Source organism: Tamandua tetradactyla, chromosome 6, assembly GCF_023851605.1.
Source record: "Tamandua tetradactyla isolate mTamTet1 chromosome 6, mTamTet1.pri, whole genome shotgun sequence".
In the NCBI taxonomy this organism is placed as follows: Eukaryota; Metazoa; Chordata; class Mammalia; order Pilosa; family Myrmecophagidae; genus Tamandua; species Tamandua tetradactyla.
The window spans coordinates 16836708-16908796 of NC_135332.1; the positions used below are offsets into that span (position 1 = coordinate 16836708).

Below are 72089 nucleotides of genomic sequence, written 5' to 3' on the forward strand. Positions count from 1 at the left end.
CCGGGGCTACAGCAGGGAATGGACACACAGCGTAACCCAGTCTGGGCTGGTTAGTCTGACTGCGAAACTCGGCTGCGGTGAGTGAGATCCCCGAGCGGCGGGCGATTTCCCGAGCAGCCGCAGCTGCGGCGGTCCGAGCTAATCCCTCCCTCCTTCCCGGGCAGGCTGAGAGACTCGGAGAGACAAGCTTCCCAGCCAAGGCGGCCGGCGCCACACTTTTGCGGGCGGCTTCGAGTCTCGGCTTCGAGTCCGCAGCTACGAGTCTCGCATCAGAGGGCTATCCAAAGTCTGGGCTGGCAAGTCTGACTGCGACTCTTGGCTGCGGCGAGACCCCCGAGCAGCGCGTGATTTGCCGAGCAGCCGCAGCTGCGGCGGTCCGAGCTAATCCCTCCCCCCTTCCCGGGCCGGCTGAGAGTATCGGAGAAGCAAGTTTCCCAAGCCGAGGTAGGCGGCGCCCTTCTTCTGTGGGCAGCTTCGAGTCTCGGCTTTGAGACCGCGGCTATGAATCTCAGATCAGAGGGCTATCCAAAGTCTGGGCTGGCTAGACTGACTGCGAGACTCGGCTGCGGTGAGACCCCCGAGCGGTGCGTGATTTCCCGATCAGCGGCAGCTGCGGTGGTCCGAGCTACTCCCTCCCTCCTATCCGGGCCGGCTGAGAGTATTGGAGAAGCAAGTTTCCCAAGCCGAGGCAGGCGGCCTCTCTTTTGCGGGCGGCTTCGAGTCACTGCTTTGAGTCCGCGGATACGAGTCTCGGATAGGAGGACTATCCAAGCAGCGGTAGCCCCCCCCCACGGGAGGCTTCCTGGTGCGGTGGGGAATCCCCCAGGCCCGCTGCGGCCTGCAACCAGCCACAGGGTCCCCTCAAGCCGCGGCACCTGACGCCCCCACCACGCGCGGCCCCTGAACCAATGGAGAGAATTGGATCCGAAATCCCCAGGCCACGGAGATCGGTGACTGGGGGAGACCCATTCCAAACACTTGAGACAAACGTGTGCCACGTGCGCCACATACTGGGCAAGATCAGAAAAACAGATCCCAGAGATTTCACAGAAAAATATTACAACCTTGCTGGGTCCAACACCAAGAGAAATCTGAATAAATGCCCAGACGCCAGCAGCAGAAGATAACTGTCCACGCTCAAAAGATTGAGAATATGGCTCAGACAAAGGAACAAACCAATAGCTCAAATGAGACACAAGAGCTGAGACAACTAATGCTGAATATACGAACAGAAATGGAAAACCTCTTCAAAAATGAAATCGATAAATTGAGGGAGGACATGAAGAGGACATGGGCTGAAGATAAAGAAGAAATAGAAAAACTGAAAAAACAAATCGCAGAACTTATGGAAGTGAAGGATAAAGTAGCAAACATAGAAAAAATAATGGATAGCTACAATGATAGATTTAAAGAACAGAAGATAGAATTAGTGATTTGGAGGATGGAACATCTGAATTCCAAAAAGAAACAGAAACTATAGGGAAAAGAATGGAAAAATCTGAACAGGGTATCAGGGAACTCAAGGACAATATGAACCGCACAAATATACGTGTTGTGGGTGTCCCAGAAGGAGAAGAGAAGGGAAAAGGAGGAGAAAAACTAATGGAAGAAATTATCACTGAAAATTTCCCAACTCTTATGAAAGACCTAAAATTACAGATCCAAGAAGTGCAGCGTACCCCAAAGAGATTAGACCCAAATAGGCGTTCTCCAAGACACTTACTAGTTAGAATGTCAGAGGTCAAAGAGAAAGAGAAGATCTTGAAAGCAGCAAGAGAAAAACAATCCATTACATACAAGGGAAACCCAATAAGACTTTGTGTAGATTTCTCAGCAGAAACCATGGAAGCTAGAAGACAGTGGGATGATATATTTAAAATACTAAAAGAGAAAAACTGCCAACCAAGACTCCTATATCCAGCAAAATTATCCTTCAAAAATGAGGAAGAAATTAAAACATTCTCAGACAAAAAGTCACTGAAAGAATTTGTGACCAAGAGACCAGCTCTGCAAGAAATACTAAAGGGAGCACTAGAGTCAGATACAAAAAGACAGAAGAGAGAGATATGGAAAAGAGTGTAGAAAGAAGGAAAATCAGATATGATATATATAATACAAAAGGCAAAATGTTAGAGGAAAATATTATCCAAACAGTAATAACACTAAATGTCAATGGACTGAATTCCCCAATCAAAAGACATAGATTGGCAGAATGGATTAAAAAACAGGATCCTTCTATATGCTGTCTACAGGAAACACATCTTAGACCCAAAGATAAACATAGGTTGAAAGTGAAAGGTTGGGAAAAGATATTTCATGCAAATAACAACCAGAAAAGAGCAGGAGTGGCTATACTAATATCCAACAAATTAGACTTCAAATGTAAAACAGTTAGAAGAGACAAAGAAGGACACTATATACTAATAAAAGGAACAATTAAACAAGAAGACATAACAATCATAAATATTTACGCACCGAATCAGAATGCCCCAAAATACGTGAGGAATATACTGCAAACACTGAAAAGGGAAATAGACTCATATACCATAATAGTTGGAGACTTTACTCACCACTCTCATCAAGGGACAGAACATCTAGACAGAGGATCAACAAAGAAATAGAGAATCTGAATATTACTATAAATGAACTAGACTTAATAGACATTTATAGGACATTACATCCCACAACAGCAGGATACACCTTTTTCTCAAGTGCTCATGGATCATTCTCAAAGATAGACCATATGCTGGGTCACAAAGCAAGTCTTAACAAATTTAAAAAGATTGAAATCTTACACAACACTTTCTCGGACCATAAAGGAATGATGTTGGAAATCAATAATAGGCAGAGTGCCAGAAAATTCACAAATACGTGGAGGCTCAACAACACACTCCTAAACAACGACTGGGTCTAAGAAGAAATTGCTAGAGAAATTAGCAAATACCTCGAGGCGAATGAAAATGAAAACACAACATATCAAAACTTATGGGACGCAGCAAAGGCAGTGCTAAGAGGGAAATTTATTGCTCTAAATGCCTATATCAGAAAAGAAGAAAAGGCAAAAATTCAGGAATTAACTATCCATTTGGAAGAACTGGAGAAAGAACAGCAAGCTAACCCCAAAGCAAGCAAAAGGAAAGAAATAACAAAGATTAGAGCACAAATAAATGAAATTGAAAACATGAAAACAATAGAGAAAATCAATAAGGCCAGAAGTTGGTTCTATGAGAAAATCAATAAGATTGATGGGCCCTTAGCAAGATTGACAAAAAGAAGAAGAGAGAGGATGCAAATAAATAAGATCAGAAATGGAAGAGGAGACATAACTACTGACCTCACAGAAATAAAGGAGGTAATAACAGGATACTATGAACAACTTTACGCTAATAAATACAACAATTTAGAGGAAATGGACGGGTTCCTGGAAAGACATGAACAACCAACTTTGACTCAAGAAGACATAGATGACCTCAACACCAATCACAAGTAAAGAAATTGAAGCAGTCATTCAAAAGCTTCCTAAAAAGAAAAGTCCAGGACCAGACGGCTTCACATGTGAATTCTATCAAACATTCCAGAAAGAATTAGTACCAACTCTCCTCAAACTCTTCAAAAAAATCGAAGTGGAGGGAAAACTACCTAATTCATTCTATGACGCCAACATTACCCTCATACCAAAACCAGGCAGAGATATTACAAGAAAAGAAAACTACAGGCCGATCTCTCTAATGACTATAGATGCAAAAATCCTCAATAAAATTCTAGCAAATCGTATCCAACAACACATTAAAAGAATTATTCATCATAACCAAGTAGGATTCATCCCAGGTATGCAAGGATGGTTCAACATAAGAAAATCAATTAATGTAATACACCATATCAACAAATCAAAGCAGAAAAATCACATGATCATCTCAATTGATGCAGAGAAGGCATTTGACAAGATTCAACATCCTTTCCTGTTGAAAACACTTCAAAGGATAGGAATACAAGGGAACTTCCTTAAAATGATAGAGGGAATATATGAAAAACCCACAGCTAATATCATCCTTAATGGGGAAAAATTGAAAACGTTCCCCCTAAGATCAGGAACAAGACAAGGATGTCCACTATCACCACTATTATTCAACATTGTGTTGGAGGTTCTAGCCAGAGCAATTAGACAAGAAAAAGAAATACAAGGCATCAAAATTGGAAAGGAAGAAGTAAAACTATCACTGTTTGCAGATGATATGATAATATACGTCGAAAACCCGGAAAAATCCACAACAAAACTACTAGAGCTAATAAATGAGTACAGCAAAGTAGCAGGTTACAAGATCAACATTCAAAAATCTGTAGCATTTCTATACACTAGCAATGAACAAGCGGAGGGGGAAATCAAGAAACGAATCCCATTTACAATTGCAACTAAAAGAATAAAGTACCTAGGAATAAATTTAACTAAAGAGACAAAAAACCTATATAAAGAAAACTACAAAAAACTGCTAAAAGAAATCACAGAAGACCTAAACAGATGGAAGGGCATACCGTGTTCATGGATTGGAAGACTAAATATAGTTAAGATGTCAATCCTACCTAAATTGATTTACAGATTCAATGCAATACCAATCAAAATCCCAACAACGTATTTTTCAGAAATAGAAAAACCAATAAGCAAATTTATCTGGAAGGGCAGGGTGCCCCGAATTGCTAAAAACATCTTGAGGAAAAAAAACGAAGCTGGAGGTCTTGCACTGCCTGACTTTAAGGCATATTATGAAGCCACAGTGGTCAAAACAGCATGGTACTGGCATAAAGATAGATATATCGACCAATGGAATCGAATAGAGTGCTCAGATATAGACCCTCTCATCTATGGACATTTGATCTTTGATAAGGCAGTCAAGCCAACTCACCTGGGACAGAACAGTCTCTTCAATAAATGGTGCCTAGAGAACTGGATATCCATATGCAAAAGAATGAAAGAAGACCCATATCTCACACCCTACACAAAAGTTAACTCAAAATGGATCAAAGATCTAAACATTAGGTCTAAGACCATAGAACAGTTAGAGGAAAATGTCGGGAGATATCTTATGAATCTTACAATTGGAGGCGGTTTTATGGACCTTACACCTAAAGCAAGAGCACTGAAGAAGGAAATAAATAAATGGGAACTCCTCAAAATTAAACACTTTTGTGCATCAAAGAACTTCATCAAGAAAGTAGAAAGACAGCCTACACAATGGGAGACAATATTTGGAAACGACATATCAGATAAAGGTCTAGTATCCAGAATTTATAATGAGATTGTTCAACTCAACAACAAAAAGATAGCCAACCCAATTACAAAATGGGAAAAAGACTTGAATAGACACCTCTCAGAGGAGGAAATACAAATGGCCAAAAGACACATGAAGAGATGCTCAATGTCCCTGGCCATTAGAGAAATGCAAATCAAAACCACAATGAGATATCATCTCACACCCACCAGAATGGCCATTATCAACAAAACAGAAAATGACAAGTGCTGGAGAGGATGCGGTGAAAGAGGCACACTTATCCACTGTTGGTGGGAATGCCAAATGGTGCAACCACTGTGGAAAACAGTTTGGCGGTTCCTCAAAAAGCTGAATATAGAATTGCCATACGACCCAGCAATACCATTGCTGGGAATCTACTCAAAGGAATTAAGGGCAAAAACTCAAACAGACATTTGCACACCAATGTTTATAGCAGCGTTATTTACAATTGCAAAGAGATGGAAACAGCCAAAATGTCCATCAACAGATGAGTGGCTAAACAAACTGTGGTATATACATACGATGGAATATTATGCAGCTTTAAGGCAGGATAAACTTATGAAGCATGTAATAACATGGATGGACCTAGAGAACATTATGCTGAGTGAGTCTAGCCAAAAACTAAAAGACAAATACTGTATGGTCCCAATGATGTGAATCAACACTCGAGAATAAACTTGGAATATGTCATTGGTAACAGAGTTCAGCAGGAGTTAGAAACAGGGTAAGATAATGGGTAATTGGAGCTGATGGAATACAGACTGTGCAATAGGACTAGATACAAAAACTCAAAAATGGACAGCACAATAATACCTAATTGTAAAGTAATCATGTTAAAATACTGAACGAAGCTGCATCCGAGCGATAGGTTCTTGTTTTGTTTTGTTTTGTTTGTTTTGTTCTTATTATTATTACTTTTATTTTTTTTTCTCTATATTAACATTCTATATTTTTTTCTGTTATACTGCTAGTTCTTCTAAACCGATGCAAATGTACTAAGAAACGATGATCATGCATCTATGTGATGTTAAGAATTACTGATTGCATATGTAGAATGGTATGATGTCAAAAAAAAAAAAAAAAAATGGTCAGCACAATACTGCCTAACTGTAATGTAATTATGTTGGAACGCTGAATGAAGCTGCATCTGATCTATAGTTTTTTTTTTCTTTCTCTTATATATTTTTGTACTTTTTATTTTTATTTGTGTTTTCTCTGTGTTATCACTTTATTTCTTTTTCTGTTGTCGTGCTATTTCTTTCTCTAAATCGATGCATATGTACTGAGAAATGATGACCATACACCTATGTGATGATATTAAGAATTACTGATTGCATATGTAGAATGGATTGATTTCTAATGTTGTGTTAGTTAATTTTTTTTAATTAATAAAAAAAAAAAGGTGAAGAGGCAGCTAACTCAATCAGAGAAAATATTTGGAAATCACACCTCAGATAAAGGTTTCATATCCTGTATACATAAAGAAATCATGCAACACAACAACAAAAGAACAAACAACCCAATTATAAAATGAATTAAAGATATAAATAGGCATTTTTCTGAAGAGCAAAACAGATGGCTCAAAAGCACATGAAGTGATACTCATTTTCATTATTGGCTATAAGGGGAATGCAGATCAAGACTACAATGAGATGCCAGCTCACACCTATTAAAATGGCTGCTATTAAACAAAAAGGAAATGACAAATGTTGGAGAGGGTGTGGAGAAATTGGGACACTTCTGCACTGATGGTGGGAATGTATATGGTGCAGCCACTATGAAAGACAGTTTCCTAAGGAAACTAAATATCGAGTTGCCCTATGACTCAACAATAGCTACTCAGTATATACCTAGAAGAGCTGAAAGGAGTGACACAACCAGACATTTGCACACCGATGTTCATAGCAGCATTATTCACAATTGCCAAAAGATGGAAACAATCCAAATGCCCATCAACAGACAAGTGGATTAACAAAAGGTATATACGTACGATGGAATATTATGGAGCAATAAGATGAAATGACATTCTAATTCACATAAACAAGAGGGATGAGCCTTGAGGACATAATGCTGAGTGAATTAATCCAGACACAGACGTTAGACATGTATGTCTCCACTTTTATGACCATGGTAAAGGTAAAATCAGAGGCTTATAATACAGAATATAGGGGATGTAGAGATACATAGAAGCTAGACGTAAGTAAATGGTTAGATAATGAGGTTGAACTCAAATGTAAAGGAATAGATAGAAGTGAAGGCAGTTCACTTTGGGTCTAAAAGTAACATTACCATATTGAAGGTGAACCAGATTGCATGGGGTTGTATAAACCCATCTGTCTCACTGATAATACTAGAAATATAAATAAGTTTTTGTAAGAAGTACTTCAAAGGTGTGATTTGTGTACAAAGAGTTTTTAAGTACAGGGTACAGGGTAAAAATTGCTATTTGCTATAGCTATAGGCTACATTTAACAGGAAAACATCAGTACCACAGCAACAGCAGATGTAAATAATGAGGGGAGGGACAAGAGTTGAGGGGAGGTTTCGATTTCCTATTTGGTGAGTGTGTGTTTATTGGTTATCTTTCTATTGGGAATAATGAAATTATCAAAATTTGAGCATGTTGACGGACTGTGGACTTTGGGCATTATACGTGATGCCTGATGAATGCAGGTGGCTGAAGGATACACCAACTGAGAAGTAGATTGGCAAACGATGGTGTATAGAAATGACCGAATATTGTGCTGCTGCAAAAAAGAACGAAGTAGTGAGGAATTCAATAACATGAATGAATCTGTGGGACATTTGGTGAGGCAAAATAAGCCAGAAATGAAAGAAAAATTATAGTATGGTCACCTTTAGAAAATGCTTATATGAAAACAGGGGCCTGGATTGTAAGCTCTTATAGTAGACACATTTAATCTTGAGTGGTAATTATTATTTCTGGATTTGAGAGGCTGTTTCATATATCTATAACCTGGTATTTAGAGATAATAATGAAGCTGAGCAGGTCGGGACTAAGGTAATTCAGAACACAGTGGTAAGGAAGACATTGTCTACATTTTAGAACCACACCTCCTGTTTGAGACCAAAGGAAGAAAGGTTTATTGTGTCTGGAATCTAAATTTCCTGTAGCACATAATCTAACTCAACCTATCTGGATAGCTCATTTGAACAATTGAAACACAGGGAGCCAAGAATAAGAATGAGGGCCTTTAATCCTGAATAGTTTAATGTAATGCCTGGATACATCTTGAATATAGTAAGCAGATAATCAAAAAGGATTAGCAAAGTCCCTTGAAGGATGGGATAAAAAATACAGAAATTTTAAACTGATTCTGCCAAACATTAGTGACATCCAAATTATTAGGCAGGCCTTTATCTTGAGGCTTACTCTCATGAAGCCTTTGTAGATAGTGAAGAAGTTTAGCCTACCTATAGGTGTGTCTAAGAGTTACTTCTGGAGGACCCCTGTTGTTGCTCAGATGTGGCCTCACTCTCTCTAAGCCCAACTCTGCAAGTGAAATCATTGCCCTCCCCCACTATATGAGACATGACGTCCAGGGGTGAAAGTCTCCTTGAAGACAAGGGAGATGACTCCCAGGGTTGAGTCTGGCCCTGGTACTGAGGGATCAACAATTCCATTCAACAAGACCAAAACGGGGAAAAGAAGTGTAATTAGTCAAGTATCAGTGAATGAGAGAGTTCAAATAGAGTTGAGAGGCTACTCTGGAGGTCACTCTTATGCAAGCTTTCTTAGACATTCCTATCTGTAATAATTTGCCAAACCCTAACCAAAACCATTCCAGTCGATCATAAACAACATCTAGGGCAATATATAAGATTCCACAAAAGTTCCATCCTCAAGGGTAACTTTCCAGAAACCTACAAATTCCAGATGTGTTCCTGGACTAGATAAGTCCTGAAACCTACAGGGTGCAGCCTCACCAGAACATCAGCTAGTTCCATTTCCCTACCCCATATTATTGACAACTTCTTCCAACATGAAAAAGTTAGAATTGCCATAGCCCAAGTATCCCCAAACAGTGGGATAGAAAGATCAAAGGTGATGATGGAGTCACACAGAGAAGGTAGGGTTTAACAAATGAATATGATTGCTGATTCATTAAATTGATATTTCTTTTAGTCTCCAGTACCTTAGAACACCTAGAAGTAAAAAACTAAAATTGTGGAATTGTAACCCATATCAAACTCTGAAATCTATTCTACAACTAATTGTTGTACTGTGCTTTGAAATTTATTGTCTTTTTTGTATATATGTTATTTTTCACACACACACACACACATACACACACACACACACAAAAGTTCATTGTGGTAATTAAAAAAATATTTATTCCTTTTAACCTCCTATATTCTGGAGCAGATAGAAGGAACAATCTGAGAGGATGGTATGGTAGCCCATGACAGACTCCAAGATCTGTCCTGCAAAAACTTGTTGAGGAATGCTCTGAAAAAATATTGTTTTCTTTCTTTGCTTTGTATGTTATATCACACAATTTAAAAAGTTAAAATAAAAAGACATTGGGAGGAATATTGCATAAGAAAGTAAGGAGGCAGAAGAATAAGGATGTTAGAAACGTGTAGTTGACAGAACCAAGGTAGGGGAACCTAGGAAAGGGAGAACTCTACCTAATAGCTGTCCTCAGACACTTGAATATCTGTCCTGCAAGGGAAGAGACTATACTGGCTTTGATCATCTTAGATAGTTTTCAATTCACTGAATGGAAGAACTTTATATTAATTAGAACTAGTAAAGGATGTTTCTCATAAGATAGGGAAATGCTCTGCACTTGTGTTAAAAAATAAGCTATAAACCACAAATTATTCAAATCAATGCTATAATATCACCCAGGATTTTGTGAGTACCAGAATTTTTCTACAGAATAATAGAAAACAAATATTCCCATTATAACCTAACACTCAATAATGTTAGAAGCAATGGTGATAATCAGGTGTTATTAAATTATTATTGCCCCTGGAACAAGAGACATCAAGCCATATGAAGGTCTTGAGCAGAATTTCTGCACAAGGATCACGGCAAAGGAGAATAAACATCACCTTACTTTTTGATGAGGCATTGGGGCCACAGGGTGAAGTGAGAATTCTGGTCAACTGGAATTCTGAGAATGCCATGGGTTCCACACACTAGTGAAGGATTTCCACCACTGCTAGCCTTGGAGGTAATTTCTGCGGATGTCATATTCTTCTGGATTTTGCCCCAACGAGAGTGTCTGCATGGAATAAAGAACCAGGGAACTGTGAGAATGATAGTTAGGGCTTCAAGACAATGAAAGTGCAGATTACACACTGACCATGGCAACTGTGGGAGAAAAGAGACAAATTTTATGCATATGCTGACCTTTTGTGTTTTATTCATTTCATTTTTTCAAATAGATAAATCCTCAGGAAAAAAATCTTTTAAAGTCTTTTCAAATAAAAAGTCCAAACCCACCCCACATGTTTCTAACCCAGGGATAACTAATACTAACTGAAATGTCCACAAAAACACCCTAAGGATTGATTTTGTGTTTACACATACATTTTAGTGAGTAGGCTAATTTGCAAGTATAGAATCCAGGGATAATGAGTGGCTGCTCTCTATATATCTATTTGATTTGGTAGTAAGGAAGAGTCCTAAAGAACGGGTAGCATATGTGTCAAAATTTGAAGGAGATGGAAAAAAAGGTACATAATATCTACAGAGAAGCAATGAGCACAGATGACCTGCTACTCGAAAAAATCTTGTTAGTTTGACAGGCAGGAAAGAGGCAAGGAAAGATGGGCAAGAAGAAGATGATGAAGTCAGAAAAGTAAGTTAGGGAGAATGGGGCAATTAGAAGAAACTACCTACAATTCCTGCCACCACAACAACCCACCTATCTTAATGGCTTTATATTTCCAGTTACCAGACGTGAATTCCTCAGGCTTCTTTGAAAACCAGTTCCTCAGTTGTTGCACAAGTTATGTCTCCTCTCTCCTCCTCAGGGACATTGTTCCAGATACTCTTTTCTCAGTCCCCTGTATTATCAGTTTCTCTTCCAATGTTGGATAATTTCCAATAGTAAACAAATACGCTTTTATTTTTTTTCATGTTGTGTAAACGATCTCTCGTCCTGTACCTCTAAGTCCTACTTGATCTCTCTGTTCAATTGAGAGCAGATATTCTCAAAAATATTGACACCTCTCAGTCTCCAATTTATTCCCATTTATTGTTAAATCCATTACACTCAGGTTTTTTAATCTATATCATTGCACAAAACCCACTGCTGTAGGGTACACTAGTTATTTCCATGCTTTCACTTTCCATCCAATGGTCAATTTCCATTCTCATTTTACTGCTCTACTGACAGTATTTGCCATGGCTCATTATTCTAGAAAGACCTTCTCCATGTGGCTTCTAGGGCTTCTCATTCTCTCTCTTTATTTTATTTATTTGTCTTTCCTTCACGGTCTGCTCCTCTCAGTCCCACAGTCTGGCCTTTCACCATCCCCTCCACCTCAGATCAGAGTATCTCACAACTCAGTTCTTTTCAGTTCTTCACCTCTGCTCACTCTCTGGGTAAGCTCCTCCGCAGCATTAAAGAAAACAGATTTGCTGCTGATTGCTGACATTTTCTTCAAGCCCAGACCCTCTCCCTAAGTTTCAAGTCATGTAAACAATAACAACCCTGACAAATGCGCTATAACATCTGTTGGGCATCTCAATTCAAACCCATCTATAATCAAAATCTTGACCCTTCGCCAAGAAATTGGGACCATATCAGTCCAGTTTCTCAGGCCAAACAAAACTTTCAAAAGGCAACCTGAATCTAATTCTTTTGACCTCCTGCCTCATTATCTGGGCCCAAACTACTATAACCACTACCTAGACTCTCACTTGATGGTTGTCATGTCCTCCTCACTGGCTTCCTGTTTCCAGCTCATTTCTGTCACTTACATTAGACAAGCCAGAGTAAAGCTTTTTAAAACAAAACTTCATGAATCACATTTCTCTTCTCCCCACTACAATGAACTCACTCACAACTGCCTCCCTCACCTCCTCCAGGTCTCTGGCCAATTTTACTTACTCACTGAGACCTTTCCTGACAATCTATTTAAAGTAAGAAACATGTACACCACCCACATCCCCCACTTCGACACTTTCATCCTAGTTATCTAATATATTTTCCCTTTACAGCCCTTATCACTAACTGGCAGCCTAAATATGTTAACTTATTTACTTAGTTATTGCCTATCAACCCCATCTGGATGATAAGCAAAATGAGCAGAGCTTTTGCTTTATTTTGTTTGCCCTGTAGCCACCTTCCAATCACGGTAACCACCCTCTACTCAAAGGCACTCTTTTCCTTACTGCTGCCCCCATAGGTTAGTTTAGTTCGTTTTTAAACTCCGCAGAAATGGAGAATCATATAGTATGTACATATTTTGTTCTATATTCTTTCACTCAACATTATTTTGTGAAATTCATCTGCATTGTTCTACATAGCTATAGTTGTCTATTTTCAATGCTGCATGTGATGCATGCTATTCCCTTTGGAATATATCACATTTTGTGTGGCCTTTTTTTTGTCCATTGTAATTTGTTTTTTTCCATTTTTGGTTATGTCAATGAATGCTTCAATGACTATTATCATTCATTTATTTTAATGCGCATGTTTCATTCTGTAAAGTATTTGCCAAGAAACAGAATGTCAGGCATGAGCTCAAGTTGTTACATTTTCACATTTTGTGTATTTTGTTTATGATGCTTGTATCTGTGTTTGTGAAAAATATTACCCTATAATTCTTTCTTAAAACGTATTTGCCAAGTTTTAGTTTTAAGAGTATATTGACTTCATAAAGTGAGATGGGGGGAGTATTTCTTTATCTCCATTATTAGAAGAAGTTAACACACGATTGTTTAATTTTCTCCCTCAACTTTTAATGGGATCCATCATCATTAGAATAATAACAAATACATAATAATAGATAAGTTAGCCTGCCTAATAGAGAAAGAGAATAACGTTATAGATATTATTTATTCCTTAATCACTTTTCCACTATAATCTGAGGTTGTTGCTAATTTGGGAACTCAATGTGCACACAATAAGCTTTGTGATGATGTTCTTTGTAAGCACAACTAAAGAAGTGAGGAGAACAGGTTGTGGGAGAAGCTGATTTGCGATTGCTGTGGAGGTCTCAGACCTGGCTCTCACATGGCATTCAGAGTTGTCTTAAATAGAGGAATTAAGGTGAGGGTCCCAGTGGACCTATCACTGGGTGTAGTCTGCCCCCAGGAGGAGTTGTAGTCTTTGGCAAGGAGGATCTCTGCAACCTTGGGCAATTATAAGAGACCACCCTTGACCAAGAGTGGTCAGCAGCTAGTGAGGAACAGCTTCCTGAAAGTATAGCATACCTTAGCATCACCTACAGTAAGCATTTTTATTCTCTATAAATGAGAGAAGAGTGGTGCAGGCAATGATTCTGTTCTAATGTGCTATAAAGAGGGACAGAGCACCAATCTCTGCAATTTCTACCAAAAGAAAAGTCAGAGGGCTCAAAGGAAAAAAAGTCCTTCTAAATAGGGTAAATGCCTGAAAAGTCCTCTGAATTCATTTCTACATGGAAAAGGAATCTAGAATGAGACATTTGAAAAATAAATGTAGCTAGATTATGACCAAAGATCCCCAGTGACAATTCCATAGATGTGGGACACAGTGAAGAGGGGAGAAAAGGAGGAAGGGAAGAAAGCCAGAGAAGTCAAGTTCCAAAGTCCTGGGAATTGGCTAGCAGTGAAAAAATGAAACTCGAACAGGTAAAAAAATCTGTCCCCGAATTCTTATGAAGCTCCCTCAACCCCATTCTTCACTGTGTTTTCCGGACTTTGAGGCAGGGTGATAAATATGTAAGAACTGGTTGTCACACTGAGGTTCTGTATGCATTTATGGAGGCAGTCACTTATGGCAAGTTGGATCTCCCTTTGGTAGGAGATGAAAGAGGGAAAGAAGATACGATGATGCAAATCAGGAGAAATTTATGGGGGGGATGGTGAGTACGAAAAGAATTTAAAAGATGTATATTTCATAAAGGGCAGTGGGTTATAGAGGCATTTTCTTTTTTGGTGTCTTCATTTCTTTGAATGTTGTAAATCCAAAACTGTTTGTTTTGGTCAGGTCAAAGTCAGGGCCACTCCTCCCATTCTAGAATCAAAAAGTCAAATATATTTGTTTGCCTTGAAACTGCACCTAAGCATTGGTCCTGAAATCAGACCTAATGAAAGCTGTAGGAAAGAAATATAAATATAGGATAAGTGCAAAGAGGCTGAAATTGTTTGAAATTCCTACGCTTCTAAGAAGCTTTGAGTATCTGAAACCCAGCAGCAAGTTGCAAAAGAGAAGCTTGGTTTGCAGCAGTGTTAGCAACTGCCTCTTCTTCAGCTTGTTCCTTTGACTTGAACTGGATTCCCTGATTACTGACCCTTTTCCAAGCTTGGTTCCTTATTGTCGCATTAATTCTTTTAACTCAACCACAGAATGAACAGAAATAACTCTGATCATTTCTGTTTTTATTTATGTTACCAAGTGTTATCGTTTTTGGACTGCTCAAATCCTGAGATTATGAAACTACTCTTAGGCAAAGATCATGGTCAGGTCTAAGATGCTGTGTCTAAGACAATTCTATGATTCTTATCAATGTTATCCCTCAAAGCTGAGTTGACATGGAGAATTTAAGCTTTATTTCAACCTCTATCTCAATGAAACCCAATTTCTATCCTTAACTGAATTTCCTTCCATTTCCATACATAATTAAAATTCATGTTCACCCAACTTGCTTTTTCACTCCTCTTTCTCATTTCTCACCTTTTCACCATGACCTAACTCCATTATATATAAAAAGGATGAAGTGATGGTTTTCTTCTCCATTAATAAATGCCATTCTGTACCTTCATTTATTTGCCAATATTTCTTTCTCTTGAAATGTGGTAGCTGTGTTATATGTAGCTCCTAATCCTTTCATAGCCCATCTCCATCTTCACCTCACACTCTCTATTCTCAATTTAAAAAGTGATTTATCTTAGTATCCAACCCCTTCAAGAGATTATCTTTGATCTAATTTTAGTTAGTTCATCTTGCTATGTGTTTATTACCCGGTGTTTTTCCAACTCATAAATATTTGTTGCACTTAAAATTGTCTTAAGTATTTCTCCTTCCATTCTCTGACTGTCTTGGCTCTCCCTATAAGCATGTCAAATGCTTTTTCTTATTGCTTATTTTCTTTCCTCTTACCCTCTCTAAAGTCCCTAACATTTCCAAACATCTTCCTTCGAAACATCACATTTTCAAGCTAAAAATTAAAAAATAAGTACCTTAGATGTATCATATCAGTCATTGCTGATTATTCCAGGGGAAATCAGACAGCTGTTAGAAAATAACATTGCTAGCTTACAAGGAAAAGAAAGTCTAATAAAAATGAAATTCTCAAATTCCATGCACAACCAAAGTCTTAGATACAAATAACAAGTGTAATGGTTAAGTACACGTGTCAACTATGCTAGGTTATAGTGTTCAGGTGTTTGGTCAAGCTAGCACTGCACTGATTGTAACTGTGAGGAAATGTTGTGGATTTAAATCAGTTTCCAGTTGGTTGCATGTATTACTGATTACGTCCACAATCAACAATGGAGATTGACTTCAGCACTGAGAAGGGAAAACTGATGACTTCAGCAGTCAGACAGAACATAAATTCTTTTATCCAAAACTTCATTGGTGGTCCCAGTTTGATGCCTGCTCTACTGACTTTGAACTTGCCAAATCCCATGGTAAGTGAGTCAATTCCTTTGATAAATCACGTAATATTTACCTATATGCATACATCCTATCAGTTCTGTTTCTCTGGGAACATTGACTAATGAAATAAAGACAAGGGATTATAAAAGTTAGTTTTGTTTGTTTCAAATTGCTGATCCAATGAAATGCTTATTCTGAGAAATCGCCATGCACTCCATCCATTTTGAACTTAACCTTTTAAATTTGCATTTAAATTAGAGAGCTTTGAATGCATGGTAAGTAGAGAGTCTGCTGTGAGTTTACCCTTTTAAGATCCACCTCTTGGACTACCAAATCATTTCATGAATTTGTTGAAAGTACATTACACTCATATTTGTGAGAACATTATTTGTAAACTTATAAAAAACTTGAAACACTATTTGCCTATTTTAATTTAGAAAATTCAAGGTAAATAACTTTCCATCAAATAGATTGTATCTTTAGGTGTAATTCATAGTGGAGCAAGAATGTATGAAAATTTCAGCTATAAAGAGTCTGCAAATATTCCTATTGAAGAGAACGCCTCTTTCCTCAGCTAAATATTTTGGATCAACTTTCACCAACTCCTCTGATCAAAACTCAAGGAAGAAAGAAACTCTGCTTTTAAAACTTTATTCTGTTTTGAATAACCCAAATATCTATCTTTTCATGTCTTCCTTTTGGAGACAAAAGGACATTTCCTGATAGCCTAATCATCAGTGCATGAAATCCTGAAGTCTGGCTTTATTCAGAACTACATTAATTTACCAATGTCCACTACTAAACTGGAGCAAAATACACTTTACACCCCCACCAACTGTTTTCCTTCTTAGAAGTTCCTTTAGCTCAGTACCTCCCCAGATTCTTACCATCTCTTCCCACTTGAACACCTGCCCTAATCAATCCCTGATTCTGTCTGAACCCTCTTCAGATGCCACCACCCTTATTTTTCTGAGCCTTGAGGTCCTCCATACACTGACCAACGTAGGTATTAATAGTTGAAATTGGAATTTTGAAAAGGATGTCAGGATAATTGGTGGAAATATTGCCTGTGGACAGAGCTTAATCAATGAGTTGGTGTATTTATTTATTTATTTTTGCATTCTTTTAAAGAAAAGCATCTAAATAGCTAGCTAAAATGGCTGTGTGTTAGACGGGTTTGTATTTATATATTTTTAAAAACTAGAAAGTGTAATTAAAACAATTTTTCTCTTTAACTGTCAAAGTTTAACTGTCAAATCAGAAGATTTTTTCCAGAGGCTATGATACCAAGAAGCAATGTTGCAGCAGCATGTCCTTCTCACACCTCCCCTGGGACAGTTTAACCAAGCCGCATAAAAAGATCTGGGCTGCTACTGCCTTGATGCCAATGGCACTGCAGATAACATATAGTCCTTTTCATGTCATAAATAATTTTAGGAAACTGTCAAACTTTCTTGCTTGTTTTTCTCAGCTTTCTAGAAACTCCTGACATTAAATTCTACGTTTTGACCAGAGGTGATGGTATAGAAATCAGGCAGCACAGCTGAAAAAGATCTTAAAGCTCTTGCTCAAGTCAAACAGCAGTTGCTGCTAGAAATTACATCTTTAAAGTAGGAAAAGAAAGACTCAAGAGCTTCAAACTGACAGAACAATGTTTACCAAAGCACCAAATTATTCTTTGGAAACATTCAAACTGAGATTCAGGGCAAATACAATCAAAACTGTGAAATTCAGACTAATGAGATGACAGAGTGAATTAGTTAAAAATCTGAATTCCAGGGTAGTGGAAAGACATCTAATTTTAGAATTAAGTGATTTTAAATGGAAGCCACCTCTAAGATCATACAAATTGCAAATGCACATCTGAAGTTTTCCTGATGTTGTTTTAGATCACCTGATTTAATTAATAGATGAGTCATATGAATAATAAAACAATTTTTTCAAGAATGCACAGTTACTGATTTGTTAAAGAGTACTGATATTTGGATAGCATGATTATAAAATTAACATGTTTGAAGGTGTAAATACATGGAACACACACAATATAATATGGCATATGGTGCACATATTATGTCAAGAAATAAGTTATATAACAAATGGGGATCTATTGCACTTAAATTCAACTGAGAGCAAAAGATTAAAGAAAAGGAAAAAATAATCACTAGTCATAGATACAAAACAAATACTTTTTTTGCTCAGTTCTCACAATGAAAATCATGTTTGCAATGCATCTATGTTTTAATATAGCAAAAATTAGAGCAGAGTTTTCAAAAGTATCAATGGGGAGAAGATGGCGGCTTAGTAAGACGCGCGGGTCTTAGTTCCTCCTCCAGAAAAGCAACTAAAGAAACAGAAACAATACGAAACAGCTCCCGGAGTCAGGACAGAGACCAAAAAGACAGCGTACCCCATTCTGGAACGACTGAACGGGCAGGGAGAATCCGCTGCGGTGAGATACCCGAGGGGCGCACGTTTTCCCGGCCGGGGCGGCTGGCGACTGGGGTCCCCTCCACGCACGTGGCTCCCAGGTCTGACTGGGAACATTGGATAGCGGGGCCCTCCCGTCATGCTTGGCGTCTCGGGCCAGCTGGGCAATTTGGACCGGCACTCCCCCAAGCCGCGGCCAGCGACCCCCGCCTCCATGCACGGTTTCCCCGGCGACTGCCCCGCAGACAAACGACCGCCACGAGCGCCACCTACTGGGCAGGAAAAGAAAAACAGAGCCCAGAGATTCCACAGAAAAACCTTTCAACCAGCTGGGTCCCACACCCAGGGAAATCTGATCAAATGCCCAGACACCAGCAGAAAATAACGGATGACGCTCGGAAAATTGAAGACATGGCCCAGTCAAAGGAACAAACCAATAGTTCAAATGAGATACAGGAGCTGAGACAACTAATGCTGAATATACGAACAGAAATGGAAAAACTCTTCAAAAACCAAATCAATAAATTGAGGGAGGACATGAAGAAGACATGGGCTGAACAAAAAGAAGAAATAGAAAATCTGAAAAAACAAATCACAGAACTTGTGGGAGTGAAGGACAAAGAAGAAAAAATGGAAAAAAACAATGGATACCTACAATGGTAGATCTAAAGAGACAGAAGCTACAATTAGTGAACTGGAGGATGGAACATCTGAATTCCAAAAAGAAACAGAAACTATAGGGAAAAGAATGGAAAAATTTGAGCAGGGAATCAGGGAACTGAATGACAATATGAAGCGCACAAATATACGTGTTGTGGGTGTCCCAGAAGGAGAAGAGAAGGGAAAAGGAGGAGAAAAACTAATGGAAGAAATTATCACTGAAAATTTCCCAACTCTTATGAAAGACCTAAAATTACAGATCCAAGAAGTGCAGCGCACCCCAAAGAGATTAGACCCAAATAGGCATTCTCCAAGATACTTACTAGTTAGAATGTCAGAGGTCAAAGAGAAAGAGAAAAGAGAAAACTTTCTCTTGAAAGCAGCAAGAGAAAAACAATCTGTCACATACAAGGGAAACCCAATAAGACTATGTGTAGATTTCTCAGCAGAAACCATGGAAGCTAGAAGACAGTGCGATGATATATTTAAATTACTAAAAGAGAAAAACTGCCAACCAAGACTCCTATATCCAGCAAAATTGTCCTTCAAAAATGAAGGAGAAATTAAAACATTTATAGACAAAAAGTCACTGAGAGAATTTGTGACCAAGAGACCAGCTCTGCAAGAAATACTAAAGGGAGCACTAGAGTCAGGTACGAAAAGACAGAAGAGAGAGGTATGGAGTAAAGTGTAGAAAGAAGGAAAATCAGATATGATATATATATAATACAAAAGCCAAAAGGGTAGAGGAAAATATTATCCAAACAGTAATAACACTAAAAGTTAATGGACTGAATTTCCCAATCAAAAGACATAGAATGGCAGAATGGATTACGACCCAGCAATACCACTGCTAGGTATCTACTCAAAGGACTTAAGGGCAAAGACACAGACGGACATTTGCACACCAGTGTTTATAGCAGCATTATCTACAATTGCAAAGAGATGGAAACAGCCAAAATGTCCATCAACAGACGAGTGGCTAAACAAACTGTGGCGTATACCTACAATGGAATATTATGCAGCTTTAAGACAGACTAAACTTATGAAGCATGTAATAACATGGATGGACCTAGAGAACATTATGCTGAGTGAGTCTAGCCCAAAACTAAAGGACAAATACTGTAAGGTCCCACTGATGTGAACCGACATTCGAGAATCAGCTTGGAATATATCATTGGTAACAGAGACCAGCAGGAGTTAGAAACAGGGTAAGATAATGGGTAATTGGAGCTGAAGGGATACAGACTGTGCAACAGGACTAGATACAAAAACTCAAAAATGGACAGCACAATAATCCCTAAGTGTAATGTAACTAGGTTGGAACACTGAATGAAGCTGCACCTGAAATATGGTTTTTTGTTTGTTTGTTTGTGTGTTTGTATCTTTTGTTTTTGTTTTTTTTCTTTTTCCTTTTTATATATATATATTTTATTAGTATTATTATTTTAATTCTCTTCTCTATATTAACATTCTATATCTTTTTCTGCTGTTTTGCTAGTTCTTTTCCTAAATCGATGCAAATGTACTAAGAAATGATGATCATACATCTATGTGATGATACTAAGAATTACTGAGTGCATGTGTAGAATGGAATGATTTCTAAATGTTGTGTTAATTTCTTTTCTTTTTTTTGATTAATAAAAAAAATTTTTAAAAATTAGAGCATATATGTTTATAGTATAAATACATCTAAATATTGACATATTTATACATAAATATGCATACATGTTTATATTGTATTACATACTATGTCTATGCAAACATAAATACATAGTATGAAATTTTGTTCACAGAGCTAGATACTAGAACATGGCAAAATCACTACTCATTAGGATTCATAATTAAATTAGAATATACTGCAAAAACTTTATTAAGCAGTTCTACATGTATCTTTGTATCTTTTGATTGTTCATATATCATCTTAAATTCTCAAATTTTACTTTCAGCCCATGCTACCAAGGTGCTGCCTGTTTAGGTGTGAATAATATTTGACCCTTAAATTGATGAGATTTTTCCAGGACAGAAGAATCTCTAATAGATTATTTTCTAATGGTCCACCCTAATTGACACAATCACTATCCTCTTCCTACTGCACAGATTGGCTGACTACATCATTAATCATTGGTCACTTGCAGCCTGCTAGATCTCAGATTCACTGCTTACTTTACTGAGGAGTAAATCTTGTTAAAATAAGAGTTGCAGAGTGACTTGTAAAATATATATCATGCAAAAATAATTTTAGGACCTTTGGGTTCAAGACAAGATCAAATATTCACAGTCTACCTTATATCTCCATAACTGAATACAATTATGAAACCAGGACAGAATTCACAGAACAGATAATAAGACCTCTGAAAAACTGAGAGTAGCAGATGCATTGAGGGAAAAGAACAAATCCAGAGTACCACTGAAGTGGCAGTGAGTTTATCATTTTTCCACCCTCAACATTTCCTAGCCAGGACTCAGTCCATTACAAAACCAAGAAGTAAGCATGAGACACACAAACAGGGAGTACCAGAAGAAATCTTCTAGATTTCCAACTGAAGGACCAGAAAAGGTAACTCCTAACACTCAGTGGAGGAATGCCTGCATTTGTTTTTCTTTTCATCCCTCACACCTTTACTACATCCTCTAATGCCTTAGTCCCCATGTACTCCCATGGTGTTGGAGGCAACAGAGCCAAAACTTAAAGGAAAAGGAAATTTCCTGCCCATCAGAGGAGCTGTGATTCCAAAAAAGCACTGGGAAACTCTTTTGTTTCTTTAATTCACAGTTCACCTGCCACTTGGTCAGATATAGATAGAGTTGTAGTAAAGGTACAGAATGGTATAACCAAAGCCAAAGTATTTTGGCCTTACTATTAAAACTAAAACCTAGGGATCTCAAAAATAGTAGGGAAATTTCAGAGAGAGTGGAGCCTGAGAAGGTGATACCTTAAAATTGACTGTGAATTCTTGATATCTGAATTCGCCAGGATGGTATGACAAATATAACACAAATAGATTGGCTTAAACATTGGAAATTTATTGCTTCAGAATTTTGAGGCTTGCTCTAGCAAGCATCAAGATGTCAGCAAGGCAGTTCTTTCTCTCCAAATTCTGATGCTGGCTGCCTTTGATCCTTGGGGTTCCTTTGTTCTCTGCCTTGCATCACATAGTGTTGTCCTCTCCTTTCTTCTCTGGGTTTCAGTGACTTCCATCTTCTGGTTCTCCACTGTGGTTTTCTCTTAATGTCTGAATTTCTTCTGCTTTTAAAGGATTAAGTCTCACGTCATTTAATTGGGCCATACTTTAACTAGAATAGCACCTTCAAGATATTCGAATTATGTTGGGTTCACACCCACATGAATGTAGATTAAACTAAAAACATGTCTAAATTGGGGTATCTAATTCAATCTACCTCTGCACCTGGATTGATCTCCAAACTGCATATGCATACATTTGACCCTAAATAGCCTCGATTCATGTTGAGTACTAAACAGAACTGATTTGTGAAATGTTAAGTAGGTTTATTGAAGTTTTTAGAAGAACAACTTAAAAAAACTATACAAAAGTGGGATATTTTCTATACAAAGAGATATATTTAAAAATGCATTGGTTAAATTAAAATGAAATTTTGAAATGTGTTCAAATAACCCAAAAGAATTCAAGGAAGGGAAGAAATGAATGAAAAAAAGAGGGAACAACTATTTTAGAAAGTATAAAGTTCACCTTAATCCAAACTCAATAATTATATTAAGTAAAAGTGATCTAATCACAGGATAAAAGGCAGTGATTATAGTCAATCCATTAAAAATTAAATAAACCCAAAATATGACCTGTTTACAAGAAACTTAGCTCAAATATAATGTTATTAGTTGATAGAAAGTATATGTGTGCTGGTTTGGAACTGTTACGTACCCCAGAAAAGTCATGTTCTTTTAATCCAATCCTGTAGAGGCAGACTTATTGTTGGGTTGTATCTTTTGATTAAGTTGTTTCCAAGGAGATGTGACCCCACCCATTCAAAATGAATTTTGACCCACTTACTGAAGACCTTTAATAGGGAGACATTTTGGAGAAAGCATAGATGGTTAGAGACAGAAAACATCTCAGAAGTTGCTAATCTAAGAGATGAAATCCCGAGTTTGCCCTGGAGAACCTAAGAGTGGAACAAAAGATTCTTGGAGGAAGAAAGCACCCTAGAAGAAGCCAGAGGACTCACAGGAGCTAAGAGAGCCATTTTTAAAACCAACCCAGGAAAGAAGGGCCAGCTGACATTGCCATGTGTTTTCCTATGTTACAGAGGAGCCCGGACACAATCAGCCTTTCTTCAGGGAAGATATCCTCCCATGGCCTTAGAATCGCAACTTTGTAACTTAATAAATCCCCATTGAAAAAGCCAACCCATTTCTGGTATATTGCATTCTGGCAGCTTTAGCAAACCATTGTCAAAGATGTAAAATTTGTACCATGAAAGTGTTATTCAAAAGAAAGCTGAAGTATGCTATATTAGTATGTGTGGTAGTTAGATTCAGTTGTCAACTTGGTCAGGTGAAGGCACCTAGTTTTCTTGCTGCGAACATGAGCCAATGGTACATAAACCTCATCTGTTGCTAATTGCATCTGCAGGCCGCTAGGAGGCGTGCCTGCTGCAATGAACCACGTTTGACTTAATTGGCTGGTGCTTAAATGAGAGAGCACAATGCAGCACAGCCCAAGCAGCTCAGCATGTCTCATCTCAGCACTCACAGCTCAGCCCAGGCCTTTGAGATGCAGAAAGAAATCACCCCCGGGAAAGTTGTTGGAACCCACAGGCCTGGAGGGAAGGCCAGCAGAGATTACCCCAACCTCAGATGAAAGTTAGCTGCCTTTCCTCTGAAGAACTAAAAAAATAAATCCCCTTTTATTAAAAGCCAATCCATCTCTAGTGTGTTCCAGGCAGCTAGCAAACTAGAACAATATCAGACAAATTAGACTCAAGAAAAAATAAATTGCCAGCAAACAAAAATGGGATATTTCTATAAATTTAAAAACAGAGTTTTGAAACAGATGGAAAAAGAAACTAAAATAATCCAAAGGAGAGATAGACAAATCCATAATGATGGTTGTGGATTTCAATGTCCCTCTCTCAGTAACTGACATAACCTAGACAGAAAATCAGAAAGTGCACAGAAGAATTGGACAATACCATCAGCCAAATGGATTTAATTGGCATATATATATATATATATATATATATATATATATATATATATATATCTTCCCACTTCAAAAGGGCAAAATACACATTCTCGTCATATGCCATATCAACCAAAATAGACAATATCTTGCCTTATTAAGCAAACCTTAACAAATTTTAAAGGGTATGCATTTTTAAAGGAATAGTTGTGTTCTCTGCCCATAATAGAATTAGATAAAAATGAATAGCAAAAAGGTAACAAGAAAATCACCAAACAGTTGGAAATTAAGAAATCACATCTTAATAACTGATGGGTTGTTCTAGTTTGCTAGCTGCCAGAATGCAATATATCAGAAATGGAATGGCTTTTAAAAAACAGGAATTTAATGAGTTGCTAGTTTAAAGTTCTAAGGCTGAGAAAATGTCCCAGTTAAAACAAGTCTATTGAAATGTCCAATCAAAGGCACCCAGGGAGAGATACCTTGGTTCAAGAAGGCTGATGAAGTTCAGGGTTTCTCTCTCAAGTGGAAGAGCATGTGGTGAACACAGAGTTTCTCTCTCATCTGGAAAGGCACATGATGAACATGGTCAGGGTTTCTCTCTCATCTGTAACTGCACATGGCAAACACAGTGTCATCTGCTATCTTCTTCTCCGGGCTTCCTGTTTCATGAAGTTCCCCAGGAGGCATTTTCCGTCTTCATCTCCAAAGGTTGCTGGCTCATGGACTCTCTGCTTTGTGGTGCTGCAGCATTCTCTGCTCTCTCTGAATCTTCTTCATTCTCCAAAATGTTTCCTCTTTTATAGGACTCTAGAAACTTATCAAGACCCACCCAAGTGGGTGGAGACATCTCATCACCTGATCCAGCTTAACAACCACTCTTGATTAAATCACATCTCCAGTGATCTGATTACAGTTTCAAACATACAGAATTGAATAGGGATTATTATGCCTTTATGAAATGGGATTTAGATTAAAACATGGATTTTCTAGGGGCATACTTCCTTTCAAACCAACACATGGGTCAACAAAGAAGTAACCGAGGAAGCTAAGAAACATTATGAATGAATGAAAATAAAAATACAACATAAAAACAGCTATTAGTGGGATATATTTTAGAAATAATTAAGAATTATTCTTTTGAAATCTCACGTCATGAATGTAGGCTTCTACTCCATGAAAAAAGTAGAGGAAGAGCAAAAGAAATCACCTAAAGTGAGTAGAAAGAAGAAAATTGTAAAAAACAAAAATCAATAAAATTAGATAAAGAAAATAGAGAAAATCAGCCAAACTCAAAGTAATAACCAAGCTAAAAGTAATAACAATCTCTCAACTAACTAACAAAAGAAAAAAGAAGGCACAACTTACTAATATCAGGAATGATAGGCAGATTATCACTACAGAACCCATCAGTGCTAAAGTATGTTGAAGGAATACCGTGACTAACATTTAATACATCAGTTTGATGACTTAAATGAAATGGACTCATTCCTTAAGAATCACAAACTTATCCTGGATAAAACAGATAACTGAATAGTCCTATAAGTATTAAAGAAGTTGGATTTCTAGTTAAAATCTTATAAAAATAAATAAATCTCCAGAACTCAATGGATTTTCATTAATGAATTTTACAACATATTTAAAGTAGCAGAAACATCAACTCTAGCAACTACATTCAGAAAACAGAAGAGCATAGAATACCACCTACCCATTTTATGAACCAATATTACTCTGTGCAGTAAGGAGAATTCTAAGGAGGCTCCAAACACAACTAACCCACCCCTTCCCCCACAGATTCCCAGCCTCTGTTCTTCATATACCTTCTCCCAGCTATTCAACTAAACACTAATCTAAGTACTGCTGTGAAGGGATTTTGCAGATGTAGGTAAGGTCCCTAATCAGTTTACCTTAAGATAGGGAGTTTATCTGAGTTGACCTGACCTGATCACATAAGCCCTTTTCTGTCTTTTTTTTTTTTTTCACATGGGCAGGCACCAGGAGTCGAACCCGGGTCTCCAGCATGGCAGGCAAGAACTCTGTCTGCTAAGCCACCATGGTCTACCCCTCATAAGCCCTTTAAAAGCACAAAATTGTTTTTGGCTGGTGGCAGATGGAGCAGGTAGACAGATTCAAAGTACAAGATGATTTTGAAAGAGAAAAACTTCCTGTGGCAAGATTTGAAGATGAAGGAGCCCAGGTTGCAAGGTATCTTGACAATCTCCAGTACCTGAAAGCAGTGAGCAAGTACCTAGAGACCTCAGTCCTGCAACCACAAGGAGCTGAAATATGCAACAATTTGAATAAGCTTGGAAGCAGTCTTTTCCCCAGAGTCTCCAGGCTATAATTCAGCTCACCAACACCGTGATTTAGGTATCTGAGACCATGAGAAGAGAGTCCAAACATGCCTTGTCTGTTCGTCTAACTTTGGGAACTGTGAGCTAATAAGTGAATATTGTTTTAAGCTGCTAAATTTATGGTTATTTGTTATGTAGTAATGAGAAATTAATATACTGCAATAACAAAACTAACAATGGAAGGAAAACTGTAGGCTAATGTCTCTCAGGAACATTAGAAAAAAAGAAATTCTTCAACGACATATTTGCAAATCAAATCCAGAAACCATCTCTATCTATCTATCTATCTATCTATCTATCTATCTATCTATCTATCTATCTGTCTATCTGTATATCTGTCATCTGTTTATCTGTCTTCTACCTACTTTTATAATAAGAAAATTTGATGAATCCCAGGAATGCAAGTCTCATTCCATATTTGTTAAAACTAATTAATACAATATACTCTATTAACAGTCTAAAGAAGGAAACCATACAAACATATCAAATGATGCAAAAAAAAAGAATAAAAAAAATTTGACAGAGTTTGATGCCCATTCATGAGAATAGCTCTCAGTGAACCAGTAACAGAATGGAATTTCATCAGCCTGATAAAATGCATCAAAATAGCATAAGGTAAATATACTTAATGATGAAAGATTCAATGCTTTCCCCTTAAAATTGGGAATAAAGCAAGGATGCTCAGTCTCACCAATCCTATTAAACATCATAATGAAGGTGCTATTCATTACATAAGGCATACAGAATGGAAAGGGAGAAATAAAACTGATGCTATTTACAGGTAGAGTGATTGCCTATGAAGAAAATCCTAAAGAATACATAAAAATGTCTCCTAGAGCCAATACATGAGCTTATAAGGTTGCAGGAAACATGATCACACAATTAATTTTATATTTTGTCATATTAACATTAAAAGTGGAAATGAAATTAAACTAAAATGACTACTATTGGCAGTATTTCTAGAAAATGAAATGTTTAGGTGAAAATTTAAAAATATAGAGCAACACAACTAGTACACTGGGAAGTACAAAATGCTAATAAAATGTAATAAAAGTGCCCTAAATAAATCAAAAGACATTGTCTTTATGAATTGGAACACTCATCATGGTAAAGGTACAAATCACCCCAAATTGAATCACATATTTAATAAACTTCCAAACAAAATCCCATGATGAAATTTTGTAGATGTGGACAAGCCGACATTAAAATTTCTATGCAAACTAAAGCAACTAGAATATTAAAAAACAATTCTAAGAAAAATGAAGTTAGAAGAATCTCCTCTTCTGAATTGAAGATGCTATACCGCTTCAGTTAACAAGACAGGGTGGTATTGCTGACCCAAAGACACATTGATTAGTGGAATATAATAGAAAGTTGATAAATAGAACCATGGAAATATGGCCAATTGGTTTTTGATGTGGTGCAAGTGCAATTCAGTAGAGAGATATTCTCTTCAACAAATGTCATTGGAACGACTGGTCAACAATATGCAAAAAAATGAAATTTAACTTATATCTCTTACTTTACACAAAAATTAACTCAGCATGGTTCACATATTTAAATGTAAAGAGGATACTACAAAACTTTAAAAAAAAAAAAACAGAATAACATCACATCTGGAGTTAGGCAAAGAGTCATGCCAAAAGCACAACCCATTAAAAAAATGATAAATTGTATTGTATCAAAATTAAAGCTGTTTATTCCGTGAAGTATATTGCTGAGAGAATGAAAAGACAATCTCTAAATGAGAGGAAAATATTTGCAAATCATGTATTTCAGAAGTGACATATTATGAATAAATTTAAGAAGAAACGCTCAAAACACAACAGTAAATGAAACGACCACTTTTAAAATGAGTGGATGTGTTGAACAGACTCCTCACAAAGGAGACATATGGTTGACAAATAAGCATATGGAAAAAAACTCAATCTCAGTAGCAATGCAAAGCAAGATCACAAGGTGACCACACTATGTGTCTATTGGGATGGTAAAAATATAAAGTACTGCAAGTATAATGTGTTGGTGAGAATGGGGAGTAATGGGACTCTAAAATATTACTGGTGAGAACGTGAAATGGTACAGCCACTATGGAAAATATTTTGGCAAATACATAATGTGTGACCAGCCATCTCACTCCTAAGTATTTATAGTAGAAAATGTAAAAAGTACATGCAGATACAAACCTGTACATGACTATTTATAGCATCTCCCTATTCATCATTGTCTTAAACTGGAAACCACCTGAACGTCTTTCAACAGGCGAACAGAAAAACAAATTTAGTACATCCATATAATGGAATCCTACACAGCAATGCAAAGGAATGTACTATTACTAAACAGCCTACATGGCAGCTCTCAAAGGCATTATGCAGAGTGATAGAAACTCATGTTCAAATGTTAATACATATCATAAAATTCCTTGCAGAAGAGACGAGTAGTTGCCAGGGGCAAAAGTTAGGGTGTAACTGCAAAGGGGTAGTAGCATGGACAAAAGCAGTGCTTGTAGGTATCAGTAAGGTCTGAAAAATGAGATGTTGCTCCACTTAATCAAATAGCATCTGTGGGCTGGAATTTCATTATTTTTTTCTAATATTCTTATATTGACATGAGGTCAAAGTGAGGTCTGGGGCTGCTCATCTTTAGATCAAATAAATCTGCTCCACCATATTTAGATCAATTTGCCCACCATGCACCATCTGCTGCACTGGTAACAGCCAGAGTTTTATGGGAAAGCTACAGGGTTGTCTTTCTTGTTAACCCATCAGTCAAACACAGAGAACTCCAGAGAAGACAGGATTCACTGCAGAATCATTAGAATGGAAGAACTTTAGGATGGCTCCACTCTAAAATGAACCACTTCCCTGTGCTCTGTCCTTTTCTGCAGGGTGGAAGTCCTTGTGACATGGATGCCCCACAGTCTATTCTCAGAGTTACATGAGAACCACACCCCTCACCTCTCGGTCTGCACTCACTTTCTTCATGCTCCAATAACCCTGTGTCCTTGTTTTCCCTCCAAAACACACGCAGGTAATCCTGTTTCATTTGCATCTGCCAGGCTGAATTGAAATCCATTAATTCTCAGTCATATCAAGATCTGAGGATAGATATTGTGGTTTAGGTGAAGGGAGAATTTAAGAGTACAAGGGAAGTTCACAGAATTCTGAAGGTGAAGAGTTGGAAGAATCCCTTACAATGCATGCAATTAGGGAGAGTTTTAAAATATAACCAGAACATTCACAGTGATATTTAGCATGTTGCTAGAAACTTCCTAATTCTTATACAAATAAAAACAAAGCAAAGCAAAAAAAAAAAAAAAAAAACCAAAACAAACAAACAACAACAAAAAAACCTCTTTCCCTGATATGAATCATGTAACAGAAGTTTGTATTCTTTGGTCTTTGCTTGGGAATGTGAAGTGAATCAGAAAAAGATCAGGGAAGAATGTGATGTGGTGATAAAATATATCACACCACCTTCCTCTGAAGCTTATACAAAGCCTGAAGCTGAAGGAGTGAAACTTGAATCAAGAGATCCAAATGATAATAATGGGTACTTTGGGGCAATATTTGGTGGCAATCTGTGTGTTTTAACTCAAAAAGTACAACACTTTTGGCATTTGTTAACTGTACCGATGATCAAAATTGACCTTATTTGCCCTCTGTAATAATGTCCTCTATTTGGAAGGATTTCCTCAAAATTAGCTTGTACAGTGACACTTTGGATCAAGGTTGATTTCCATTGTAGACTACAACAATTGGAAATCATTTATTGGCATCAATAGCCAGAGGTATTCAGCCTGCTATTTGGTGTAAATGAAACCATTCCGGCTGAGTTAATTTCTGGAAAAAATAAATTTGAAACTCTCCTCTAATTTTTTTTGTCTCCAAGTATCCACAGAATTGTCTCATTTCCCCCTAAACTCTCTTTTATTCACTTTCTGCCACATACCATCATTATTTCCCCATTCTGCTTCCTCATTTATCTGTTTGTCCACACCCATTTTTGCTTCTCTTCTCCTAATTTTGTGGTTCTTAATTAAGGCCACACCACATCTGAGGGGCATTTGAGACCAGGAAGGTGTGTTTTAGGTTGTCACAGTGATTGGGAAGGGGAATTGTACTCACATTTTGGAAACAAACCCCAAGATACTACATGCTTAAATGCATGGATATTTCTATATTACAAGTAGTGGCTGGTATTGCATGGAAAAGTTGTACAGCCAGACAATTACCTTGCTGAAAATGTTTATAATCATCTGTGCACAGTACCAAACTCTGTTTCTATATAAACAAAAATTATCTAGAATTGTTTTGTTAATTCTTTTTTTAATTAATAAAAAAAAATTATCTAGTACAATTTTAATGAATTAGATCTTCCGTGAATGCATGGTATACCATGCATTTTTCATCATATACCATGAAAATTGAGTTTATATTTTGTTTTATTTTAAAATTTAACAACTATTGGTTATCACTTCAGAAAAAAATCACCCCAGTAACAGGAATACTTTATAAAAGTGAGTCTATATTTGCATTTGTAGATGCAGCATTCATCTGCTTCTGTGTGAGGGGCAAACAACGGTGTGATGTGTTTGCCAAATCCTGTCTCATTTTCCTCTTCCTTGCCAGACAGCTAAACTACATTTCCCAGCCTTCCCTGGAGATACGTGGGGCATAAGATAAGTCCTCATGAATGGGTGCCATGTCTGGGTCCAGGGATTTAAAAATGGGTCTGCCTTCAGAACATGCACTTTTCAATTATTGCCGGGCAAAAGGCAGAGGCTGCTGTGAACACTAACGCCAAAGGAGTGGGGAAGTTACCAGTTTTATGAGGCCTGTGTGCCAAAATAACTGAACTGACATGAGTGAGAAACCAACTTTTGTCCTGTAGAACCACTGTGGCTTGAGAAATGATTATTTCAGCAGCTAGTATTACTTATCCTGACTAATACAAAGCATAAATTTCAGACTAATTCAATGTATCTTTTATTATAATCATGCTTTAGTATTTACATATTAAAGCTTATAATAAAACTTGTTCCAGCTTTATATTTCAATTAATTATAAATATGCATGCATGAATATATGTGTGTATATATACGTGTGTGTGTGTGTGTATAAGTGCATGTATGTTTGCATCTATCTATCTATCCATACAAATTTCTGTTTCTATAAAAGCCATATGGTCTGTGAATTTCATCAGAAAAATTAGTGGTGTTGCACTATATTTCCTGTAAAAACGGAATGTTGAATCTGGTGGAGTTGAAAACTGGAATCCCAATTTAGCCTGGACATTGGGCTGAAATTGTTCTCAACTGTGCTAATCACATGTCTTATATGGAAGATTGCCTAATTTAGACCTATCACTGACTACTAAATTAAAAGGGAAAAGGAAACATGAAGTGTGCTTGGGAATTTAAAAGCTGACAAGAAAAATGCAGTAGAACAAAGATAAGGTCAAGGAAATCTGGAAGTAGGGGAAAAAAGGGGAGTGCTGTGGTGATTTGAGGCTATGTACCCCAGAAAATGTCATGTTCTTTTGATCCTTTTTTGTGGGTGCAGATCCATTGTGGATGAGACCATTTGATTGGATTGTTTCCATGGAGATGATGAACCACCCAATTCAAGGTGGGTCTTGATCTTTTATTGGAATCCTTTATGAGGATAAAAGACAGAAACTGAGAGAAAGAAACATCCAGAGAAGCAAGGAAGGACCCACAGATGCAGAAAGAGTCCAAAATGGAAAGCAACAAAACTCAGCAGTGAAGGTCCATCAGACCTCTGGCCATGGGCTTTCCCATATGATAGAGGAACCATGGATGCGAGTGGCCTTTCTTCAGAGAAGGTATTGTCCTGTTGATGCCTTAGTGGAACATTTCAATGGACTTGGGATGTAAATTTGTAAACTAATAAACCCCCATTGTAAAACCCAACCCATGTCTGGTATGCTGCATTCTGGCAGCATTTTTAGCAGACTGAAACTGGGGGACAAAGAAAGGGCAAATTGAAGAGAAATGATTTGAGAAGGAATCAACTCAGGAGATCAAAGATCTAAATAAAAGGAGTGTTCAAGAAAAGGAAACAAGAAAACATCAACCATGAAATTGTCAAATAAATAATGAGGAAATCTGAAAGGGGGTTATGACCATGAAATTCACACTGTACGTACGGTGTGGCAGTGAGGGTCATTGGTCCAATGCCCCTGGTGGTGGCCAGAGAACAGGATGGGCTGATTCACCTCCATTTTTTTTTTCATTTAATGCAAAATCCAAAGAAATAAACAGACAAGCAGAAAGAAACAAAACACCATTTGCACCATGGCTTGGCACTCTGACATTTCTTATCAAGAATTAAAAAACAAAAACCTAAAAGCTTCTAGTTCAGGAGGAAAAAGAATGTACTATAGACCTGCAGATCTGAATTCAGCTCCAAAACTGCATGTATCAGGAACAACATTTTAGAAGCTAATAGAGGATTTATTCCCCACTTTCTCCACCTCCACTCACCAAAGCAGCAGGTTTATGCCAAGAAGAGGTAGCAATAGCATCCATGAATCACTGAATATAAGAGAAGGGGAGTTGGGGATGTCATCCGTGAATCACTGACTATAAGAGGAGGGGAGGTGGGGATGTGTTCAGGATGGTGGTGAAGGGATGACATAGGACAACTGTTCTAGAGGTACCGAATGAATACTGGTGGAAAAGGAAAGAAGGACGCAGGTTGGTTGGCTCCAAGAAAAAAAAGATCTACACTCCATCAATTAATATATTGGAAAATATTTAAATAAATTCTTTTTTTTCAGAAAGTTTAAAAACATAATAATTTAATTAAATTAAGGGACTCATTAGCTTCAAGTTAAAGATATGCAAAATGAAATCTAGTTGTGGTACATTATTCTGCATGGCTGCGAAAAATATTTAGATAGTCATAATAGTAGAACCACTGATTTAACAATTAAAAATATGCCATGACTCAGAGGGGAGAGGAAAAGAAGTGTGTGTGTGTGTGTGTGTGTGTGTGTGTGTGTGTGTGTGTGTGTGTGTGTGTGAAACAATTACCTCTAAGGAGTACAAATTAGTTGGGAAGGATAAGAACAGGAAAATGCAAGTTTCCATTAGACTGCAAGTATTGCAATTTTGTTTTAAAAACTTTGTATATTTATTATATTTGATTTCATAGCAGTTTTGTATTTTTTTATGACACGATTTTTAAAAGAATTGTTTTATAATTCTAAAACTGTTTTATCCTTCTTTACATAACTTTTATTTGAAATTTAAATCAGAATCAAACTTGCCTCAGTGCCCTTTCATGATACCTTCAGGTCATTGCTAAGAGAAAAAAGAGTGAATTGTAATTTCTTTAACGTTCTAAAAATGTAAATCCACCTAATACCTGACTATGTTAAATGGCCAATGTCATTATAACAAGGAAGTTTATTATTAATCATAAGACCAGACTTCTCTAGTTATGAGACATGAACTTGGTCTCCATGAGTAATTATTAACTGCTAAATCCTAAATGGCAGCTGCAATGGAGAGAGAATGTGGGTATTGTAAATAGAATACTTCTAGGATTTTCATTTAACCTATGAGCAGCTTATCTCCTGTGATCAACAGCTTATCAAAAAAACCAGGCTAAGAACTTCATTTAAAATAAATGCCATTTTACCAGATGGCTTACATTACAAATAATCCAACAGTGAGGCACAGGATTCATTACTGCTGGGAGAAAATTCATGAAAAGGCACGAAAGAGAGAAGATTGGCAGACTAGATGATCTGAAGTCAAATGCATAAATAGCTGTATTTCTAAACTCTCATACCTTGATTTGCTCCTTATACTCTTATCTCTTTTACACATATTGAACGGCCGACTGTCAGTGAAAAAACAGTGGGAGACAGACCAAAAAAGACTGTACAATAAAGATAGGGATAGTTTTATACATGGTGTGAGTTATATTTATTTCCTTAACAATTTCAAAATCATTTGGAGAATTTTCAGAATGAACATCAGTAATACAATCGTACATCATGAGGTATTTGAATGGGGTATTTTATAGATCAATTACACATAATTATCTTTTTTTTTTTTTTTTTAATACATGGGCAGGCACCGGGAATCGAACCGGGGTCCTCTGGAATGACAGGCAAGCGTTGTTGCCTGCTGAGCCACCGTGGCCCGCCCCATAATTATCATTTTTTATATTGTCTTCTCAATATCAATTAATTCTACTTTTCTGTAATTAAGCAGAACATTTGTGTGGTCTCTATACCAATGGCATTCCTTTTTTTTTTTTAATTACAGAGATTGTTACTAGTTTGCTGTCGTTAAGTTTAGCTTGATTAAATAAATGCATTGTTAATGACATAGATCAACATTTTTTTTTAAAAAAGACTGTCTTCTGTCCAACCCACAATATCAGGTAACAAAAATAAAACTCAAGTGAAACTTAAGGCCCTATTATGATGAGATGTGATAGAATTTAGGAAAAGCTTTAACAATGTAGTATAATTTTAACAGTATCCTGGGGGATGCATAGAATCTGAAGCATTATAACAGAGGATGGGAGGTTATTTTAGATAGGAAAATAAATGAGAAATATTGTATTAACAAAGTATTAACTCCTCCTTCTCTTCTGGTAAACTATACTGTAGTTTCTGACTCTATGAAATTGCTAATTTTAATTATTTCATATCAGAAAGATCATACGATATTTTTCCTTTAGTCTCTGATTTATTTCATTCAACATGATGTCTTCAAGGTTCATTCCTGCTGTCACATATATTAGAATGTCATTCCTTTTTACAGTTGATATTCCATTGCTTGTATAATCCACATTTTTTTATCCATTCATCAGCTAACAGACACTTGGGTAACTTCCATCTTTTGCCAATTGTGAATAATGCCACTATTGGAGTGACTCAAAAATTGGTCATGTATGTTGGTGACGGTAGCACAACATTTTGAATGTAATTACTATTACTAAATTATATATTCGAAAGCGATAAAAAGGGAAATTTTAGAATATATGTAAAAAATTTATAAGAATAACAATTTAAAGCAAAATACCACAAGATTGTACAGCAAAAATAGTGAACCCTAGTGTAAATTATAGATTTTAGTTAATAGTGCAATTTTAATAATATTGTTTTATCAGTTGTAGCAAATACTCCAAACTAATGCAAATGATTAATATTAGGGGAAACTGCATATATGCGGGGGCTGGGTATACAGGTATTTTGCATTTTCAGCATAATGTTTCTGTAAACCAGAAACTTCTTTAATTAAAAAATAAAAAGCAAAAGGAGAAAAATACCCTGTGTAAATACTAATCAAAGAAAATATAGTAGCTATATTTCAGACAAATGTCACAGCAAGGAAAATTATGAAGGCTAAAAACGAAGAGTTATATTATGATAATGGGGTGAATTCTCCAAGAATCTATAATAATCCTTAATGTGTAAGCATCTATCAAAACAGCATCAAAATTTGTAAGGCAAAAACTAATAATACTGCATTAAGAAACAGACAATTTCACAATTATATTTGGAGACCTCGACACTCCTCTACACATACAGCCACCAGAAAACAAACATAAAATTGAAACAAACAGCATCATCAAACAACTGGATCTATTTGATATTTACAGAATACATCAAAGAAAAACAGCAGAGTTCACATTTCTCTCAAACACACAGGAACATTCATCAAGATTGATCACGTTCTGGGACACAAAACATACCTTAATAAATTTAACATAGCACAAGTTATACAAAGAATGCTTTCAGACCATAGTGGAATTAAACAGGAAATCAGTGACAGAAAGGTAAGTGGAAAGACCCTAAATGTTTGGAGATTGAACAACGCATTTCTGAAAAACACACAAACAAAAGAAAAAGCCTTAAGCGAAATTTAGAATGATGTTGAATTAAATGTACATGAAAATTCAACTTACCAAAATATGTGGGATACAGCGATAGTAGTATTTGGAAGGAAAGTTATGGAATTCAGTGCATTTATTACAAAAAGAAAAAAGGTCCAAATGCATAAGGAAACTAAAGAGAGAAGAACAACGCAAGCCTAAAATGAGCAAAAGTAAAGAAATCACAAGACTTAAAGCAGAAATCAATTAAATTGAAAACAAAAAATTCAACAGACGATATCGATGAATCCAAAATCCGCTTCTTTGAAAAGATCAATAAAATTGTTTAACCTCCAACAAGTTTAACCAAGAAAAAAAGAGAGAAGACACAATGTAACAATATCAGAAATAATCTATTTATCTCACACACATTAAAGTGATAATAAAGGAATGTAATGAATAATTGTATGCCCCCAATTTTGAGAATTTAGATGAAGTGTACCAATTCCTTAAAAGACACAATCTTTCTATACTTACCTAGGGCGAATAGATCATTTTAAAAGCTCTATATCAATACAAAAAATTGAATCAGCAATTAATAACCTTCCAAAACATCAAACAGTAAGTCCAGATGACCTCACTGGTGAATTCTATCAAGCTATTTAAATTACAATTATATCAATATAATATTGAAATATAATTTCTTCCAGAAAACAACAGCAGAGGGAACATTTCCTAATTAATTCTATGAGACCAGCATTACTTAATTTGCAAAGTAGGTAAATTCCTTACAAGAAATGAAAACTACAGTCTAATATTTGTCATAAACATAGATGAAAAATGCTGCATTGTCTGCAATATAGCTTTTAGGAAGCCAAATTTCTGAAAAATGCTGAACAAAACATTAGCAATGAAATCAAACAACGAGAAAAGAATTTGGAAGCTGCCTAAGCCTGTGGCCTCTACTTAATCCTCACCTACTTAAGGGTGGCACCTCACCTGCCTGCAGGGCTTTCTCCAAGAAGTAAAGCCCACTCTTCCTAAAGCACTTTGTGAAGTCCCCAGGAAGGTAGAGCCTCTGGTTACTTAACTATACCGGAATTCACACTGTCCAGTGAGTAAATACCTGGTCCATCCTCACTGGGACTCTTGCAAAAAGTCATTGTCTGCAATATATCTTTTAGGAAGCCAAATTTCTGAAAAAAATTAAGAAATGATTTTGAAGATCACTCCCAAGCCCGGCGCCCCACTCCCTGCACCCACCGCCCCACTCCCGTGTCCATTGCCCCACTTCCAGGCCCGGAGCCTCACCACCGGCGCGCTACTCCCCGTGCCCCGCACCCTGCCGCCCGCCCAACGCTACGCCCTGCCGGGTGCTCCCCCACCCGCGCCCACTACCCCCGACCCCAGCGCTTTGCCACAGCGCGCCTGTCCGGGCTCACCTAGCAGAGCTGGAAGTGCTCGCCTGCAGCGTCTCAGCGATCTTCTGCGATCTCCGGCGATGTCCGGAGGACTGGGGGTTCGCGCCGCGCCTGCGCACTCTGCCCGCCTGCTCCGCCAAGTCCCGGCTCCTGCCCTGTGGCGCAGTGTGTGGATCACGGCAGTCGGCGTCTGTCGGGGCTCCGTGGGCATTGGCGCCGGTAGCTGACCCTCAGAGAGCCGCGGCGGTCCAGTCAGCGGCGGGGCGGCCTGGCCCAGGGTCCCGGATGCTTGCGTGGGGCCAGGCGGCCGCGACCAAAGCTGAAGCCAGACGGGGAGCCGGAGTGGAAGCGGCGGGGGCGGCACGGGACCGCCTGCGGCCAGGTGAGCGGGCGGCCGCGAGCCGGATCGCCGAGACGCTGCAGGCCGAGCTCTTCCAGCTCTGCAAGGTGAGCCGGGGCAGGCCTGCGTGTGGCGTAGCGGGGAGGGAGGTAGCGGGCGCGGGTGGGGGAGCGCTCGGCAGGGCATCGCTCTGGGCTGCGTCGGGGTGCGGGGCACGGGAAGTAGCGCGGCGCGGGTGGTGAGGCTCCAGGCCCGGGAGTGGGGCGGTGGGCGCGGAAGCGGTGAGGTTGGGTGCGGGACGGGGCACCGAGCGCAGGAGCGGAGCAGTGGGTGCAGGGAGTGGGGCGTCGGGCGCGAAAGTGGGGCGGTGGGCGCGGGAGTGGGGCGGCGGAGCGGAGTCAGGGAGCGGGGTTTTAGATATTTCTCTGTGAGGTCTTGGGCCCCATCTGTCTGGCGGGGTCTTCTGAGTTGCTCCAAACACCTGTTAGAGAGGAGGGGGTTCTGGCCTCACCTATCGTGGGCCCCTTTGCCTTCTTTTTATTTTTTATAATATTTTTTACTGTGAATATAACATTTATACAAAAAGCAGTATATTTTGAAGTAGATTGTAAGAAGTAGTTATCAAACAAGAGTTTGATATGGGTTACAGTTTCTCAGTTTGGGGTTTTCTAGCTGCTCCAAGACACTAGCGACATAATAGAAATACCAATATAGTGATTTAGCAGTCATGCTCATTTGTTACATTCTAAATTCTCTGTTACAACATCTCCTTCTCCTTTGACCCTTCTCCCAATCTTTAGGGATATTTGGGTTCTGCTCTTTCTAACTTCATGTTGCAAAGGGGTATCAGCAGTATAAGACAGGGGGATGAAACTAGTTGATGTTCTTGGAGAGGCTGGTCCCTCTGCATTTCAGGGCTTACCTGGCCTAGGAACCATCTGGAGTTTGTAGGTTTCTAGAAGTAATCTCAGTGTGTGAAGCTTGTGTATAGTCTCTGATAAAGCCATAGGTGTTCTTTAGGGTTTACAGGAATGGTGTTGGTTGGGGTTGGCAGACCATGATAATTAGCAGTATCTAGCTGAAGCTTATGTAAGAGTAGCCTCCAGAGCAGCCTCTTGAGTCTGCTTGAACTCCCTTAGCCACTGATACCTTATCTTGTTACATTTCTTTTTCCCCTTTTGTTCCAGAAGGCATTGTTGATCCCATGTGCCAGAGCTAGACTCATCCCTGGGAGTCATGTCCCCTGTTCCCAGGAAGACTTTCACCCCTGGATGTCATGTCCTATGAAGAGGGAAAGGTAATGATTTTACTTGTTATGTTGGGCTTAGAGAGAGAGGGGCCACATCTGAGCAACCAAAGAGATGCTCTGGAGGTAACTCTTGGACATACCTATAGGTAGGCTTTGTATGGCTGCTATGTGCATGAGCTTCACAGGAGCAAGCCTCAAGATCAAGAGCTTTGCCTATTGACTTAATATTCCCTAACGTTTGAGATAGTATCAGGGGTTTCCTTCATGGCAAAGCTTAATAGTTCCATATTTTTATCTCCCGTTCCTCGAGGGACTTTGCCAATACATTTTACTTATCTGGTCAACATATTCTGGAATATATCTGGCATTATATTAAGCTGTACAGAATCACAAGACCTCATTACCATTCTGAACTCTGTGTGCTTGGGTTGTTTAAATGAGCTATCTGTACATGTTGAGTTAGATTATGTGTTGCAGATAATTTAGGTTTTAGACAGAATAAACTTCTCTTCCTTTGATCTCATATAGTTGGTAAAGTTCTGAATACAATGCTCCCCTTACCCGTGTATTCTTCTCTACCTTACTCCTGACCTGGTCAGCTTCGTTCTTATCTCAAATTCAAACCTGATCTCTGTTTCAGTTTCTTTATCATTGGTTGCATGTAGTAATGCTGACTTTCAGAGCTACAGAACTCCAACTCTGAGTCTTAGGTGTCACACAGGTAGCCAAAGTTCCAGGGAGGTACTAAATTCTACATATAATAGCACAGCATCTCAAAATCTAGATGTAACATTTATAGCTCCTGACTAAATGTGACTACTATAAGACCTTAAAATCCACACCCAAATTTTCTTATAAATATTTTCTAAAAGAGACCATGCAATATTGTTTTTTTTCCCTCTGGCTTATTTTATACAACATAATGTCCCCAAGGTTTATTCACCTCATTGGTTGCCTCACGACTTCATTCCATTCTGTAACAGCACAGTATTCCATCATAAATACATACCAGAGTTCACTATTCTACTTGTCAGTGTATCTTTCAGCCAGCTCCTTCCATTGGACATCATGTATAATGTCCACTGTCAACAATCCATCTCTCACATTATCTCACTTAGTTGTATAATTATCAACACTCTCAAGCTTTGACAATGTTCATTGCTGTAAAGAGAAAAATAACAGATAAACATATCCTTACCAATAGAATTTCCAAACCTCCCCTTAACTCTTTTCCCTTCCTCCCAGTTATTTACCACTGGTATTGCTGTGGTACTGGTGATGTCTTCCTGTTAAACCTATACCACAGTGTGCAATAGAAGTTTTCCCCTTACACTCTGACATTATTTATTCTTTGAACAAGATGCATACCTTTGAAGTAGTTCATACAAGAACTTATTTATATGTATATCGTTGCTGAGGCTTCTGGTGCGCGGCATTCCCGCCTATGGTCTCTTGAAAGTGCACCTTGTATCTGCAGGAGCAGTGCCCCTGCCTCCCGCAGGGCTCTGCAGGCAGGGCCTTGGCTGCTGCAGCGCTTCCTGCTAAGGGCTTTTCCTTTGAGTTTTATTTTTGTCTTTTGGCAAGGTGTCGTGGTTAGGGACATGTGTCAACTTGGCCCAGTTGTGGTACCTGTTTATCTGGTTGGGCAAGTGCTGGCCTGTCTTTTGCTATGAGGACATTTCATAGAATTAGATCATGATCACGTCAGCTGCATCCACAGCTGATTCCATTTGTAATCAACCAAAGGGGATGTCTTCTACAATGAGTGATGCTTAATCTAATCACGGGAAACCTTTTAAGGAGGATTCAGAGGAGACAGACCCCATTCTTGCTTCTGCTGGTGAACCTCTCCTGTGGAGTTCATCCAGACCCTCCATCGGAGTCGTCGGCTTCACAGCCTGGCCTGCAGATTTTGGACTCTGCATTCCTATGGTCACGTGAGACACTTTTATAAATTTTGTATTTGCAAGTGTTCCCTGTTGATTCTGTTTCTCTAGAAAACCCTAACTAATATGTTCCCGGACCTGTGGTCTGCTCCCCCACGGTGCCCCGGCTGACAGCTGCTTGTGGACTGGCTGGCTGCTGCTCCCTGTGAGCTTAGAACCAGTTGGAAGGGAGCAGCAAAATGACTTGCTGGAAGTTTGCTTGGGGATTTCTAGTTCATAATTAGCTGATTTTAAGATGTTTGTTTATTTTTGTTTTTCACATATTAGTATCTCTGACACTGGGATGTTTCTTATAATGAATGTATATGGTTTATAGATTTTGTTAATATTGAAAAATATAGGCATATATTAGGATCAGTATATATTAGATTTATTGGTATTTGTTATATGTGATTTTGAAAAGCCTGATAGCATGCAGTTTTAAGACCGTAGGAGTGGGCTTTCTGCAATGAACTTTATGGCCCATGCTGGTGTCCCTGTCACTCCTGAGGGTCTCCTTAGCTGTCCTCTGCTCTCCTTGGGTCTGTCGGAAGTCCTCAGGGGTTTAATTGCTCCCCCACGTGCAATGTCCTCTTTTTCAGACTGCTTTTTAAAAATTCTCTCTTTATCTTTGGTTTTCGGCACTTTGATGATAATGTGCTCAGCCATGATTTTCTTCCTGTTTATCTTGCTTGAGATTTACTGAGCTTCTTAAATCTGTAAATTTATGCTTTTCATGAAATTTTGGAAATGTTCAGCTGATATGTCTTCAGATACCTTTTATGCTTTATTCTCTCTCTCTTCTCCTCTAGAGCTTCAGTTTAAAGATTACTCTCTTGGTTCTTCAGATTGGATATCTTATTGATTTTTCTATGGGTTTACTTAATATTTTTTCTCTTAAATTTTTTGAATTTTTTCCAAATACTCTGTTTTCAGTTTCAGACTTTGATTCTTTTTCATACTTGCTATTTCTCTGCCAAGATTTCTTAACTCTTTATTCAGTCCTAACAGATTTTTCTTTGCTATATCGAGTCTAGTTATAATAGCTGCTTTAGAAGTGATGTTTGCTGATAATTCTGGCATCTCGGTCATTTCTGGCTGAGTCTTTGTGGATCATTTTTTCTCTTGAGAATGGGTCACATTTCCCTAGTTCTGAGTCTGTTGAGTACCTTTGAATTATATACTGGATATTGTGAATTTCATGTTGTGAACACACTGAATGCTGCTGTGTTCTTTTGACAGGTATAGACTTTTGTTTGTTTTAATAGTATATTAGTTAGGATTCTCTAGAGAAACAGAATCAACAGGAAACACTCTCAAATATAAAATTTATCAAAGTGTCTCATGTAATTGTGGGAATGCAGAGTCCAAAATCTGCAGAGTAGGCTGTGAAGCTGACGATTCCGATGGAGGGTGTGGACGAACTCCACAGGAGAGGCTCGCTGGCCAAAGCAGGAAGAGCCTGTCAGAAGGACAGAGCCTTTGTCTTCTGAATCCTCATTAAAAGGCTTCCAGTAATTAGATTAAGTGTCACTCATTGAAGAAGACCCTCCCCTTGGCTGATTACAAATGGAATCAGCTGTAGATGCAGCTGACATGATCATGATCTAATTCTATGCAATGTCCTCATCGCAACAGACAGGCCAGCACTTGCCCAACCAGAAAAACAGGTACCACCACTTGGCACATGAACCTGGCCATGACAAGTAGGGGGTTCACTCAGTTTTACTCAGACTGCAGACTTTCTTTTGAGGCATCTCAAATCTCAGTTCATTTTTTAAATTCATAGTTGGGCAGCTCGAAGATGGCCTGAGCATGTTTCTGCTGAAGATGTGGACGGGGTTTATACACAGAATTTGGGGCTCCCCTTTTTGCTGTCTCTTCTCCCTTTCCAATGCCCCTCAGTCTCTGAGCTTTGTGTTTTAGGCTGGAAAAACAGTGGTTTCTCTATAGAATTTTAGGCACCCTGCATGGTGCGAACCCCTTGGGAGTTCTCCTTCAGATGCCTTCCTCCTGCATCAGCCTCCGGTTGCTTTTTGCTGTCCGCAGGCAGCCCTTCCTGGCATTTGTTGAGAGCTTGGAGCTGTTTTCTGAGGGAATTTTCTTGGTTGTTTTGGACGTGGGCCCTCAAGATGGCTCTTAAGGAAATGGGCATCAGACGTGTCGTTTGGAAGGTGTTTGTGAATTAATGTGTAAAGCTAGCCTCAATATCTAAAGCTACTGTACCCTAGTATGTGTTATTACTTATTTAATGTTTCATACTTTTCCTAGCTATGATTTTATTAGATTGCTATACTAGTGTGTAGGACAGCTGTCATTATCCCTGCCTGAAACTGGGAAACTGAGGAATAAGAGTAAATGATTTTTCCAAGGCAGTTGGTGGCATTAAAATGGGACTGGGCTCTTTGTCTTGGACTTGTAGGCTGGGGTTTTTCCCTGTCATGTGGCCTTCTAAGCTCACAGACACTGTTGTTTTCTGTTGTCCTGGCCATGTCCAGGGACTGGGTGAAGTTCCCAGATCCACATCTGGTGTTGTTTGACGCTGTTGTGACCCCATAAAAGATCGTGTTCTTTTAATCCAATCCTGTGGATTGGATTAACAAATCACACTAGGAGAATTGAAGATATGGCCCAGTCAGAGGAACACACCAAGAATTCAAATGAGATACAGGAGTTGAAATGATTAATTCAGAACATACGAACAGACAATGAAAACCTCATCAAAAACCAAATCAATGAATTGATGGAGGATATAAAGAAGGCAAGGAATGAACAAAAAGAAGAAGTGAAAAGTATGAAAAAACATATCACAGAACTTATTGGAATGAAAGGCACAGTAGAAGAGATGAAAAAAAGCAGTGGAAACCTACAATGGTAGATTTCGAGAGGCAGAAAATAGGATTAGTGAACTGGAGGGTGGAACATCTGAAATCCAATAAGAAAAAGAAAGTATAGGGAAAAAAGGCAAATTTAATTTCCAGAGACTCGGGCATTGAATGACAATATGAAGCACATGAATATACCTGTTGGGTGTCCCAGAAGGAGAAGAGAAGGGAAGAGGAGAAAACCTAATGGGGGAAATTATCACTGAAAATTTCCAACTCTTATGAAAGACTTAAAATTATAGATCCAAGATGTGCAGTGTACCCGAAAGAGAATAGATCCAAATAGATGTACTCCAAGACACTTACTAATCAGAATCTCAGAGGTCAAAGAGAAAGAGGGAATCTTGAAAGTAGCAAGAGAAAAGCAATCCATCACACACAAGGGAAGCCCAATAAGACTATGCATAGATTTCTCAGAAACCATGGAGGCGAGAAGGCCTCGTTCACTGCTCTCCTCACGGCCCCAGGACTGTAAGTGTGAAAGTGTGAGTGTGACTCCTGCTGCTGGAGCTCGGGTGTCCACATGGAGCCCAGACGTGCACCGTGAGGAGGTGGTGCCCAGGTTGCACCCCTGGCAGGGTCCCCCATCTTGGGGCTGTGAGGTGACTGGGGTCCCAGTGCCCGGTGCCTGAGGAAATGCCCCGGCTGTACCCCTGGCAGGGTCCTTCATCTGGGGGGCTGTGGGGTGACTGGGGGGCTCTGCGCCCAGCACCTGAACATACACAGGCTTGCCAGCTCCTGTCCCAGCTGTCAGCATCTTTCACTCATCCCTTCCTCTGCCTCGTGGTTGTCAGGGTGTGAAAGTGTTGGAGCCAGCAGCACCCTTGTGCCCGCAGAACAATGAGGTGCCTGTGTGGGTTTGCACTGAAGAGTCACCTTTTCTCTTCCAGAGAGCTCCTGTCCAGTGACTCATGACAGAGTTCACGGCTTGCGTCTACCTGCATGAGACTACAAGTCCCAGGAGCAGTTCATGGTAAGCCCTCGTCGGCCTGGGACCCCAGGGTGAGGCCGTGGGTGGCTGGAAACGTGTGCTTTCCCTGGTGAAGTCCGTTGCCTTGGTCTGAAAGGTCTCTGTCCCTTGCAGAGTGCAATGGTGCTTTAGGTGAAGACCCAGCCACATCTCTGCAGCCCTTAAATGGTGGGGTGGAGCCTGCAGTGGGAGGAGCCTGCTGTGTAGAAGGAGCTTGTCATATGTGGTGGAGCCTGCTGTGTGGGTAGAGTCTGTCATATGGGGTGGAGCCTGCTGTGTAGGGCAGAACCTACCATGTGGGGTGGAAGGTGGAAAGCCCAGAGGGACAGAGTGCTGCACGCAGGTGGCTCTGGGACTTCAGGGGAGTGTGGCACCTTCTGCAAGGCTGTGTGTGGCCACTTGCAATGGGTAGAGTCTGGTGGGGACCAGCTACAGAAGGCCAGACCCTCTGCTCAGGAAAGGTGGAGGCACTTCTGAGCAGGAACCGCTCTAGCAGGATTTTGGAAGCTGGTTGCTGGGTGGGAGCATGATCGTCTCAACACCCTGCCTGTAGGGAAGCCCCAGCTTCCCTCACAGTGGACCGTTTCCTCACCTCTCCTCCCTGCCTCCCCACCCTTGCAGCGTGTGCAGGACCGTGTGGGATCTGTCTTCCCCATGAGGCCTGGTCTGTGTCATCAGCTCATCCTCGAGCCCAGCCGAGGGCTTAACACTGGCAGGAGCATGGCCCCACCTGGGGCTGGATGCAGTGATGGGCACAAGTACCTAGGCCAGGGTGGGGAAAAGCGTGCTATTGGAGGGTGCACAGGGACAGAGGTGCCGCCTCGGGTGCAGGGGCAGCGGGGATTGGGCCAAGGTTTCCAGTGTTGTTAAATTGGGACATCTGTGCTGGCAGTAGTAAGGGACCGTCCTTACCCTTCCTGGCCCCCAATCCCTGCCTCAGTCAGCGTCTCGGTCTTGTCTGCCCTCACCACTCCCAGTGCTCAGGCACACCCACAGCGCCCTGGCCTCGGGCAGAATGCGGCCAGCGCATTGTGGTTGGGGTGCATGGATTGGACATGGACCCCAGCGTTGCTCCACCTCTTCATCTGGAGCTCATCAAAAGGTCCACCCCTCCGCCTGCTCCCTGCTGGGGTGATGACGCCAGGCCAGCCCACCGGCTCCTGCTCTGCCACGCAGCCCTCTCCTTCCAGCCTGGCGCTGTCTCCCTCATGCTGGACTTGGTGATGTGGATCCTGCACTCCAAGGCATCTCGGGAGGGCTGGGCAGCACTGGCCCTGGTGGTCAGCCCCCCCCCCCGCCCCAGTCCACTGGCCTCTGGCCGTCAGAGGAGGGAAATTGAATTTTTATAAGACTGATAGTGGTAGAGCAATGTGTTTTAGCTGAGTCTGATTCAAAGAATAGGCCGTTAATTGAAATGCATTTGTCTTGTATGTAAATGCTGTCACAAATATGAATGGGGTCAGAGCCCTGGCCTGTTCCCAGAATGAAGTTGACCCTTCAGAGGCAGCAGGTGGGGTGGGGACCCTCGTCTGGGGGTTCTGTCCCATACCTGAGACCCCCAAGGCCAGGCCCTGCACGCTCTTGGCCCCCACTTTGCCAGGAGGTTGCACCAAAGCTGTGCTCTGGCCCCGAGGCCCGGTCATCTCACCATAAGTGACCGGGCGAGTCTTGTTGCCTTGCGGGTGCCTGCCCCGGACCCCCACTCGGCTCCCTGGCCTGCAAACTCACCAGGCCCCCACCGCCTGCATGTCCCTGGGAAGCCTGGCACTTGGGGGTTCAGGGGGCTTCTGCAGCTGTCCAGACAGTACACCAAGGCCTAGTTGAGACCATGTGATCAGATGGGGGCCTAGGATGTCCCGGCCCTGGGCAGGGGCCAGGGGTTCCTGACGGGGAGGGGAGCAGGCCCATCAGCCCTGGCCCCTGAGAGCACCCGCAGCCACCCTGTGATGGGGAACGAGGCAGCACTCACGGGCTGGTGTGGAGGGAGGTTTCCCCTACAGGACTCCGTGCTGGATGGCCAGCTCAGCCTTGGGAAGATGAGGCTGGGAGGCCCAGTTTGGGAGAAAGGAAGATCTTCTGGGGGGTGTTGAGGAGGGAAGGGGCCCAAGGGGTGGGGAGGTGGGGTCTGGCAGGGCGCCCTGCAGTGGCTGGGTCTGCGGAGCTGAGCGGGTCCTCCTGGGGCCGCCATCCCGTCTGGGCTGGGTCTTGGGACTGGTCCAGCCTCCGGGTACTCACCGGAATCTTCCCTTGTGTGGCTTCTCATCAGGTCGTGGAGGGCAGCCAGGCCTCGGGGTGAGACCATGAGCTCAGCGCTGTGACTGTGCTTTGTCGCCCACAGCTTGGGTGGGCTTAGGTGAGGCATGTGGTGGGCCTGCCTGGGACAGTGCCAGGTGTGGGCAGTGCCGGGTGTGGGACAGCACCAGGTGTGGACCGGGCCAAGTGCTAGAACAGTGCTGAGTGCTCAGGACAGCATGATGTATGGAGAGCATTGGGTGCTCAGGACAGCACGGGGTGTGGACAGTGCTGGGTGCTCAGGACAGCGTGGTGTGTGGACAGCATTGGGTGGTCAGGACAGCATGGGGTGTGGACAATGCTGGGTGCTCAGGACAGCGTGGTGTGTGGACAACATTGGATGCTCTGGACAGTTCAAGGTGTGGGCAGTGCTGGGGTTTCAGGACAGTGTGGTGTGTGGACATCATCGGGTATGGACAGCACAGGTATGGACAGGGCCAAGTGCTAGGACAGTGCTGGGTGCTCAGGACAGTGTGGTGTTTGGGCAACATTGGGTGCTCAGGACAGCATGGAGTGTATGCAGTGCTGGGTGCTCAGGACACCACGGGGTGTGGACAGTGCTGGGTGCTCAGGACAGTGCTGGGTTCTCAGAACAGTGTGGGGTGTGGACAGTGCTAGCTACTCAGGATAGCGCCGGGTATGGACAGCACTGCATGTGGACAGTTTTTGCGTGTGGACAGCATCTAAATGTTAGCTGCTGCTGCTGCCTGCCCTCCCCTCCAGACGGCCTGTGTTTGCTGAGCCCAGGCCGGTGCAGCCCAGGGAGTCAGTCCATCCAGTTCTCATCTGTTACAAGGAGCACTGGAGAGAGCTCTGTGTCACTTCATTTGCTTTCAGCCAGTGCATCCAGTGGGCTTCACTGCCGGCCCACGGGTTGATGATGGTGAAGGTGAGGAGTGGTGGGCAGTGGGGTCTATCTGAGGTGGAGCTTCAGGCATCAGCCGAGGCTTAGGGGCAGTTGGAGTAGAGGCCCCGGCACTCATGCAGTCTGGGTGGTTAGGTCAATGAGATGGCACTGCACACAGCCTTTGGCCCCCTGCTGGCCCTCTTGCCCCCACCTGGCATCAGTGAGCTCCGACGTGCCCTCTGCTCCCTACCTCAGAGTCTCTTGTGGCTCTCATTTCCCTGAGAAAACGCCCACGGCACAATACCTTCAGGGTCCTCCCAGCCTGGGCCTCCTCCCCCAGAGCATCTCTGGTCCCATCTTGGTCCTGGGTCCCAACACACTGCTGGCTGCTGTGCAGTTCGTAGAATAACGTACATGTTCCCACCCTAGGGCCGATGCTTGTGCCATCCCTGGTACACTTCCTCCCTGGAAGTGCATGGACACCCCCTGCCTCCATGTGGCCTCTGCCACAGTGTCCTGTGGTCAGGGAGGCTGCTGGGTGCAGGTTCTGGAGCAGCCCTTGTAGCCCCTCCATCCTTCTGGGGTGTTGTGCTCAGCGAATGGGTTTGGGTTGATGGCTGAGTCCCCAGGGGCCGAGCAGTGCTGGGGGTGGGAGGGCCCGTGAAGTCCATCTGTGGATTAAATGTGAGTGCCTGTTACCCCCGGCAGGGAGGCAGGAGTCCAGGTGCGTAGAGCTCAAGGGTGAGTCAGTTCGAGGAGCCAGATGGGGGCCCTGGGGGTGTAGCCATCTCAAGTCACAGGGTGGTGAGCTCCCCAGGTGCCGAGCTTGGTATTGGCCTGTCCTGGGAGGGAGGCATCCTGGAAGGCTCGTGGAGCTGAGGAGGACTTGCAGGAAAAGGGCAGGCTGTGTGTCCCAGTTGGGGATTGCTGTCTGCCCGGCAGCCAGCCTCCCAAGGCCCTGATCCCTTCCTGCGGCTGCCCGAGAGGATGACTCTGTCCCACAGGGTCCTGGTGGAGAGCCAGAGACCACAACCTGTCAGAAAGGCCGTGGCCTCTGAGTGGGTGGGCCCAGGGCCAGGAGCTGCACCGTTTGGTTTCTGTGTTACAACCTTAAACGTGTTGGATCTCCTGCCAACTTTAATGAATCAGCACCCCAAGAACATTTCTGTATGGATTCCATATTGAATCACCAGCGAGTTTTTAAGAGTTTCCAATTCTATCCTCTAACCATGGGAAATAGAACATTTACTTTGTTTCCAGAAGAGAGTCAAAGAGAGGAAATTGTTGTGCCCTGGAGGGCTCCTGAGAAGATGCTGTGCCGCACACCAAGACCTAACCAACCTCGTGGGTCGTTCGAGGCCTTGCTGTGGGGCGAGCTGAGCCTGGGGATCCCCGCGGTCAGGGAGCAGTGCTCCCCAGAGACACCTATCTTGAAACCTGGGTCCACACCTGCCACAGAGATGGGCACCTACCTGGCCCGGAGTACTGGGGTCTGGCATCAGTGCAGCTCCGGCAGGGGTCAGGCTTTCTGAGGGTCACCACACCTCTGGTCTCAGCATGCACCTCCCCTGGAGGACCTTTCCTGCTGTTGTCCTTGGGACGGGTACGCCTCCATGGGTATGATTCAGTTGAGTACTTCCCTGGCCTCTGCCACTGAGCAAGTGCTTTGTGGGGTTTGTGACCTTCCAAGGGATCGCCTGGCCCCCTCCAAGACACGAAACCATGCGGCCCACAGAGGAGCATAAAAGACTCATTCCTCCTTCCCAAAGCCAGCACGTTGATAGAAGGATGCCATGGCAGTGACTTCCCTGGTCCCTGGCTTCCAAGTGGCTGAATGAGGTAGAAATGGCAAGTTTATTTTCGTATGATTTCTTGTCACCTTCTCCGACTGCAACAGCATGGCATCACCCCAGGAAGCGTCGTAAGTGTTCTCTCCTGATTGTCTGACCTAGGAATGTCAAGAAAATGGGAGAAAGGGGCCGTGGGGCCATTTCCAGCATCGACATTGGTCAGTCATGACCCTGAAGCCAGGCTGTCAGTGGGGCCTCTCTTCCAGGTCCTGCTCTGTTGCAGAGAGACCCTCAGATCCCATAGCTGGAAGTAAGGTTTGTGCTGAACTGAGGCATGGAGCCCAGGGGGTTTGTGCTGAACCGAGGCAGGCTCGAACCTGCAGGGTGGCAGCTCCTTCCACTGTCCAGGCTGCTCCGTCCTTACTGCGGCTTCCTCCAGAGGTGTTGCTGTTGGCTTGGCCTGCGACAGCCAGTGTTCCAGCTCTGCTGACCAGCAGGTGGGCATGTCCCTTCCTGCTGCCATTGGCACCGCCAAAAAGCCTCCTTCCCTGGAGGGCCTGACATCTCTTGAGGGCAGGCTGAGCCCAGAAGACTCTCCCACTCCCTGCAGACAGCTGGGAAGGAGCTGTAGGCCATGTAAATCTGCTTCTGTACCAGAGTCTCCTGGGCAGCCTGGAGGACCTGAGTTGTGGATGCTTGTGGTTGTTCAGGACCCTGTAGCAGCATGATGGGAGGCCAGTCAGTCTTGTTTGTCTTGAGACGCTTTTTGATACTAAGGTGCCCTGAGTTTGGGGCTGAACCCCCAGTGCACCATGCAGCTCCATGCGGCCTGGACTGGGAGAGTGCAGGTACTGAGGACAGAGGGAAGGAACACAGGGTGCAGGTGCCAGGACAGAGGGAAGGAGCACAGGGTACAGTTCTTCAGAGGAAAGGCAGCTAACTTTCAACTGAGATTCTTTCTTACATGGGTAGCCGTGGGGAGGGGGTGGGTGGGGAGGTATCTCTGCTGGCCTTCTTTCCAGGCCTGTGGGTTCCAACAGCTTTCCCTGGGGTGATTCCTTTCTGTGACTCCAAAGTGCTGGGCTGAGCTGTGAGTGCTGAGATGAGGTATGCTGAGCTGCTTGGATTGAGTGTTCTCATTTAAGCTTCCAACCAGTTAAATGACACATCGTTCATTGCAGCAGACAGGCCTCCTTGCTGACTGCAGATGTGATCAGCAACAGATGAGCTTCACATGCCATTAGCTCATGTCCACAGCAACAAAGCTAGGCATCTTCACCTGGCCAAGTTGACACCTGGACTTAACTACCACAGCCAGTAACATTCAGGGTTTCTCCCTCAGCTGGAAAGGCACATGGCCAACATGGCAGCATCTGCTGGTTTTCTCTCCAGGCCTCTTGCTTATTGAAGCTTCCCAGGAGGCGTTTTCCTTCTTCACCCCCAAAGGTCATCAGCTGGTGGACTCTGTGGTTCTCTCATCCTTCTGTTGTGGTTCTTTGGCTCTCTTCTCATCCTCAAAAGGAACTCTCTCCAAAATGTCTCCTCTTTATAGGGTTCCAGTAGACTAATCAAGTCCCACATAGAATGGGTGGAGACACATCTCCACCTAATGAAATTTAAAACCCAGAATTAAGTGAGTCACATAACTGGACATAACCTAATCAAACTTCCTAATGCTGGTACTGAATAGGGATTAGAAGAAATGGTTGCTTCTGCAAGATTGATGAGGATTAAAGCATCGCTTTTCTAGAGGACGTAAGCCCTTTCAGACTGGCACACGCCCCTACACAGGTTCTCAAGGTGAGGTATGAGCTCCTGCAAGAGAGCTCTCCCGCTGTCTGCCACAGACTGGCAGTGGGTGGGCTGCCCAAGGGGATGGGTAGGGTGCCAAGTGGGGGAGTGGGGTCTGCACACTCCTGGCTGTGAGCTCCCACACTGCCATGTCCACATCTTGGATGGCCTCTCCCCGTGTGGATCTAGAGATTCAGGGCAAAACCATTCAAAGTTGACTGGGTTCCTCATGAAAATTTGTGAAAAATGAGAAACTGGTTCTGAAATTTATAAGGAAATATCAACAACCTAAAATAGCCCGAACAACTTTGTGAAAGTACAAAACTGGAGGCCTCCATTACACAGCTATGTCGTGCCACAGAGCTTGGCTGAGTGAGCCAGTGCCGGGCCAGTGCAGGCCAGGTGAGCAGCCAGAGAACAGCGCCAAGAGCCGGGAGCAAACCTGTAAACAGACGGACTTTTGAGAAACTCACCAGAGCAGGTTCACTGGGGAGAGGACAAAGTTCTCAACCAATGGTGCTGTAGCAGCTCCATGGCCATAGGCAGAAGCAGAACCTCGGCCAGCCCTGACAGCAAAACGTTAAAAAAAATGAACCCAGATTGATCGTAGGCCTAAATGTAAGCTGAAACTGAAAAACTTCAAGAAAACATTACATCTCATTACATATTACATCCTAAAAACGTGGGTTTGAGAAAGATTCCTTATGTTACTCTTGAAGCACCAACTAGTGTAAAATTCAAGATCAAATTCAATTAGAGTTCATCAAAATGGAGCCCATTTGCTTTTCAAAAGACATTTGTAAAAAATAAGTGAGCAATTCACAACCTGGGAAGAAAAATTTGCAAACATGTTGAAGAAAAGACTTGTACCTAAACCCTGTATAAGTAACGAACTGCCAGAACCCAGTAAGACAGACACTCAGTTAAAGAAAGATAGTTCAAAGTCTGAGTGGACCCTGTTCTAGTTTGCCACCTGCCGAATGTAACACACCAGAGATGGATTGGCTTTAAATAAAAGGGGATTTATTTTGTTAGTTCTTCAGAGGAAAGGCAGCTAACTTTCAACAGAGGCTCTTTCTTATGTGGGAAGACACAGGGCGATCTCTGCTGGCCTTCTCTCCAGGCCTCTGGGTTCCAACGACTGTCCTCAGGTATTTCCTTTCTGTATCTCCGAAGGCCTGGGCTGAGCTGCAAGTGCTGAGATGAGGTATGCTGAGGTGCTTGGGCTGTGCTATATTGAGCTCTCTCATTTAAGCACCAGCCAATTGAATCAGACATCGATTGCAGCAGGCATGCCTCCTGGACGACTGCAGATGTAATCAGGAACAGATGAGGTTCACATACCATCGGTTCATGTCCACAGCAGTATAACTAGGCATCTTCACTTGGCCAAGTTGACACCTCCCACAGACCCCTCACCCAGGATTCAGAGGGGCAAACCATGTGTGTGAGATGCTCGGTCTCACTTGTCATGTGGGAAGTGCAGTCAAGGCTGCAATTTCCCCCTAAACACCACTGAGTTTCCAACATTTGCTAAAATAAAAAAGACTGATTACACCAAGTGTGGGCAAAAATATAAGGGAACTGGTATTCTCAGAGGCTACAGGTGGAAATGGACAGTGGAACCCCACCCAGAGAAGCATCCAGCAGCCTCTTGAAACGTTAAAATACACCTCTCCCATGACCCAGCCATTCCACTCCCAGGTATTTCCCTAAGAGACATGGAGGCCCACGTGCATGAAATTGTTCATCGTTCATGGTTTGGCTTCATTCGTAATCGCTAAACATGGCAAACTACTCAGATCATACTCAGCAGCGAGTGGATAAACGCTGTGGTACATCTGTGCAGTGGGACATGCTCAGCAATACACAGGAAAGAGCACTCGTACTACCTGGGCGTGGATGGATGTCAGCGTGATGCGCTGCATGGAAGCAGCCAGGGAAAAACAAGGTGTCCTTTGGACTGCGTGTCATAGTTGCAAAAAGGCAGACTGCTCCCTAGCAACAGAAAGCAGATTGATGGTTTCTGGGGAGGGTGTGGGGTGGTAGGGGGAGGGTCACAAAGGGGCCAAGGAGACTTCTGGGTGGCAGACTCACTGGGGTGGGTCCTCGGGGGGTGGGTCCTCAGGAGGTGGGTTCTTGGGGGCAGTTACTTGAGGGTGGGTCCCCAGGGAGTGGGTCCTCAGGGGGTGGGTCCTTGGGTCCGGGTCCTCAGGGGGTGGGTCCTCGTGGCCGGGTCCTCGGGGGTGGGTCCTCCGAGGATGGGTGCTTGGGGTCAGGTCCTCAAAGGCGGGTACTCAGGGATGGTGGCTGCCCAGACCAGCAGCACTTGGGACCTTGCTGGGCCTATGGATTCCTGGGCCCCACCTATTCGTGTGGACTCATAACCTGGGGTAGCCCCTCCAGGGACTCCGATGGAATTTGAGCCAGAGTTCTGACCCTCCAATTGCCTCCGCCCCGCGGACAGGTATGGGCTGCAGCCACTGTAGGGTCAGTCCTCCCAGGCCACCTACCTCCCCTTAGTTAGATTAAGAGCAGTTAATGAACACTTGGGGGTTCCTTCTATTTAGTATATTTTGTATGTTAGCCTCTTTGTTTTTTGTGATTAAGAATTGTTCAGAACTAGAATGTGTTTAGAAAAATCTTGACGTGTAGAGCGGGTCAGTGCCCACAGGTTGCTGGTGCCTGCTCGGCAGATGTGAGCCAGGGGCATCTCTCTTTCCAAGGAGACATGCAGAGGGCTTCTCTATTTCAGGTCTGCTTACACCATCAAAACTTGCTGTTCCTAAGTTCTGATGTTTATTCATCGTTTGTCCAGCAGATCTTTCCTGCCACCTTGCTATGGGGTCACTGGCCTTGCCCGTCCTCACAGGGTAATGGGGATCCCATGGTATGCTCCAGGGGCCGCGGTCCTGGGGGCCATGCCTGGCAGGGCACTGAGGTTCGGGTCTTCACAGCACCCCATGTTCCGTGCCCCAGGTGCTCTGTCCAATCCCAGGCACCCGGTTGGGTCCTGGAGATCACAGACCAGCACCACCCTGGAAACCAGATGCCTCAGGAAGCCTTGGGTGAATGGTAGTAGCCAGTGAAGGTTGTCCTGTGCCCCCCAGGAGGCCCTTCCCCACAGAATCAGCACGGGTCACACTTATGATGCACATGGATGGGCGTGTCTCCTTCCGTGCAGCCCTGTGATGGCAGTGCACAGGTCAGATTTGGCACTGTGTGGGCTGTAATTAAAATGTACAGAAATTAAACACGATGCTCCTGCTCTGCCTGAGAGAATGCAGCACCCCTGGATGGGTGTCTACCTGGGCTCTGGGTGCCGCCTGCTGCTGCACTCCCATGGGTGTCCTTTATGCTTTGAGTGCTGGCAACTGGCAGCCAGGGTGCTCAGCTGTGCTCGGGTGGTAGGGAGTGACGGTGGTGCCAGGCTCGCCATCTCCCCCCGGCCCATCCTCTGCTCACCTGCTGCTCGGTCCTGCCTGACAGTTCCGTTCTGGATGTGATTTGGGGAGCTGGTGGCTGCCTTTTCAAACCAGTTGCCAGTTGCTGACATGTACATACTAAGCGCAGGCCATGCCTATCAGGAGACAGGCCCCATAAGTCAGGGCTGGAACCTAGGAAGAAGTGGGCAGCTGGGATGTGGCAGGGAGGGTGGCACCCCAGGATAGGAGGTCAGCAGGGACAGAGGAGGGAGGTGCCCTGGGGGAATGGGGCATCAGAGACGGGGTAGTGGTGCCCGGGGGAGGGTGTCAGCAAGGGCGGGGGAGGGTGGTCGTGTCCCGGGGGAGAGGACGAACAGGCATAGAGGAGGGGCAGCAGGGAGGGAGGGAGATTGCCCGGGTCCTGAGGGTTTCATTTTTAATTGGGGCCTGGTGGACGGCCTCCTGTCCGGACCTCAGCCAGGCCGCACTTGCTGGGGCAGCCTCCTCCCCAACTACAACCACCTTGCAGTGGGCGGGGCCACCTCCCCTGTCTGAGCTCCTGCCCCAGACCATTTTGTCCTGGAGCCTGCAGGTCAGGGGTGCTGGAGGGTCGGTCCTTGGGACGCGTTCGCCACACAATATCCTTGTTTGCTTGGTTTTTAAGAAACTTGGGTTAGAAAACAACAGAGTTTTTAGCTTGTCTTTTATTTTATTTTATTTTTTTACATAAACCATGCAGATATCCTTTATTAATTAAAGAAAAAAAAAGAAATTAACCCAAAATTTAGAAATCATTCCATTCTACATATGCAATCAGTAATTCTTAACATCATCACGTAGATGCATGATCATCATTTCTTAGTACATTTGCATCGATTTAGGAAAAGAACTAGCAAAACAACAGAAAAAGATATAGAATTTAATATAGAGAAAAAAATAAAAATAATAATAATAGTTAAAAAAAAGAAAGAAAAGGAAAAAGAAAAAAAAGACAAACAAACAGACAAAAAAAAAAAACCTATAGCTCAGATGCAGCTTCATTCAGTGTTTTAACATGATTACTTTACAATTAGGTATTATTGTGCTGTCCATTTTTGAGTTTGTGGATCTAGTCCTGTTGCACAGTCTGTATCCCTTAAGCTCCAATCACCCATTATCTTACCCTGTTTCTAACTCCTGCTGGACTCTGCTACCAATGACATATTCCAAGTTTATTCTCAAATGTCGGTTCCCATCAGTGGGACTGTACAGTATTTGTCCTTTAGTTTTTGGCTAGACTTACTCAGCATAATGTTCTCTAGGTCCATCCATGTTATTACATGCTTCATAAGTTTATTCTGTCTTAAAGCTGCATATTATTCCGTCGTATGTATATACCACAGTTTGTTTAGCCACTCGTCTGTTGATGGACATTTTGGCTGTTTCCATCTCTTTGCAATTGTAAATAACGCTGCTATAAACATTGATGTGCAAATGTCCGTTTGTGTCTTTGCCCTTAAGTCCTTTGAGAAGATACCTAACAATGGTATTGCTGGGTCATATGGCAATTCTATATTCAGCTTTTTGAGGAACCGCCAAACTGCCTTCCACAGTGGTTACACCATTTGACATTCCCACCAACAGTGGATAAGTGTGCCTCTTTCTCCGCATCCTCTCCAGCACTTGTCATTTTCTGTTTTGTTGATAATGGCCATTCTGGTGGGTGTGAGATGATATCTCATTGTGGTTTTGATTTGCATTTCTCTAATGGCCAGGGACATTGAGCATCTCTTCATGTGCCTTTTGGCCATTTGTATTTCCTCTTCTGATAGGTGTCTGTTCAAGTCTTTTTCCCATTTTGTAATTGGGTTGGCTGTCTTTTTGTTGTTGAGTTGGACAATCTCTTTATAAATTCTGGATACTAGACCTTTATCTGATATGTCATTTCCAAATATTGTCTCCCATTGTGTAGGCTGTCTTTCTACTTTCTTGATGAAGTTCTTTGATGCACAAAAGTGTTTAATTTTGAGGAGCTCCCATTTGTTTATTTCCTTCTTCAGTGCTCTTGCTTTAGGTTTAAGGTCCATAAAACCGCCTCCAATTGTAAGTTTCATAAGATATCTCCCTACATTTTCCTCTAACTGTTTTATGGTCTTAGACCTAATGTTTAGATCTTTGATCCATTTTGAGTTAACTTTTGTATAGGGTGTGAGATACAGGTCTTCTTTCATTCTTTTGCATATGGATATCCAGTTCTCTAGGCACCATTTATTGAAGAGACTGTTCTGTCCCAGGTGAGTTAGCTTGACTGCCTTATCAAAGATCAAATGTCCATAGATGAGAGGGTCTATATCTGAGCACTCTATTCGATTCCATTGGTCCATATATCTCTCTTTATGCCAATACCATGCTGTTTTGACCACTGGCTTCATAATATGCCTTAAAGTCAGGCAGCGCAAGACCTTCAGCTTCATTTTTTTCCCTCAAGATGTTTTTAGTAATTTGGGGCACCCTGCCCTTCCAGATAAATTTTCTTATTGGTTTTTCTATTTCTGAAAAATAAGTTGTTGGGATTTTGATTGGTATTGCATTGAATCTGTAAATCAATTTAGGTAGGATTGACATCTTAACTATATTTAGTCTTCCAATCCATGAACACGGTATGCCCTTCCATCTATTTAGGACTTCTGTGATTTCTTTTAACAGTTTTTTGTAGTTTTCTTTATATAGATTTTTTGTCTCTTTAGTTAAATTTATTCCTAGGTATTTTATTCTTTTAGTTGCAATTGTAAATGGGATTCGTTTCTTGATTTCCCCCTCAGCTTGTTCATTACTAGTGTATAGAAATGCTACAGATTTTTGAATGTTGATCTTGTAACCTGCTACTTTGCTGTACTCATTTATTAGCTCTAGTAGTTTTGTTGTGGATTTTTCTGGGTTTTCGACGTATAGTATCATATCGTCTGCAAACAGTGATAGCTTTACTTCTTCCTTTCCAATTTTGATGCCTTGTATTTCTTTTTCTTGTCTAATTGCTCTGGCTAGAACCTCCAACACGATGTTGAATAATAGTGGTGATAATGGACATCCTTGTCTTGTTCCTGATCTTAGGGGGAAAGTTTTTAATTTTTCCCTATTGAGGATGATATTAGCTGTGGGTTTTTCATATATTCCCTCTATCATTTTAAGGAAGTTTCCTTGTATTCCTATCTTTTGAAGTGTTTTCAACAGGAAAGGATGTTGAATCTTGTCAAATGCCTTCTCTGCATCAATTGAGATGATCATGTGATTTTTCTGCTTTGATTTGTTGATATGGTGTGTTACATTAATTGATTTTCTTATGTTGAACCATCCTTGCATACCTGGGATGAATCCTACTTGGTCATGATGTATAATTCTTTTAATGTGTTGTGGGATACGATTTGCTAAAATTTTTTGTGGATTTTTGCATCTATATTCATTAGAGAGATTGGTCTGTAGTTTTCTTTTTTTGTAATATCTTTGCTTGGTTTTGGTATGAGGGTGATGTTGGCTTCATAGAATGAATTAGGTAGTTTTCCCTCCACTTCGATTTTTTTGCAGAGTTTGAGGAGAGTTGGTACTAATTCTTTCTGGAATGTTTGATAGAATTCACATGTGAAGCCGTCTGGTCCTGGAGTTTTCTTTTTAGGAAGCTTTTGAATGACTGATTCAGTTTCTTTACTTGTGATTGGTTTGTTGAGGTCATCTATTTCTTCTTGAGTCAAAGTTGGTTGTTCATGTCTTTCCAGTTACCCATCCATTTCATCTAAATTGTTGTATTTATTAGCGTAAAGTTGTTCATAGTATCCTGTTATTCCTTTATTTCTGTGAGGTCAGTAGTTATGTCTCCTCTTCCATTTCTGATCTTATTTATTTGCATCCTCTCTCTTCTTCTTTTTGTCAATCTTGATAAGGGCCCATCAATCTTATTGATTTTCTCATAGAACCAACTTCTGGTCTTATTGATTTTCTCTATTGTTTTCATGTTTTCAATTTCATTTATTTCTGCTCTGATCTTTGTTATTTCTTTCCTTTTGCTTGCTTTGGAATTAGTTTGCTGTTCTTTCTCCAGTTCTTCCAAGTGGACAGTTAATTCCTGCATTTTTGCCTTTTCTTCTTTTCTGATATAGGCATTTAGGGCAATAAATTTCCCTCTTAGCACTGCCTTTGCTGCGTCCCATAGGTTTTGATATGTTGTGTTTTCATTTTCATTCACCTCGAGGTATTTACTAATTTCTCTTGCAATTTCTTCTTTGACCCACTCATTGTTTATGAGTGTGTTGTTGAGCCTCCATGTATTTGTGAATTTTCTGGCACTCTGCCTATTATTTATTTCCAACTTCATTCCTTTATGATCCGAGAAAGTGTAGTGTATGATTTCAATCTTTTTAAATTTGTTAAGACTTGCTTTGTGACCCAGCATATGGTCTATCTTTGAGAATGATCCATGAGCACTTGAGAAAAAGGTGTATCCTGCTGTTGTGGGATGTAATGTCCTATAAATGTCTGTTAAGTCTAGCTCATTTATAGTAATATTCAGATTCTCTATTTCTTTATTGATCCTCTGTCTAGATGTTCTGTCCATTGATGAGAGTAGTGAATTGAAGTCTCCAACTATTATGGTATATGTGTCTATTTCCCTTTTCAGTGTTTGCAGTGTATTCCTCACGTATTTAGCGGCATTCCGGTTCGGTGCATAAATATTTATGATTGTTATGTCTTCTTGTTTAATTGTTCCTTTTATTAGTAGATAGTGTCCTTCTTTGTCTCTTTTAACTGTTTTACATTTGAAGTCTAATTTGTTGGATATTAGTATAGCTACTGCTGCTCTTTTCTGGTTGTTATTTGCATGAAATGTCTTTTCCCAACCTTTCACTTTCAACCTATGTTTATCTTTGGGTCTAAGATGTGTGTCCTGTAGACAGCATATAGAAGGATCCTGTTTTTTAATCCATTCTGCCAATTTATCTCTTTTGATTGGGGAATTCAGTCCATTAACATTTAGTGTTATTACTGTTTGAATAATATTTTCCTCTACAATTTTGTCTTTTTTATTATGTACATCATATCTGATTTTACTTCTTTCTACACTCTTCTCCATACCTCCCTCTTCTGTCTTTTCGTATCTGACTCTAGTGCTCCCTTTAGTATTTCTTGCAGAGCTGGTCTCTTGGTCACAAATTCTCTCAGTGACTTTTTGTCTGAGAATGTTTTAATTTCTCCCTCATTTTTGAAGGACAATTTTGGTGTATATAGAAGTCTTGGTTGGCAGTTTTTCTCTTTTAGTACTTTAAATATATCATCCCACTGTCTTCTAGCTTCCATGGTTTTTGCTGAGAAATCTACACATAGTCTTATTGGGTTTCCCTTGTTTGTGATGGATTGTTTTTCTCTTGCTGCTTTCAAGATCGTCTGTTTCTCTTTGACCTCTGACATTCTAACTAGTGAGTGTCTTGGAGAACGCCTATTTGGGTCTATTCTCTTTGGGGTGCGCTGCACGTCTTGGATCTGTAATTTTAGGTCTTTCATAAGAGTTGGGAAATTTTCAGTGATAATTTCTTCCATTAGTTTTTCTCCTCCTTTTCCCTTCTCTTCTCCTTCTGGGACACCCACAACACGTATATTTGTGTGGTTCATATTGTCCTTGAGTTCCCAGATACCCTGTTCAAATTTTTCCATTCTTTTCCCTATAATTTCTGCTGCTTCTTGGAATTCAGATGTTCCATCCTGCAAATCACTAATTCTGTCTTCTGTCTCTTTAAATCTATCATTGTAGGTATCCATTGTTTTTTCCCTCTTTTCTCCTTTATCCTTAACTTCCATAAGTTTGGTGATTTGTTTTTTCAGTTTTTCTATTTTTTCTTTTTGTTCAGCCCATGTCTTCTTCATGTCCTCCCTCAATTTATTGATTTGGTTTTTGAAGAGTTTTTCCATTTCTGTTCGTATATTCAGCATTAGTTGTCTCATCTCCTCAGTTGAATTATTGGTTTGTTCCTTTGACTGGGCCATATTTTCAGTTTTCTGTGCTGATCCATTATTTTCTGCTGGTGTCTGGGCATTTAGTCAGATTTCCCTGGGTGTTGGACCCAACTTGTTGAAAAATTTTTCTGTGAAATCTCTGGGTTCTGTTTTTCTTATCCTTCCCAGTAGGTGGCGCTCGTGGCACTCGTTTGTCTGCGGGTCCCAACAGTAAAAGGTGCTGTGGGTCCTTTAACTTTGGAAAACTCTCGCCGTGGGGGATGTTCGCCAGCCGAAGTGGCTTGGAAGAGTGCCAGCCGGGCCGGGGATCCGAACGCGGGGAGGGTCGCCGGCCACCGCAGCCCGGGAGAGTGCCCGTCCGTATCTCCTAGCCGACCTGCGGGGCTAAGCGTGGCGGGAGGGCGCCAGCTGCTGTAGCCCAGGAGTGTGCACCTTTCCCAGCCGGACCGGGAAGCCACGTGTTTCCAAGGGACACCGGTCACCGTTCTCCGCGGCCTGAGGATGTCTGATCCAATTCTCCCAGTTGGTCTGGAGGGCCGCGTGTGGGGGTGGGGTGGCGCCAGCCGCCGCGGCTTGAGGGGACCGCCTGTCCAATTCTCCCAGCTGGCCCGGGAAGGAGGAAGGGAGGGACTCCGGCCACTTGCCGCCCCGGTCCGTGGAAGCCCGCGCCCCTCGGCGATCTCACCGGAGCAGGTTCTCCCAGCCAGTCAGCCGTTCCAGAATGGGGTACATTGTCTTCTTGATCTCTGTCGTGGCTCCGGGAGCTGTTCTGTATGGTTTCTACTCCCCTAGTAGCTGTTCTGGAGGAGGAACTAAGACCCGCGCGTCTTACTAAGCCGCCATCTTCTCCGGAAGTCCCCGCAGATATCCTTTAATTCCTCCTGTCATGCTGGAGCCCTCGGTTCAATTCTAGGTGACTGCCCATGCAAAAAAAAACACTGCACGTGGCCCAAGTACTCCACGAGTTATGGACGCCTCCTCCGTCCAGTCAGTTACTCTTGACCCAGCCATAGCGACCTCGCCGCCGCCGCCGCCGCCTGTCAGTGAAGAGCTCCTTCAGTTGCCTGTCTTTTATTTTTTAATTACGTGTTCTATTAACACACTGCTCTAATTGGTTTATTTCTCAGTAGGCCTGTGACAGTGAACACAAATAAATCATAGTATTATATATTTAATTATACTGACAATTTTGAGTTGTAGATTTAAGGGATTTTTCTGCCAGGCAGCTCAGGTCACTTTATAAACATTAACCAGTGTTTCTAACTGCTGCCTTTGTGTAAAAATAATGATTCCATTTTATCAAAAAAAAAAAATACTAAGTTTCTGGATTTTTTTTCCTTGTCTGTCTCAGGACTTGTTCCAGTAACTGGAGGTTTTGATATACTCCTCATTGAGCATCTGCTTGCTGTTCATTAATCTTAATGCCTTTTTCTGCATCTTTTAGCAGTTCATCCATGATTTTGAATTGCTCCCTCTGTGCCTTAGGGTCGCCTAAGCCTGTGGGTGGTGGGCCTGGAGCGGATCCTGGGTCTGTGCTGAGCAGCCGTCCTGGGGGCGCCGACTTTTGCCCACGCTGAGCTTCAGAACCTGAAGCTGCACCTTGGAAGCTGCACGTGCTGGGAAGGCCTGTTCCTCCCGCCAGCCTAGGACTGGGCACGCTGGCCCGAGGGCCTGGGCGGTGTCCTCACGAAGGCCATCGAGGGGACCCAGGCCAAAGGAAAAGCACGGACGGCACAGGATGCAGTGAGATGCCTGGACACCGCGAAAGATCCAGGGCTCTCTTTTACAACAATCCATGGAGTCCTCCCTGGTGTGACAGGCCAGACCGGCCTCAGGCGCCCCAGGCACATGGTGCCTGCATGCCCTCACCACTGTTATCCCCATGTCCATCTTTTGAGGGCTGGGGCACAGAACAGCCTTGGCATGAGATGGAAGGACCTTTATTGCCTGTTGTTTTTCTAGATGAGCAGTTGACAATGTGAGACAAGGAGGGGACAGGCCTTCTGGGTGCTGACGTAACCAGCCCCTCATAACAGCGCTTTCCATGGACTGTGTATCCTCGCCCCTCAGGCTCAGGGACAGCTGACCCTTGTCCCCCAGGCCTCCTTGTGCTGACGCAGGCTGTTTCAGACCCAGTCGGGACCCTTCTCGGCAGCCACAAGTAGGTTTCCCTCCTCCAGGACCTGAGGCACACCAGAGAGGGCTCTGAGGAAGAGCAGGTCCAAGTCCATGAGAGGAGCAGCAGGTGGACGGCTAGACTGAGGACAGTTCATTCCAGCCTCCCTCCTGCAAGCCTGGGGTGATATTCAGTGGAAACCTGGAAAGGGCCCCATCCCATCTCTTGGTTCTTTTGGTTAGCATCTGTTAATGACCCTCCTTCCTACGTCTGTCCATCCTCCCTACCCTGAAACCCACAGAAATCCTCGCGGTGGGTTTGCGTCTTTGGAACGTTCCTGGTTGGGTAGGGGTGTTGGATCTGAGTCTGCTTTGGTGCTTGCATGTACAGCCGGGGCCAGGCTCACTGTGTCCCTTTGGGAAGACCCCGTGTGGCCTCTGCCCTGACCCCCAGCACCAGTGAGGCACCTTCCCTTGAGTTGGTGCTGCAGATTGTGTGTTGGCTGTCGGGTCTAGGAGTCACCAGCCATGCCGGACCTTCATTTCATCAGCTAGGTGCCAGCTGCGGCATCAGCTTCACAGAGCTGTGAGGACGCACATTGCTGGGTCACGATCCCAGCTGGTCTGTGAAAACCAACCTCCATCCTGGCTTTCCTCTTGCCAGTGCCACACCCCCTTCTCCTGTGACCCCCACTTGTTTCAGCTGTGGGTGGCCTGGGGCTTCAGAGTGAACTTGCCTGATGCAGTGCCTGCATGGGCACTTGCGTGTGATGGGGAAGGATGCTGAAGGCCAGGCCATGGGAGCGCGGAGACCCTAGCCATTCCACACCACCATGCCAGTTCCATCCAAAACAGCATGGCAGATGGCAGGGCTGGACTGCGCTGGCCGTTCTTGGCTCTGCTGTCTCTGCAGCCATCTCCTCGGGTGTCCATGTCTTGTCCCACACCTGTGGGGAGCTCACGAATCATGGCGCCAGGGGCCACCACTGCCACGCACATCTCACGGAGAGCACAACCGCCTGGTGCCCACCCCTGCACTGGGGCTGATGGAGGGTCCACGGGGGTGCCATCCACCAGGAGCTGTCCCACAGACCCACCACCGGGGCCCTGTTTCAGAGCCGCCAGAATGGGGGCCTGCCATTGGCACCTCCAGTCTGCTGCGTGGATGTGTCTGCAGGGACATCTGTGGATGGTGGTTACCAGGGACAATGCCCACTCTTGGCCTGTGCTCCCAAAACTCAGATCAAGTCCGAGGGCTGGGGGTCCATGGGGGAGAGTTTGTTGTTTGGATTTTTCGTGCTCCTCGGTGGCAGCATCTTAGCGCACCACTGTGTTCTCTGATGGATCAGTGGGATTTGGCGTTCCTGGGGCATGCTTCTTAGATCCTGGAGGCAGTTCTGGGCAGCACAACCTGTGAGTCCAGCATAACCAAATAAATCCAGGGCAGTAACAGCCATTTCAGCTAATACTTCTACAGCAAGATCATTATGTTGATTTGATAGTATACTATATGGAACATAGATTTATATCCATAGTCAACGTTACTGGAGAAGTATTCACGGCACACAGCATCATCTTCATTCTCTAGAGTCTATTCTATTTTCTAGAGTCCTTTGAAAAAATTTAATTTGAAAGGTAATTTTCCAATAATTTTTAAGGAAAACTCTTGTAAAGAACTCAGGCCTTTCTTTATAAAGCATCTTTTCAAAATCCTTTCCAATCATCTTTTTTTTTTTAACATGGGCAGGCACCAGGAATCGAACCCGGGTCGTCGGGCATGGCAGGCAAGCATTCTTATCTGCTGAGCCACCGTGGCCCACCCCTTTCCAATCATCTTTTAACCACTGCTGCGTGAGAGATGTTATGTGGAACTTTCACTTGTAGGCCTTTTTATTTTTAGACACTTTTATGGCTAGAGTTAATCAAACATTATAGTATACTAAGAAGATCAGCAGAGGTGAGTTTTCTACCTAGTGGGCCTGAGGTCAGTGTTTTGGAAAAGCCATCTTGCATTTTCTGAAGCTCAGGTCCCAGCATTTACTGCATGAACGTCAGGTTTCTTTGCTATCGTTGCGGTGTCCCGGGGAGGAGGGTAGAGCCAGGAAACCTTAGGATTTCAGATCTAAGTCAGGAATGCAGCAGTGTCCGCCTCTGCACAGTCCCTGTTGGGAAGATGTGGTGCCGTCCATGCAGTCTCTGTTGGGCCGACACAGTGCCATCCACCTCTGTTGCGGTCCCTGTCCCAGCGCAGTGCCAGGACTCTGCATCCATTCCCAGAGGCACTATACCCAGAATGAGCATCGGTGACTGGGTTCTTGGGTGCTCATTTTAATCCACTAGCTGATGTTATTAAACTAAGGGTTTTTAGCCCCGTGAGCAACCCCAGTTGCAAGACTGAGTGACAGCGAGAGCATGTGTGCTTAAGGAAAGCCAGCTCACACGGGCCAGAGTAGAGCAGGGTGAACACCAGCCAGCCTAGGAGAAGAGGGGTGCGAGGCCCCGTGCTGTGGCTGTGGGGAGACGACCCACTGAACCCTGCGCTGCAGGTCATTCGTGTGGAGAGGCCGGGCAGCTTTCAGGAGGGGGGAGATGGCTGACACGGGCCTCCCGGTCACCCACCCTGCTCTACAAGCAGCCAGGAACTGCTGGAAGCTGGGGGCATGGGCAGGGTGCAGGGGCCCATCCTGTGTGCTCGCACTGGGGACCTTGGACAGCCTTCATCACAGTGGCTCTGGCTGTCAGAGGCCTGTGCCTGTTGCCCTCTGGGGAGCCCCTGGGTGAATCTTCTCCCTTCAGTCTCCCACGTACATGGTGAGGGCCCCCCACACCCCTTGCAGGCTTCCGGGCAGTTTCCAGGCACGGATTTGTTCTCATTTTATTCCTTCCTTTTCAGGAGACCTTGCTGATAGTGGCACAGGTTTCTATAAATGAGCAAAGCCAGCAGCCATGCTGGACTCAGGCCGATGGACAGAGCCATTTTGTAATCAGCCGCGAGATCCTCAGCTTCTGAGTCGGGTTCGAGCTGTGCATGGGGCGCGTGGACGGGAGGGTGCTGGGACTTGCCAGTGCCACGTGGATCCTCTGCCGATATTTATCCCTGACGGGCCTGCCGCCTCCAGGTACTTTCATTCTAAACCACTGCGGATGGCCATTTTCAGGCCCGTTTCTTTTACAGGCTTTTCTTTTGAGTTCAGGAATTGGGTCCCGCGCACATCTGCTCTCGGCCTCCGCGTGGTGCGGCCAGGCCTGGGCCCCACTGCCCTCTGCCCATCCCCTCAGTCTTTGTGATTTCTCACTATCAGGGGCCTCCTTGTTCTGCATCGTGAAGTTGTCTGGGGATGGAAGCTCAGAGCAGGGTCACATTGAGAGGCACAGGCATGAAAAATTGGTGAATACGCCTGCAGGGCCACCCAGCAGCCCTGCATCCCCAAGGTCAGGTCTGCACATGGCAGTGAGGCCCATACCACAGCCGGGACTGGCACCGCACCACAGGGTGCCCTGCCTGCGCTTTGGCCACCTTCACTTATCCCTTTGGTGTGTCAGTCGGATGCTCCCAGTCCCAGGTAGATGTTTGCTTAAGAACCAAGCACTTTCCTTACGATGGTACCTATTCCTCTTTGTCAGTCTGAGAAGGAAACTTCTGCTTGTTTAAACTCGGTGGTTTAATTCATGCCGTTTCTGTGGCGGCCCTAGAGGTGACACTTCTGCTTGCGAGCTCTGAACACCAGGCCTCTCCCTGGTCTGGGCATGGGGCATGCATGGCTGCCTTCCCCCCAGGGCTGGGCCGTGGGCTCTGACTGCACTCGAGTCCCAGGAATGTCCAGGCCGAGCCATGGCCACTGGCCTCACGTCAGAGCTGCCACCTCTCCATTTTCTAGCATGTGGATGACCTAAAATAGACGCCTCTGAATTGTGAGCGGGAGCCCAGGTAGTCGTCCCAGCCACGTGGCGCCTCATAGCAGCAGCTGATGGGTCCAGGTCCTGGGCATGGCTGCCCACGCCGCCCTCCAGCCCTCACGGTCGACTCTGGGGCTCCATTCAGTCACACTGACCAAGGACCGTTACGGCTCCTGGAGCTCTTCCTGACCCCAAGGCCAGGCACTACTTGTGTTTCTTCATTTGAAGATTCTTTGACTTTCAACTTATGAGAACCAGTGAGGGCAGCCCTCTGCTGTTTGGAGCAATGGCCACGTCCAGTGTGGGGAGGAGCGCCTGCTGGGGAACGTGCATCCTGCCCCCCAAGGCCCCGAGGCCCCGTGGCACCTGCTGCCTGTGGGCTCTGCGTGTGGGCCGCGACCTACCCTCAATTGGGAGATCCTGTGTCGAGGGAGATGGGTGCACAGGGTCACTTGCTTTTAAAATGTCTCGAGTTTAAAAAAAGAGTCACTTCTCTTAGCAGTTCCTTAAGAAGGTGCTGGCGTGTTTCCCTTGACAGCTGTTCACACGGTGTGTACGTGTGGGGGCCACATGGGTTTTGTCTTTCATTTTGATTTCGTTTAACTACTAAAACTTGTGCTTTTGCTCCCCAAAAGGGAGCTGGAGGGACGCAGGTGGTGAGAAGACCCTGCTCTTGAAGAGATAAAGTCATTCTCAGCCCCAGGTTTGCTTGTCTGGAAAGCTCTATGGATGTCAGAAGCTTGGGCAGTCGGTCGACTGTTCCAACCTGCTCACCCAGAAGTGTGCGTGAGCTCCTCTTCCCCTTTGTGGGGCCCTGAGACAACAGGCTCCCTGCTCCCGAACCCACCATTGCTCCGGAAATGATGAGGCATCTGGGGGGCCCAACAGAGGTCTCGGGGTGCTTGGGCCCTGGTCCCCACAGCGAGGGTATGTGGTTCCTCGTTGTTGCTGCTCCTGGATATGGGTGTGCGAAGGCAGGGCCGGGACTGGGCCTGCTCCTTGGGGGCCACGGGCAAGCAGGACTCCTGGACACGGGGTCTCTGACATCCTGTGGGCGTGTCACAAGATGCTGCATTTGCTGAGTGGCCCTCTCCTGTGACATCCGGGGCTGACCCCCTCACCTCCACTCTCACCCTCCTGGACCCCTCCTGGTCCATGACCCTGGACAAGCCTGGGTGGGCCTTCCCATCGCATCCATGGCATCAGCTCAACCCTGCCCGTGGCACCACAATGCACCGCGGCATGCAGGATGTAGGCACAGCCGTCCACAGCCCCTGTCCTGCCCCCCCAGGCCCCTCCTTGCCCCACCTAGCACCCCTGCACCCCTGCCGGGGCACCCTTTGCCGTGCTCCAGGGGTGCTCTGTTCAGCCAGGTCCAGGAGGGCAGGGCCCGTGTCTGCTTGGCTTGGCATGGCTGTCCCGGGGCTCTGATACCCTGCCCGCAGTGCGGTCCTCCCTGGGCACCTCTGGGGCTCCCGTTCCAGAGGTGAGCAGACATGTAGCTTTGAAAGCTGCTGGTGGCTTTGGATTGAGAGGCTGTGTTTTCAGTGGAGGGTGTAGCAGAGCTTTCATTTACCACGTAGACCTTTAGCAGGTGAAAGGAGAAAACTTTGCAGAGGTGCACGCCCTCCCCACGCTGCAGGCTGCCTTCCTGGTTTCGTCATTCTTAGCAGTAAACACTCTGTCTCTGTGCCTCTCCCTTGACATGCCTCTCACACAAGGCACACATTCCCCACAGAGGTGTGTTGTGTCTGAGCGCCACACTCCCCCACCCTCAAGCAGGGAGGAGAAGCTCTCTTAGGCCCTTGGTTGACCGTCCAACGGTTCCAGAAGTGAAGCCCCCTGGATGCTGCTTCTAGAAGGTAAAGAGAAACGGTCCTAGGAGATGGAAGGACTGTGCTTCTGGGCAAAGGACCCCACAGCAAATGCCAGTCCTTCCATAGGGGTGGGCACAGCCAGAGATGCAAACCATAGCCCAGCTGAGTGGCAGCTGCGGGGTGCCTACCCACCGTCCCTGTACTGCTGACTGCCGAGGGTCCTGCCCCTGCCTGGGTGCACATTGGGTGGCATGCCTGCCCTCCGGCTCAGTGAGGAATGGGCAGCATGGCAGGACAGATGTCAGAGGGCACAGGCCTGGGGTCTGAAAGTCTCACCCACTTCTCACATCCTGCTGTCTGGTTGGAACATCTATTTGTCCAGCCAAGCAGGTCTGCTTACCAGTCGGTGTCCCCGGCCTGGGCTTGTGTGACCTCTTTGTCCTTTGTACTCAGGGTCTACCATGAGTGCCCCTGTGTCCTTGTTTAGGCCTCAAACAGTCAAAAGTCTCAAGAAAGATCACTCAAAACTCCACGTACATAGTGGAGAGCCAGCCGCCTCCCATCTGCTGCCTTCTCACAGGTCTGTTCAAGTGAGGCGTCCTTGCCGGCCTGGGAGAAATTGTGGATGTTAAAATGGACAGGGCCAATTCAGGTGAGAAGAGGATGCCGGTGTGGGGTGGAGCCTCCTTCCGGGCGATGCAGGGGCATGCCCAGATGTACCACCCAGAACCTGGGGGGTGACCTGTCCTTGGAGGCTTGGGGCCCCCTCACTCCTCACCACCCAGGCGTCAAGACATTGGGAGCTGCGATGCAGGAAGCAAAGTCTCCAGGGGTTGTATGGGTGCCCTCTGGGGTTGCTGGACAAGTGAAAGCCCCTCTTTTGAACCGCGCAGGGCTGGCCCACTGAGAATGGTTGGCCGAGGTCTTTCCAGCAAGCTGAAGAGGTGGCACCACTCTTCTGACCAGAGCCACTTCTCCTTCACAGGTCCCTTGGTGGGGAAAGACAGAACCTGCAGGCCCGGCCGGCCTTGTGTCCTTTGTGCCCTTGACCACAACTCTCCACCTCTGCTTTAGTCACGACGAGCCTGCTCAGTTTTTATCATGGCCTCTCGTGAAGTGCTGCCTGCGTAAGAGTGGAGAACTCCTGTGAACCGTCTCATCTTGGGGGCGGCCCTGTGCTCCCCTTGGCACGTACCTTCAAGCCCCTTTTCCAGGGCAGGGCTGGGGTTCTGCACATTGTGACACGTGGTGATTTTTATCTGGGAGCAGCCATAGGGACTCTCCCCTGTTCCGTGTGGTGCTTCTTTAAGAGAACAACGAGAATGGTGCCGAGTGCTTTCTGCATCTTCCCTCAGGTCTTCAGAGCAGTGTGAGGGCGGCCGAGAGGTCGAGGGTCTCCCCATGGTGCAGAGAGCAAGGTCCACGGAGCAACACTGCTACGTTCTGTAAAAACAGAACAAAATGGTCACCTACCCATGTGTTCATTTTAGTAGTAAAAATGAAATGTGGTTCTGGAACTGAATTTTATAATTGTGTGGCTGGAGTAACACATAGGGGTTTTGGTTTTGTGTTGGTTTTGATGTCATTTAGTAGTTTTAGTTAAACGTCTTGCTTTCTGTCATAGAATTTATTTGGAATCCTATTTCCCCTTTCTGGAAACATTTTCCCTTCCTGTGTGGCCAACTTTGCATGAAATGACTTGCCACGCCCACCCCCGAGGGCCAGGTCCCCTTCTCGGGGGCATCCACACGTGTTCTCGGCCTTGCTCTGAAACTGCTTCCACCCTACTTGCTTTCTCCTCGATCCTGTCTCTTCCTGTCTCCTTCTCCAGCCTGTTTTGTAACCATGCCCCCCACCTATGCGATTCTTTGCTACTGCTTGGTCTTCTGAAAATGTTGACTTCTTGGCAGTGACTTTTTTACCAGGAAATAATAGCTAGTCATGTGGTAAGCAGCGCCTGGGGGTGGAAGCGAGCTAACATAGGGGTTGGCTGGATGGATGTCATTTCTCCCTGACCTTGTTCAGTAAGGTCTACTTTACAACAAGGCCATGAATGGGAGATGGTTTTCTTTGGAAATCTTCTCCTATAAGGGCTATTTGTGATTAGGCCTCAGAAGAGAGGTAGGAAGACGATAATCCTGAAGTGGCTGGCTTTCCCCAAGACAAGAGCTGCAGGGGTCACTGCTGTAATGGGCCTCTCCTTTCTGTTGGGACTGGAGGGACCTGGCCCTGAGGGGCTCTGGAGACCCACTGGGTAGTGATTTCAGGGCAGCTTCTGCCTCCATGGCACATTGGAAGTAGAAAACCATACTTGACTGGCACACCCCTCCCAACCGTGCCTGTTTCAATTTTAACATCAGGCAAGAAAACACTTGCAGCCACATTCTGTTCTTTTTCCAGCATGGTAAGGGCCCCAGCTCTGAGAGGAAATAATTCATAGCATCGTCTAATTGGAATACTCATTACATGACTCTTAAGGTACTCTCCTACCTGCTTTACCTATATCCCATTTAGAACTCAGAAACAGTTTGGTGGAGTAGATGGTATTGTTGTCTTGCCGATTTGACAGATGGCAAAACTGAGATGTACAGAGGTTACGTGACTTGGCTGAGGTCTGTGTTCATTTTAAATTGTTATTTACCCCTAAATAGCCATGTTCTCTTAAAGATTGATCCAGTCTTGTGGGGGCAGCCATGTTCTTTAATCCCGATTCAGTATTGTAGGGTGGGATCTTTTGATTAGGTTGTTTCCTTGGAGATGTGACATCCAATCGTGGGTGTGGTCTTCTGTGGAGATATGACCCTACCC

General features: G+C 43.3%; 1 long non-coding RNA gene across 1 annotated transcript; it reads right to left on the reverse strand.

The window, feature by feature from the left end:
- Positions 1–10350: 10350 nt before the first annotated feature.
- On the reverse strand, positions 10351–38101 carry LOC143685830 (uncharacterized). The gene is made up of 3 exons (XR_013176763.1): positions 37981–38101; positions 37538–37734; positions 10351–10540 (listed from the first exon to the last, which is right to left on the reverse strand). It is a non-coding gene; the product is annotated as an uncharacterized LOC143685830 (long non-coding RNA).
- Between the last annotated feature and the right edge of the window lie 33988 nt (positions 38102–72089).